Genomic DNA, 71,197 nt, shown 5'->3' with positions numbered 1-71,197 from the left:
AGCTTTCTAACTGCTAGAAGTTCATGGCTTACCACTCGCCTGCCTCTTCAATTGGCATTAGCATTCGAATGCAAGGTATTCTTGGACAATTTTGCTGTGCTTGCTGCTAGTTCTGCCCCAGCCCACCATCGATAACCTTTCTCTTCCCGTTAGTTTCTGAGATGCCGAGAAGTCGGGAATTTAGTCCACAAGTCCGGGGACGTATACTGTGCTGGCACAGTTTCTCCTTGCTACACAGAGTGGAAAAGCATTTTGCTGAGATGTAGAAGGCAAGAAATGAAGAATACGGAGATACGGAGCTGTCCGAAATTAAGTGCCGCTGCAAGGTGTCTTTCGGCAGAAAGAGAGCTCCGGAGTGCACAGTGACCGGCACAGTGCTCTCTGCGCGAATAGCCGCTTGATCGCATCCGAGAGACGGAGAGCGCGGTACCTTCTAGGATGCGAAGAGTGAAGCCGCACAACACCCGGACTGTGTCCGCAGCTTTCTAACTGCTAGAAGTTCATGGCTTACCACTCGCCTGCCTCTTCAATTGGCATTAGCATTCAAATGCAAGGTATTCTTGGACAACTTTGCTGTGCTTGCAGCTAGTTCTGCCCCAGCCCACCATAGATAACCTTTCTCTTCCCGTTAGTTTCTGAGATGTCGAGAACTCGGGAATTTAGAACACAAGTCCGGGGACGTATACTGTGCTGGCACAGTTTCTCCTAGCTAGACTGAGTGGAAAAGCATTTTGCTGAGGTGCAGAAGACAAGAAATGCAGAATACGGAGATACGGAGCTGTCCGAAGTTAAGTGCCGCTGCCAGGCGTCTTTCAGCAGAAAGAGAGCTCCGGAGCGCAGAGTGACCGGCACAGTGCTCTCTGCGCGAATAGCCGCTTGATCGCATCCGAGAGACGGAGAGCGCGGTATCTTCTAGGATGCGAAGAGTGAAGCCGCACAACACCCAGACTGTGTCCGCAGCTTTCTAACTGCTAGAAGTTCATGGCTTACCACTCGCCTGCCTCTTCAATTGACATTAGCATTCGAATGCAAGGTATTCTTGGACAACTTTGCTGTGCTTGCTGCTAGTTCTGCCCCAGCCCACCATCGATAACATTTCTCTTCCCGTTAGTTTCTGAGATGCCGAGAAGTCGGGAATTTAGAACACAAGTCCGGGGACGTATACTGTGCTGGCACAGTTTCTCCTAGCTAGACTGAGTGGAAAAACATTTTGCTGAGGTGCAGAAGACAAGAAATGCAGAGTACGGAGATACGGAGCTGTCCGAAGTTAAGTGCCGCTGCCAGGCGTCTTTCAGCAGAAAGAGAGCTCCGGAGCGCACAGTGACCGGCACAGTGCTCTCTGCGCGAATAGCCGCTTGATCGCATCCGAGAGACGGAGAGCGCGGTATCTTCTAGGATGCGAAGAGTGAAGCCGCACAACACCCAGACTGTGTCCGCAGCTTTCTAACTGCTAGAAGTTCATGGCTTACCACTCGCCTGCCTCTTCAATTGACATTAGCATTCGAATGCAAGGTATTCTTGGACAACTTTGCTGTGCTTGCTGCTAGTTCTGCCCCAGCCCACCATCGATAACCTTTCTCTTCCCGTTAGTTTCTGAGATGCCGAGAAGTCGGGAATTTAGAACACAAGTCCGGGGACGTATACTGTGCTGGCACAGTTTCTCCTAGCTAGACTGAGTGGAAAAACATTTTGCTGAGGTGCAGAAGACAAGAAATGCAGAATACGGAGATACGGAGCTGTCCGAAGTTAAGTGCCGCTGCCAGGCGTCTTTCAGCAGAAAGAGAGCTCCGGAGCGCACAGTGACCGGCACAGTGCTCTCTGCGCGAATAGCCGCTTGATCGCATCCGAGAGACGGAGAGCGCGGTATCTTCTAGGATGCGAAGAGTGAAGCCGCACAACACCCAGACTGTGTCCGCAGCTTTCTAACTGCTAGAAGTTCATGGCTTACCACTCGCCTGCCTCTTCAATTGACATTAGCATTCGAATGCAAGGTATTCTTGGACAACTTTGCTGTGCTTGCTGCTAGTTCTGCCCCAGCCCACCATCGATAACATTTCTCTTCCCGTTAGTTTCTGAGATGCCGAGAAGTCGGGAATTTAGAACACAAGTCCGGGGACGTATACTGTGCTGGCACAGTTTCTCCTAGCTAGACTGAGTGGAAAAACATTTTGCTGAGGTGCAGAAGACAAGAAATGCAGAGTACGGAGATACGGAGCTGTCCGAAGTTAAGTGCCGCTGCCAGGCGTCTTTCAGCAGAAAGAGAGCTCCGGAGCGCACAGTGACCGGCACAGTGCTCTCTGCGCGAATAGCCGCTTGATCGCATCCGAGAGACGGAGAGCGCGGTATCTTCTAGGATGCGAAGAGTGAAGCCGCGCAACACCCAGACTGTGTCCGCGGCTTTCTAACTGCTAGAAGTTCATGGCTTACCACTCGCCTGCCTCTTCAATTGGCATTAGCATTCGAATGCAAGGTATTCTTGGACAACTTTGCTGTGCTTGCTGCTAGTTCTGCCCCAGCCCACCATCGATTACCTTTCTCTTCCCTTTAGTTTCTGAGTTGCCGAGAAGTCGGGAATTTAGAACACAATTCCGGGGACGTATACTGTGCTGTCACAGTTTCTCCTTGCTACACAGAGTGGAAAAGCATTTTGCTGAGATGCAGAAGACAAGAAATGCAGAGTACGGAGATACGGAGCTGTCCGAAGTTAAGTGCCGCTGCCAGGTGTCTTTCGGCAGAAAGAGAGCTCCGGAGCGCACAGTGACCGGCACAGTGCTCTCTGCGCGAATAGCCGCTTGATCGCATCCGAGAGACGGAGAGCGCGTTACCTTCTAGGATGCGAAGAGTGAAGCCGCACAACACCCGGACTGTGTCCGCAGCTTTCTAACTGCTAGAAGTTCATGGCTTACCACTCGCCTGCCTCTTCAATTGGCATTAGCATTCGAATGCAAGGTATTCTTGGACAATTTTGCTGTGCTTGCTGCTAGTTCTGCCCCAGCCCACCATCGATAACCTTTCTCTTCCCGTTAGTTTCTGAGATGCCGAGAAGTCGGGAATTTAGTCCACAAGTCCGGGGACGTATACTGTGCTGGCACAGTTTCTCCTTGCTACACAGAGTGGAAAAGCATTTTGCTGAGATGTAGAAGGCAAGAAATGAAGAATACGGAGATACGGAGCTGTCCGAAATTAAGTGCCGCTGCAAGGTGTCTTTCGGCAGAAAGAGAGCTCCGGAGTGCACAGTGACCGGCACAGTGCTCTCTGCGCGAATAGCCGCTTGATCGCATCCGAGAGACGGAGAGCGCGGTACCTTCTAGGATGCGAAGAGTGAAGCCGCACAACACCCGGACTGTGTCCGCAGCTTTCTAACTGCTAGAAGTTCATGGCTTACCACTCGCCTGCCTCTTCAATTGGCATTAGCATTCAAATGCAAGGTATTCTTGGACAACTTTGCTGTGCTTGCAGCTAGTTCTGCCCCAGCCCACCATAGATAACCTTTCTCTTCCCGTTAGTTTCTGAGATGTCGAGAACTCGGGAATTTAGAACACAAGTCCGGGGACGTATACTGTGCTGGCACAGTTTCTCCTAGCTAGACTGAGTGGAAAAGCATTTTGCTGAGGTGCAGAAGACAAGAAATGCAGAATACGGAGATACGGAGCTGTCCGAAGTTAAGTGCCGCTGCCAGGCGTCTTTCAGCAGAAAGAGAGCTCCGGAGCGCAGAGTGACCGGCACAGTGCTCTCTGCGCGAATAGCCGCTTGATCGCATCCGAGAGACGGAGAGCGCGGTATCTTCTAGGATGCGAAGAGTGAAGCCGCACAACACCCAGACTGTGTCCGCAGCTTTCTAACTGCTAGAAGTTCATGGCTTACCACTCGCCTGCCTCTTCAATTGACATTAGCATTCGAATGCAAGGTATTCTTGGACAACTTTGCTGTGCTTGCTGCTAGTTCTGCCCCAGCCCACCATCGATAACATTTCTCTTCCCGTTAGTTTCTGAGATGCCGAGAAGTCGGGAATTTAGAACACAAGTCCGGGGACGTATACTGTGCTGGCACAGTTTCTCCTAGCTAGACTGAGTGGAAAAACATTTTGCTGAGGTGCAGAAGACAAGAAATGCAGAGTACGGAGATACGGAGCTGTCCGAAGTTAAGTGCCGCTGCCAGGCGTCTTTCAGCAGAAAGAGAGCTCCGGAGCGCACAGTGACCGGCACAGTGCTCTCTGCGCGAATAGCCGCTTGATCGCATCCGAGAGACGGAGAGCGCGGTATCTTCTAGGATGCGAAGAGTGAAGCCGCACAACACCCAGACTGTGTCCGCAGCTTTCTAACTGCTAGAAGTTCATGGCTTACCACTCGCCTGCCTCTTCAATTGACATTAGCATTCGAATGCAAGGTATTCTTGGACAACTTTGCTGTGCTTGCTGCTAGTTCTGCCCCAGCCCACCATCGATAACCTTTCTCTTCCCGTTAGTTTCTGAGATGCCGAGAAGTCGGGAATTTAGAACACAAGTCCGGGGACGTATACTGTGCTGGCACAGTTTCTCCTAGCTAGACAGAGTGGAAAAGCATTTTGCTGAGATGTAGAAGGCAAGAAATGAAGAATACGGAGATACGGAGCTGTCCGAAGTTAAGTGCCGCTGCCAGGTGTCTTTCGGCAGAAAGAGAGCTCCGGAGCGCACAGTGACCGGCACAGTGCTCTCTGCGCGAATAGCCGCTTGATCGCATCCGAGAGATGGAGAGCCCGGTATCTTCTAGGATGCGAAGAGTGAAGCCGCGCAACACCCAGACTGTGTCCGCGGCTTTCTAACTGCTAGAAGTTCATGGCTTACCACTCGCCTGCCTCTTCAATTGGCATTAGCATTCGAATGCAAGGTATTCTTGGACAACTTTGCTGTGCTTGCTGCTAGTTCTGCCCCAGCCCACCATCGATTACCTTTCTCTTCCCTTTAGTTTCTGAGTTGCCGAGAAGTCGGGAATTTAGAACACAATTCCGGGGACGTATACTGTGCTGTCACAGTTTCTCCTTGCTACACAGAGTGGAAAAGCATTTTGCTGAGATGCAGAAGACAAGAAATGCAGAGTACGGAGATACGGAGCTGTCTGAAGTTAAGTGCCGCTGCCAGGTGTCTTTCGGCAGAAAGAGAGCTCCGGAGCGCACAGTGACCGGCACAGTGCTCTCTGCGCGAATAGCCGCTTGATCGCATCCGAGAGACGGAGAGCGCGGTATCTTCTAGGATGCGAAGAGTGAAGCCGCGCAACACCCAGACTGTGTCCGCGGCTTTCTAACTGCTAGAAGTTCATGGCTTACCACTCGCCTGCCTCTTCAATTGGCATTAGCATTCGAATGCAAGGTATTCTTGGACAACTTTGCTGTGCTTGCTGCTAGTTCTGCCCCAGCCCACCATCGATTACCTTTCTCTTCCCTTTAGTTTCTGAGTTGCCGAGAAGTCGGGAATTTAGAACACAATTCCGGGGACGTATACTGTGCTGTCACAGTTTCTCCTTGCTACACAGAGTGGAAAAGCATTTTGCTGAGATGCAGAAGACAAGAAATGCAGAGTACGGAGATACGGAGCTGTCCGAAGTTAAGTGCCGCTGCCAGGTGTCTTTCGGCAGAAAGAGAGCTCCGGAGCGCACAGTGACCGGCACAGTGCTCTCTGCGCGAATAGCCGCTTGATCGCATCCGAGAGACGGAGAGCGCGTTACCTTCTAGGATGCGAAGAGTGAAGCCGCACAACACCCGGACTGTGTCCGCAGCTTTCTAACTGCTAGAAGTTCATGGCTTACCACTCGCCTGCCTCTTCAATTGGCATTAGCATTCGAATGCAAGGTATTCTTGGACAATTTTGCTGTGCTTGCTGCTAGTTCTGCCCCAGCCCACCATCGATAACCTTTCTCTTCCCGTTAGTTTCTGAGATGCCGAGAAGTCGGGAATTTAGTCCACAAGTCCGGGGACGTATACTGTGCTGGCACAGTTTCTCCTTGCTACACAGAGTGGAAAAGCATTTTGCTGAGATGTAGAAGGCAAGAAATGAAGAATACGGAGATACGGAGCTGTCCGAAATTAAGTGCCGCTGCAAGGTGTCTTTCGGCAGAAAGAGAGCTCCGGAGTGCACAGTGACCGGCACAGTGCTCTCTGCGCGAATAGCCGCTTGATCGCATCCGAGAGACGGAGAGCGCGGTACCTTCTAGGATGCGAAGAGTGAAGCCGCACAACACCCGGACTGTGTCCGCAGCTTTCTAACTGCTAGAAGTTCATGGCTTACCACTCGCCTGCCTCTTCAATTGGCATTAGCATTCAAATGCAAGGTATTCTTGGACAACTTTGCTGTGCTTGCAGCTAGTTCTGCCCCAGCCCACCATAGATAACCTTTCTCTTCCCGTTAGTTTCTGAGATGTCGAGAACTCGGGAATTTAGAACACAAGTCCGGGGACGTATACTGTGCTGGCACAGTTTCTCCTAGCTAGACTGAGTGGAAAAGCATTTTGCTGAGGTGCAGAAGACAAGAAATGCAGAATACGGAGATACGGAGCTGTCCGAAGTTAAGTGCCGCTGCCAGGCGTCTTTCAGCAGAAAGAGAGCTCCGGAGCGCAGAGTGACCGGCACAGTGCTCTCTGCGCGAATAGCCGCTTGATCGCATCCGAGAGACGGAGAGCGCGGTATCTTCTAGGATGCGAAGAGTGAAGCCGCACAACACCCAGACTGTGTCCGCAGCTTTCTAACTGCTAGAAGTTCATGGCTTACCACTCGCCTGCCTCTTCAATTGACATTAGCATTCGAATGCAAGGTATTCTTGGACAACTTTGCTGTGCTTGCTGCTAGTTCTGCCCCAGCCCACCATCGATAACATTTCTCTTCCCGTTAGTTTCTGAGATGCCGAGAAGTCGGGAATTTAGAACACAAGTCCGGGGACGTATACTGTGCTGGCACAGTTTCTCCTAGCTAGACTGAGTGGAAAAACATTTTGCTGAGGTGCAGAAGACAAGAAATGCAGAGTACGGAGATACGGAGCTGTCCGAAGTTAAGTGCCGCTGCCAGGCGTCTTTCAGCAGAAAGAGAGCTCCGGAGCGCACAGTGACCGGCACAGTGCTCTCTGCGCGAATAGCCGCTTGATCGCATCCGAGAGACGGAGAGCGCGGTATCTTCTAGGATGCGAAGAGTGAAGCCGCACAACACCCAGACTGTGTCCGCAGCTTTCTAACTGCTAGAAGTTCATGGCTTACCACTCGCCTGCCTCTTCAATTGACATTAGCATTCGAATGCAAGGTATTCTTGGACAACTTTGCTGTGCTTGCTGCTAGTTCTGCCCCAGCCCACCATCGATAACCTTTCTCTTCCCGTTAGTTTCTGAGATGCCGAGAAGTCGGGAATTTAGAACACAAGTCCGGGGACGTATACTGTGCTGGCACAGTTTCTCCTAGCTAGACTGAGTGGAAAAACATTTTGCTGAGGTGCAGAAGACAAGAAATGCAGAGTACGGAGATACGGAGCTGTCCGAAGTTAAGTGCCGCTGCCAGGCGTCTTTCAGCAGAAAGAGAGCTCCGGAGCGCACAGTGACCGGCACAGTGCTCTCTGCGCGAATAGCCGCTTGATCGCATCCGAGAGACGGAGAGCGCGGTATCTTCTAGGATGCGAAGAGTGAAGCCGCACAACACCCAGACTGTGTCCGCAGCTTTCTAACTGCTAGAAGTTCATGGCTTACCACTCGCCTGCCTCTTCAATTGACATTAGCATTCGAATGCAAGGTATTCTTGGACAACTTTGCTGTGCTTGCTGCTAGTTCTGCCCCAGCCCACCATCGATAACCTTTCTCTTCCCGTTAGTTTCTGAGATGCCGAGAAGTCGGGAATTTAGAACACAAGTCCGGGGACGTATACTGTGCTGGCACAGTTTCTCCTAGCTAGACTGAGTGGAAAAACATTTTGCTGAGGTGCAGAAGACAAGAAATGCAGAGTACGGAGATACGGAGCTGTCCGAAGTTAAGTGCCGCTGCCAGGCGTCTTTCAGCAGAAAGAGAGCTCCGGAGCGCACAGTGACCGGCACAGTGCTCTCTGCGCGAATAGCCGCTTGATCGCATCCGAGAGACGGAGAGCGCGGTATCTTCTAGGATGCGAAGAGTGAAGCCGCACAACACCCAGACTGTGTCCGCAGCTTTCTAACTGCTAGAAGTTCATGGCTTACCACTCGCCTGCCTCTTCAATTGACATTAGCATTCGAATGCAAGGTATTCTTGGACAACTTTGCTGTGCTTGCTGCTAGTTCTGCCCCAGCCCACCATCGATAACCTTTCTCTTCCCGTTAGTTTCTGAGATGCCGAGAAGTCGGGAATTTAGAACACAAGTCCGGGGACGTATACTGTGCTGGCACAGTTTCTCCTAGCTAGACTGAGTGGAAAAACATTTTGCTGAGGTGCAGAAGACAAGAAATGCAGAATACGGAGATACGGAGCTGTCCGAAGTTAAGTGCCGCTGCCAGGCGTCTTTCAGCAGAAAGAGAGCTCCGGAGCGCACAGTGACCGGCACAGTGCTCTCTGCGCGAATAGCCGCTTGATCGCATCCGAGAGACGGAGAGCGCGGTATCTTCTAGGATGCGAAGAGTGAAGCCGCACAACACCCAGACTGTGTCCGCAGCTTTCTAACTGCTAGAAGTTCATGGCTTACCACTCGCCTGCCTCTTCAATTGACATTAGCATTCGAATGCAAGGTATTCTTGGACAACTTTGCTGTGCTTGCTGCTAGTTCTGCCCCAGCCCACCATCGATAACATTTCTCTTCCCGTTAGTTTCTGAGATGCCGAGAAGTCGGGAATTTAGAACACAAGTCCGGGGACGTATACTGTGCTGGCACAGTTTCTCCTAGCTAGACTGAGTGGAAAAACATTTTGCTGAGGTGCAGAAGACAAGAAATGCAGAGTACGGAGATACGGAGCTGTCCGAAGTTAAGTGCCGCTGCCAGGCGTCTTTCAGCAGAAAGAGAGCTCCGGAGCGCACAGTGACCGGCACAGTGCTCTCTGCGCGAATAGCCGCTTGATCGCATCCGAGAGACGGAGAGCGCGGTATCTTCTAGGATGCGAAGAGTGAAGCCGCGCAACACCCAGACTGTGTCCGCGGCTTTCTAACTGCTAGAAGTTCATGGCTTACCACTCGCCTGCCTCTTCAATTGGCATTAGCATTCGAATGCAAGGTATTCTTGGACAACTTTGCTGTGCTTGCTGCTAGTTCTGCCCCAGCCCACCATCGATTACCTTTCTCTTCCCTTTAGTTTCTGAGTTGCCGAGAAGTCGGGAATTTAGAACACAATTCCGGGGACGTATACTGTGCTGTCACAGTTTCTCCTTGCTACACAGAGTGGAAAAGCATTTTGCTGAGATGCAGAAGACAAGAAATGCAGAGTACGGAGATACGGAGCTGTCCGAAGTTAAGTGCCGCTGCCAGGTGTCTTTCGGCAGAAAGAGAGCTCCGGAGCGCACAGTGACCGGCACAGTGCTCTCTGCGCGAATAGCCGCTTGATCGCATCCGAGAGACGGAGAGCGCGTTACCTTCTAGGATGCGAAGAGTGAAGCCGCACAACACCCGGACTGTGTCCGCAGCTTTCTAACTGCTAGAAGTTCATGGCTTACCACTCGCCTGCCTCTTCAATTGGCATTAGCATTCGAATGCAAGGTATTCTTGGACAATTTTGCTGTGCTTGCTGCTAGTTCTGCCCCAGCCCACCATCGATAACCTTTCTCTTCCCGTTAGTTTCTGAGATGCCGAGAAGTCGGGAATTTAGTCCACAAGTCCGGGGACGTATACTGTGCTGGCACAGTTTCTCCTTGCTACACAGAGTGGAAAAGCATTTTGCTGAGATGTAGAAGGCAAGAAATGAAGAATACGGAGATACGGAGCTGTCCGAAATTAAGTGCCGCTGCAAGGTGTCTTTCGGCAGAAAGAGAGCTCCGGAGTGCACAGTGACCGGCACAGTGCTCTCTGCGCGAATAGCCGCTTGATCGCATCCGAGAGACGGAGAGCGCGGTACCTTCTAGGATGCGAAGAGTGAAGCCGCACAACACCCGGACTGTGTCCGCAGCTTTCTAACTGCTAGAAGTTCATGGCTTACCACTCGCCTGCCTCTTCAATTGGCATTAGCATTCAAATGCAAGGTATTCTTGGACAACTTTGCTGTGCTTGCAGCTAGTTCTGCCCCAGCCCACCATAGATAACCTTTCTCTTCCCGTTAGTTTCTGAGATGTCGAGAACTCGGGAATTTAGAACACAAGTCCGGGGACGTATACTGTGCTGGCACAGTTTCTCCTAGCTAGACTGAGTGGAAAAGCATTTTGCTGAGGTGCAGAAGACAAGAAATGCAGAATACGGAGATACGGAGCTGTCCGAAGTTAAGTGCCGCTGCCAGGCGTCTTTCAGCAGAAAGAGAGCTCCGGAGCGCAGAGTGACCGGCACAGTGCTCTCTGCGCGAATAGCCGCTTGATCGCATCCGAGAGACGGAGAGCGCGGTATCTTCTAGGATGCGAAGAGTGAAGCCGCACAACACCCAGACTGTGTCCGCAGCTTTCTAACTGCTAGAAGTTCATGGCTTACCACTCGCCTGCCTCTTCAATTGACATTAGCATTCGAATGCAAGGTATTCTTGGACAACTTTGCTGTGCTTGCTGCTAGTTCTGCCCCAGCCCACCATCGATAACATTTCTCTTCCCGTTAGTTTCTGAGATGCCGAGAAGTCGGGAATTTAGAACACAAGTCCGGGGACGTATACTGTGCTGGCACAGTTTCTCCTAGCTAGACTGAGTGGAAAAACATTTTGCTGAGGTGCAGAAGACAAGAAATGCAGAGTACGGAGATACGGAGCTGTCCGAAGTTAAGTGCCGCTGCCAGGCGTCTTTCAGCAGAAAGAGAGCTCCGGAGCGCACAGTGACCGGCACAGTGCTCTCTGCGCGAATAGCCGCTTGATCGCATCCGAGAGACGGAGAGCGCGGTATCTTCTAGGATGCGAAGAGTGAAGCCGCACAACACCCAGACTGTGTCCGCAGCTTTCTAACTGCTAGAAGTTCATGGCTTACCACTCGCCTGCCTCTTCAATTGACATTAGCATTCGAATGCAAGGTATTCTTGGACAACTTTGCTGTGCTTGCTGCTAGTTCTGCCCCAGCCCACCATCGATAACCTTTCTCTTCCCGTTAGTTTCTGAGATGCCGAGAAGTCGGGAATTTAGAACACAAGTCCGGGGACGTATACTGTGCTGGCACAGTTTCTCCTAGCTAGACAGAGTGGAAAAGCATTTTGCTGAGATGTAGAAGGCAAGAAATGAAGAATACGGAGATACGGAGCTGTCCGAAGTTAAGTGCCGCTGCCAGGTGTCTTTCGGCAGAAAGAGAGCTCCGGAGCGCACAGTGACCGGCACAGTGCTCTCTGCGCGAATAGCCGCTTGATCGCATCCGAGAGATGGAGAGCCCGGTATCTTCTAGGATGCGAAGAGTGAAGCCGCGCAACACCCAGACTGTGTCCGCGGCTTTCTAACTGCTAGAAGTTCATGGCTTACCACTCGCCTGCCTCTTCAATTGGCATTAGCATTCGAATGCAAGGTATTCTTGGACAACTTTGCTGTGCTTGCTGCTAGTTCTGCCCCAGCCCACCATCGATTACCTTTCTCTTCCCTTTAGTTTCTGAGTTGCCGAGAAGTCGGGAATTTAGAACACAATTCCGGGGACGTATACTGTGCTGTCACAGTTTCTCCTTGCTACACAGAGTGGAAAAGCATTTTGCTGAGATGCAGAAGACAAGAAATGCAGAGTACGGAGATACGGAGCTGTCTGAAGTTAAGTGCCGCTGCCAGGTGTCTTTCGGCAGAAAGAGAGCTCCGGAGCGCACAGTGACCGGCACAGTGCTCTCTGCGCGAATAGCCGCTTGATCGCATCCGAGAGACGGAGAGCGCGGTATCTTCTAGGATGCGAAGAGTGAAGCCGCGCAACACCCAGACTGTGTCCGCGGCTTTCTAACTGCTAGAAGTTCATGGCTTACCACTCGCCTGCCTCTTCAATTGGCATTAGCATTCGAATGCAAGGTATTCTTGGACAACTTTGCTGTGCTTGCTGCTAGTTCTGCCCCAGCCCACCATCGATTACCTTTCTCTTCCCTTTAGTTTCTGAGTTGCCGAGAAGTCGGGAATTTAGAACACAATTCCGGGGACGTATACTGTGCTGTCACAGTTTCTCCTTGCTACACAGAGTGGAAAAGCATTTTGCTGAGATGCAGAAGACAAGAAATGCAGAGTACGGAGATACGGAGCTGTCCGAAGTTAAGTGCCGCTGCCAGGTGTCTTTCGGCAGAAAGAGAGCTCCGGAGCGCACAGTGACCGGCACAGTGCTCTCTGCGCGAATAGCCGCTTGATCGCATCCGAGAGACGGAGAGCGCGTTACCTTCTAGGATGCGAAGAGTGAAGCCGCACAACACCCGGACTGTGTCCGCAGCTTTCTAACTGCTAGAAGTTCATGGCTTACCACTCGCCTGCCTCTTCAATTGGCATTAGCATTCGAATGCAAGGTATTCTTGGACAATTTTGCTGTGCTTGCTGCTAGTTCTGCCCCAGCCCACCATCGATAACCTTTCTCTTCCCGTTAGTTTCTGAGATGCCGAGAAGTCGGGAATTTAGTCCACAAGTCCGGGGACGTATACTGTGCTGGCACAGTTTCTCCTTGCTACACAGAGTGGAAAAGCATTTTGCTGAGATGTAGAAGGCAAGAAATGAAGAATACGGAGATACGGAGCTGTCCGAAATTAAGTGCCGCTGCAAGGTGTCTTTCGGCAGAAAGAGAGCTCCGGAGTGCACAGTGACCGGCACAGTGCTCTCTGCGCGAATAGCCGCTTGATCGCATCCGAGAGACGGAGAGCGCGGTACCTTCTAGGATGCGAAGAGTGAAGCCGCACAACACCCGGACTGTGTCCGCAGCTTTCTAACTGCTAGAAGTTCATGGCTTACCACTCGCCTGCCTCTTCAATTGGCATTAGCATTCAAATGCAAGGTATTCTTGGACAACTTTGCTGTGCTTGCAGCTAGTTCTGCCCCAGCCCACCATAGATAACCTTTCTCTTCCCGTTAGTTTCTGAGATGTCGAGAACTCGGGAATTTAGAACACAAGTCCGGGGACGTATACTGTGCTGGCACAGTTTCTCCTAGCTAGACTGAGTGGAAAAGCATTTTGCTGAGGTGCAGAAGACAAGAAATGCAGAATACGGAGATACGGAGCTGTCCGAAGTTAAGTGCCGCTGCCAGGCGTCTTTCAGCAGAAAGAGAGCTCCGGAGCGCAGAGTGACCGGCACAGTGCTCTCTGCGCGAATAGCCGCTTGATCGCATCCGAGAGACGGAGAGCGCGGTATCTTCTAGGATGCGAAGAGTGAAGCCGCACAACACCCAGACTGTGTCCGCAGCTTTCTAACTGCTAGAAGTTCATGGCTTACCACTCGCCTGCCTCTTCAATTGACATTAGCATTCGAATGCAAGGTATTCTTGGACAACTTTGCTGTGCTTGCTGCTAGTTCTGCCCCAGCCCACCATCGATAACATTTCTCTTCCCGTTAGTTTCTGAGATGCCGAGAAGTCGGGAATTTAGAACACAAGTCCGGGGACGTATACTGTGCTGGCACAGTTTCTCCTAGCTAGACTGAGTGGAAAAACATTTTGCTGAGGTGCAGAAGACAAGAAATGCAGAGTACGGAGATACGGAGCTGTCCGAAGTTAAGTGCCGCTGCCAGGCGTCTTTCAGCAGAAAGAGAGCTCCGGAGCGCACAGTGACCGGCACAGTGCTCTCTGCGCGAATAGCCGCTTGATCGCATCCGAGAGACGGAGAGCGCGGTATCTTCTAGGATGCGAAGAGTGAAGCCGCACAACACCCAGACTGTGTCCGCAGCTTTCTAACTGCTAGAAGTTCATGGCTTACCACTCGCCTGCCTCTTCAATTGACATTAGCATTCGAATGCAAGGTATTCTTGGACAACTTTGCTGTGCTTGCTGCTAGTTCTGCCCCAGCCCACCATCGATAACCTTTCTCTTCCCGTTAGTTTCTGAGATGCCGAGAAGTCGGGAATTTAGAACACAAGTCCGGGGACGTATACTGTGCTGGCACAGTTTCTCCTAGCTAGACTGAGTGGAAAAACATTTTGCTGAGGTGCAGAAGACAAGAAATGCAGAGTACGGAGATACGGAGCTGTCCGAAGTTAAGTGCCGCTGCCAGGCGTCTTTCAGCAGAAAGAGAGCTCCGGAGCGCACAGTGACCGGCACAGTGCTCTCTGCGCGAATAGCCGCTTGATCGCATCCGAGAGACGGAGAGCGCGGTATCTTCTAGGATGCGAAGAGTGAAGCCGCACAACACCCAGACTGTGTCCGCAGCTTTCTAACTGCTAGAAGTTCATGGCTTACCACTCGCCTGCCTCTTCAATTGACATTAGCATTCGAATGCAAGGTATTCTTGGACAACTTTGCTGTGCTTGCTGCTAGTTCTGCCCCAGCCCACCATCGATAACCTTTCTCTTCCCGTTAGTTTCTGAGATGCCGAGAAGTCGGGAATTTAGAACACAAGTCCGGGGACGTATACTGTGCTGGCACAGTTTCTCCTAGCTAGACTGAGTGGAAAAACATTTTGCTGAGGTGCAGAAGACAAGAAATGCAGAGTACGGAGATACGGAGCTGTCCGAAGTTAAGTGCCGCTGCCAGGCGTCTTTCAGCAGAAAGAGAGCTCCGGAGCGCACAGTGACCGGCACAGTGCTCTCTGCGCGAATAGCCGCTTGATCGCATCCGAGAGACGGAGAGCGCGGTATCTTCTAGGATGCGAAGAGTGAAGCCGCACAACACCCAGACTGTGTCCGCAGCTTTCTAACTGCTAGAAGTTCATGGCTTACCACTCGCCTGCCTCTTCAATTGACATTAGCATTCGAATGCAAGGTATTCTTGGACAACTTTGCTGTGCTTGCTGCTAGTTCTGCCCCAGCCCACCATCGATAACCTTTCTCTTCCCGTTAGTTTCTGAGATGCCGAGAAGTCGGGAATTTAGAACACAAGTCCGGGGACGTATACTGTGCTGGCACAGTTTCTCCTAGCTAGACTGAGTGGAAAAACATTTTGCTGAGGTGCAGAAGACAAGAAATGCAGAGTACGGAGATACGGAGCTGTCCGAAGTTAAGTGCCGCTGCCAGGCGTCTTTCAGCAGAAAGAGAGCTCCGGAGCGCACAGTGACCGGCACAGTGCTCTCTGCGCGAATAGCCGCTTGATCGCATCCGAGAGACGGAGAGCGCGGTATCTTCTAGGATGCGAAGAGTGAAGCCGCACAACACCCAGACTGTGTCCGCAGCTTTCTAACTGCTAGAAGTTCATGGCTTACCACTCGCCTGCCTCTTCAATTGACATTAGCATTCGAATGCAAGGTATTCTTGGACAACTTTGCTGTGCTTGCTGCTAGTTCTGCCCCAGCCCACCATCGATAACCTTTCTCTTCCCGTTAGTTTCTGAGATGCCGAGAAGTCGGGAATTTAGAACACAAGTCCGGGGACGTATACTGTGCTGGCACAGTTTCTCCTAGCTAGACTGAGTGGAAAAACATTTTGCTGAGGTGCAGAAGACAAGAAATGCAGAGTACGGAGATACGGAGCTGTCCGAAGTTAAGTGCCGCTGCCAGGCGTCTTTCAGCAGAAAGAGAGCTCCGGAGCGCACAGTGACCGGCACAGTGCTCTCTGCGCGAATAGCCGCTTGATCGCATCCGAGAGACGGAGAGCGCGGTATCTTCTAGGATGCGAAGAGTGAAGCCGCACAACACCCAGACTGTGTCCGCAGCTTTCTAACTGCTAGAAGTTCATGGCTTACCACTCGCCTGCCTCTTCAATTGACATTAGCATTCGAATGCAAGGTATTCTTGGACAACTTTGCTGTGCTTGCTGCTAGTTCTGCCCCAGCCCACCATCGATAACCTTTCTCTTCCCGTTAGTTTCTGAGATGCCGAGAAGTCGGGAATTTAGAACACAAGTCCGGGGACGTATACTGTGCTGGCACAGTTTCTCCTAGCTAGACTGAGTGGAAAAACATTTTGCTGAGGTGCAGAAGACAAGAAATGCAGAATACGGAGATACGGAGCTGTCCGAAGTTAAGTGCCGCTGCCAGGCGTCTTTCAGCAGAAAGAGAGCTCCGGAGCGCACAGTGACCGGCACAGTGCTCTCTGCGCGAATAGCCGCTTGATCGCATCCGAGAGACGGAGAGCGCGGTATCTTCTAGGATGCGAAGAGTGAAGCCGCACAACACCCAGACTGTGTCCGCAGCTTTCTAACTGCTAGAAGTTCATGGCTTACCACTCGCCTGCCTCTTCAATTGACATTAGCATTCGAATGCAAGGTATTCTTGGACAACTTTGCTGTGCTTGCTGCTAGTTCTGCCCCAGCCCACCATCGATAACATTTCTCTTCCCGTTAGTTTCTGAGATGCCGAGAAGTCGGGAATTTAGAACACAAGTCCGGGGACGTATACTGTGCTGGCACAGTTTCTCCTAGCTAGACTGAGTGGAAAAACATTTTGCTGAGGTGCAGAAGACAAGAAATGCAGAGTACGGAGATACGGAGCTGTCCGAAGTTAAGTGCCGCTGCCAGGCGTCTTTCAGCAGAAAGAGAGCTCCGGAGCGCACAGTGACCGGCACAGTGCTCTCTGCGCGAATAGCCGCTTGATCGCATCCGAGAGACGGAGAGCGCGGTATCTTCTAGGATGCGAAGAGTGAAGCCGCGCAACACCCAGACTGTGTCCGCGGCTTTCTAACTGCTAGAAGTTCATGGCTTACCACTCGCCTGCCTCTTCAATTGGCATTAGCATTCGAATGCAAGGTATTCTTGGACAACTTTGCTGTGCTTGCTGCTAGTTCTGCCCCAGCCCACCATCGATTACCTTTCTCTTCCCTTTAGTTTCTGAGTTGCCGAGAAGTCGGGAATTTAGAACACAATTCCGGGGACGTATACTGTGCTGTCACAGTTTCTCCTTGCTACACAGAGTGGAAAAGCATTTTGCTGAGATGCAGAAGACAAGAAATGCAGAGTACGGAGATACGGAGCTGTCCGAAGTTAAGTGCCGCTGCCAGGTGTCTTTCGGCAGAAAGAGAGCTCCGGAGCGCACAGTGACCGGCACAGTGCTCTCTGCGCGAATAGCCGCTTGATCGCATCCGAGAGACGGAGAGCGCGTTACCTTCTAGGATGCGAAGAGTGAAGCCGCACAACACCCGGACTGTGTCCGCAGCTTTCTAACTGCTAGAAGTTCATGGCTTACCACTCGCCTGCCTCTTCAATTGGCATTAGCATTCGAATGCAAGGTATTCTTGGACAATTTTGCTGTGCTTGCTGCTAGTTCTGCCCCAGCCCACCATCGATAACCTTTCTCTTCCCGTTAGTTTCTGAGATGCCGAGAAGTCGGGAATTTAGTCCACAAGTCCGGGGACGTATACTGTGCTGGCACAGTTTCTCCTTGCTACACAGAGTGGAAAAGCATTTTGCTGAGATGTAGAAGGCAAGAAATGAAGAATACGGAGATACGGAGCTGTCCGAAATTAAGTGCCGCTGCAAGGTGTCTTTCGGCAGAAAGAGAGCTCCGGAGTGCACAGTGACCGGCACAGTGCTCTCTGCGCGAATAGCCGCTTGATCGCATCCGAGAGACGGAGAGCGCGGTACCTTCTAGGATGCGAAGAGTGAAGCCGCACAACACCCGGACTGTGTCCGCAGCTTTCTAACTGCTAGAAGTTCATGGCTTACCACTCGCCTGCCTCTTCAATTGGCATTAGCATTCAAATGCAAGGTATTCTTGGACAACTTTGCTGTGCTTGCAGCTAGTTCTGCCCCAGCCCACCATAGATAACATTTCTCTTCCCGTTAGTTTCTGAGATGCCGAGAAGTCGGGAATTTAGAACACAAGTCCGGGGACGTATACTGTGCTGGCACAGTTTCTCCTAGCTAGACTGAGTGGAAAAACATTTTGCTGAGGTGCAGAAGACAAGAAATGCAGAGTACGGAGATACGGAGCTGTCCGAAGTTAAGTGCCGCTGCCAGGCGTCTTTCAGCAGAAAGAGAGCTCCGGAGCGCACAGTGACCGGCACAGTGCTCTCTGCGCGAATAGCCGCTTGATCGCATCCGAGAGACGGAGAGCGCGGTATCTTCTAGGATGCGAAGAGTGAAGCCGCACAACACCCAGACTGTGTCCGCAGCTTTCTAACTGCTAGAAGTTCATGGCTTACCACTCGCCTGCCTCTTCAATTGACATTAGCATTCGAATGCAAGGTATTCTTGGACAACTTTGCTGTGCTTGCTGCTAGTTCTGCCCCAGCCCACCATCGATAACCTTTCTCTTCCCGTTAGTTTCTGAGATGCCGAGAAGTCGGGAATTTAGAACACAAGTCCGGGGACGTATACTGTGCTGGCACAGTTTCTCCTAGCTAGACAGAGTGGAAAAGCATTTTGCTGAGATGTAGAAGGCAAGAAATGAAGAATACGGAGATACGGAGCTGTCCGAAGTTAAGTGCCGCTGCCAGGTGTCTTTCGGCAGAAAGAGAGCTCCGGAGCGCACAGTGACCGGCACAGTGCTCTCTGCGCGAATAGCCGCTTGATCGCATCCGAGAGATGGAGAGCCCGGTATCTTCTAGGATGCGAAGAGTGAAGCCGCGCAACACCCAGACTGTGTCCGCGGCTTTCTAACTGCTAGAAGTTCATGGCTTACCACTCGCCTGCCTCTTCAATTGGCATTAGCATTCGAATGCAAGGTATTCTTGGACAACTTTGCTGTGCTTGCTGCTAGTTCTGCCCCAGCCCACCATCGATTACCTTTCTCTTCCCTTTAGTTTCTGAGTTGCCGAGAAGTCGGGAATTTAGAACACAATTCCGGGGACGTATACTGTGCTGTCACAGTTTCTCCTTGCTACACAGAGTGGAAAAGCATTTTGCTGAGATGCAGAAGACAAGAAATGCAGAGTACGGAGATACGGAGCTGTCCGAAGTTAAGTGCCGCTGCCAGGTGTCTTTCGGCAGAAAGAGAGCTCCGGAGCGCACAGTGACCGGCACAGTGCTCTCTGCGCGAATAGCCGCTTGATCGCATCCGAGAGACGGAGAGCGCGGTATCTTCTAGGATGCGAAGAGTGAAGCCGCGCAACACCCAGACTGTGTCCGCGGCTTTCTAACTGCTAGAAGTTCATGGCTTACCACTCGCCTGCCTCTTCAATTGGCATTAGCATTCGAATGCAAGGTATTCTTGGACAACTTTGCTGTGCTTGCTGCTAGTTCTGCCCCAGCCCACCATCGATTACCTTTCTCTTCCCTTTAGTTTCTGAGTTGCCGAGAAGTCGGGAATTTAGAACACAATTCCGGGGACGTATACTGTGCTGTCACAGTTTCTCCTTGCTACACAGAGTGGAAAAGCATTTTGCTGAGATGCAGAAGACAAGAAATGCAGAGTACGGAGATACGGAGCTGTCCGAAGTTAAGTGCCGCTGCCAGGTGTCTTTCGGCAGAAAGAGAGCTCCGGAGCGCACAGTGACCGGCACAGTGCTCTCTGCGCGAATAGCCGCTTGATCGCATCCGAGAGACGGAGAGCGCGTTACCTTCTAGGATGCGAAGAGTGAAGCCGCACAACACCCGGACTGTGTCCGCAGCTTTCTAACTGCTAGAAGTTCATGGCTTACCACTCGCCTGCCTCTTCAATTGGCATTAGCATTCGAATGCAAGGTATTCTTGGACAATTTTGCTGTGCTTGCTGCTAGTTCTGCCCCAGCCCACCATCGATAACCTTTCTCTTCCCGTTAGTTTCTGAGATGCCGAGAAGTCGGGAATTTAGTCCACAAGTCCGGGGACGTATACTGTGCTGGCACAGTTTCTCCTTGCTACACAGAGTGGAAAAGCATTTTGCTGAGATGTAGAAGGCAAGAAATGAAGAATACGGAGATACGGAGCTGTCCGAAATTAAGTGCCGCTGCAAGGTGTCTTTCGGCAGAAAGAGAGCTCCGGAGTGCACAGTGACCGGCACAGTGCTCTCTGCGCGAATAGCCGCTTGATCGCATCCGAGAGACGGAGAGCGCGGTACCTTCTAGGATGCGAAGAGTGAAGCCGCACAACACCCGGACTGTGTCCGCAGCTTTCTAACTGCTAGAAGTTCATGGCTTACCACTCGCCTGCCTCTTCAATTGGCATTAGCATTCAAATGCAAGGTATTCTTGGACAACTTTGCTGTGCTTGCAGCTAGTTCTGCCCCAGCCCACCATAGATAACCTTTCTCTTCCCGTTAGTTTCTGAGATGTCGAGAACTCGGGAATTTAGAACACAAGTCCGGGGACGTATACTGTGCTGGCACAGTTTCTCCTAGCTAGACTGAGTGGAAAAGCATTTTGCTGAGGTGCAGAAGACAAGAAATGCAGAATACGGAGATACGGAGCTGTCCGAAGTTAAGTGCCGCTGCCAGGCGTCTTTCAGCAGAAAGAGAGCTCCGGAGCGCAGAGTGACCGGCACAGTGCTCTCTGCGCGAATAGCCGCTTGATCGCATCCGAGAGACGGAGAGCGCGGTATCTTCTAGGATGCGAAGAGTGAAGCCGCACAACACCCAGACTGTGTCCGCAGCTTTCTAACTGCTAGAAGTTCATGGCTTACCACTCGCCTGCCTCTTCAATTGACATTAGCATTCGAATGCAAGGTATTCTTGGACAACTTTGCTGTGCTTGCTGCTAGTTCTGCCCCAGCCCACCATCGATAACATTTCTCTTCCCGTTAGTTTCTGAGATGCCGAGAAGTCGGGAATTTAGAACACAAGTCCGGGGACGTATACTGTGCTGGCACAGTTTCTCCTAGCTAGACTGAGTGGAAAAACATTTTGCTGAGGTGCAGAAGACAAGAAATGCAGAGTACGGAGATACGGAGCTGTCCGAAGTTAAGTGCCGCTGCCAGGCGTCTTTCAGCAGAAAGAGAGCTCCGGAGCGCACAGTGACCGGCACAGTGCTCTCTGCGCGAATAGCCGCTTGATCGCATCCGAGAGACGGAGAGCGCGGTATCTTCTAGGATGCGAAGAGTGAAGCCGCACAACACCCAGACTGTGTCCGCAGCTTTCTAACTGCTAGAAGTTCATGGCTTACCACTCGCCTGCCTCTTCAATTGACATTAGCATTCGAATGCAAGGTATTCTTGGACAACTTTGCTGTGCTTGCTGCTAGTTCTGCCCCAGCCCACCATCGATAACCTTTCTCTTCCCGTTAGTTTCTGAGATGCCGAGAAGTCGGGAATTTAGAACACAAGTCCGGGGACGTATACTGTGCTGGCACAGTTTCTCCTAGCTAGACTGAGTGGAAAAACATTTTGCTGAGGTGCAGAAGACAAGAAATGCAGAATACGGAGATACGGAGCTGTCCGAAGTTAAGTGCCGCTGCCAGGCGTCTTTCAGCAGAAAGAGAGCTCCGGAGCGCAGAGTGACCGGCACAGTGCTCTCTGCGCGAATAGCCGCTTGATCGCATCCGAGAGACGGAGAGCGCGGTACCTTCTAGGATGCGAAGAGTGAAGCCGCACAACACCCAGACTGTGTCCGCAGCTTTCTAACTGCTAGAAGTTCATGGCTTACCACTCGCCTGCCTCTTCAATTGACATTAGCATTCGAATGCAAGGTATTCTTGGACAACTTTGCTGTGCTTGCTGCTAGTTCTGCCCCAGCCCACCATCGATAACCTTTCTCTTCCCGTTAGTTTCTGAGATGCCGAGAAGTCGGGAATTTAGAACACAAGTCCGGGGACGTATACTGTGCTGGCACAGTTTCTCCTAGCTAGACTGAGTGGAAAAGCATTTTGCTGAGGTGCAGAAGACAAGAAATGCAGAATACGGAGATACGGAGCTGTCCGAAGTTAAGTGCCGCTGCCAGGCGTCTTTCGGCAGAAAGAGAGCTCCGGAGCGCAGAGTGACCGGCACAGTGCTCTCTGCGCGAATAGCCGCTTGATCGCATCCGAGAGACGGAGAGCGCGGTACCTTCTAGGATGCGAAGAGTGAAGCCGCACAACACCCAGACTGTGTCCGCGGCTTTCTAACTGCTAGAAGTTCATGGCTTACCACTCGCCTGCCTCTTCAATTGGCATTAGCATTCGAATGCAAGGTATTCTTGGACAACTTTGCTGTGCTTGCTGCTAGTTCTGCCCCAGCCCACCATCGATTACCTTTCTCTTCCCTTTAGTTTCTGAGTTGCCGAGAAGTCGGGAATTTAGAACACAAGTCCGGGGACGTATACTGTGCTGGCACAGTTTCTCCTTGCTACACAGAGTGGAAAAGCATTTTGCTGAGATGTAGAAGGCAAGAAATGAAGAATACGGAGATACGGAGCTGTCCGAAGTTAAGTGCCACTGCCAGGTGTCTTTCGGCAGAAAGAGAGGTCCGGAGCGCACAGTGACCGGCACAGTGCTCTCTGCGCGAATAGCCGCTTGATCGCATCCGAGAGACGGAGAGCGCGGTACCTTCTAGGATGCGAAGAGTGAAGCCGCACAACACCCAGACTGTGTCCGCAGCTTTCTAACTGCTAGAAGTTCATGGCTTACCACTCGCCTGCCTCTTCAATTGGCATTAGCATTCGAATGCAAGGTATTCTTGGACAACTTTGCTGTACTTGCTGCTAGTTCTGCCCCAGCCCACCATCGATTACCTTTCTCTTCCCTTTAGTTTCTGAGATGCCGAGAACTCGGGAATTTAGAACACAAGTCCGGGGACGTATACTGTGCTGGCACAGTTTCTCCTTGCTACACAGAGTGGAAAAGCATTTTGCTGAGATGCAGAAGACAAGAAATGCAGAGTACGGAGATACGGAGCTGTCCGAAGTTAAGTGCCGCTGCCAGGTGTCTTTCGGCAGAAAGAGAGCTCCGGAGCGCAGAGTGACCGGCACAGTGCTCTCTGCGCGAATAGCCGCTTGATCGCATCCGAGAGACGGAGAGCGCGGTACCTTCTAGGATGCGAAGAGTGAAGCCGCACAACACCCGGACTGTGTCCGCAGCTTTCTAACTGCTAGAAGTTCATGGCTTACCACTCGCCTGCCTCTTCAATTGGCATTAGCATTCAAATGCAAGGTATTCTTGGACAACTTTGCTGTGCTTGCAGCTAGTTCTGCCCCAGCCCACCATAGATAACCTTTCTCTTCCCGTTAGTTTCTGAGATGTCGAGAACTCGGGAATTTAGAACACAAGTCCGGGGACGTATACTGTGCTGGCACAGTTTCTCCTAGCTAGACTGAGTGGAAAAACATTTTGCTGAGGTGCAGAAGACAAGAAATGCAGAATACGGAGATACGGAGCTGTCTGAAGTTAAGTGCCGCTGCCAGGCGTCTTTCAGCAGAAAGAGAGCTCCGGAGCGCACAGTGACCGGCACAGTGCTCTCTGCGCGAATAGCCGCTTGATCGCATCCGAGAGACGGAGAGCGCGGTATCTTCTAGGATGCGAAGAGTGAAGCCGCACAACACCCAGACTGTGTCCGCAGCTTTCTAACTGCTAGAAGTTCATGGCTTACCACTCGCCTGCCTCTTCAATTGACATTAGCATTCGAATGCAAGGTATTCTTGGACAACTTTGCTGTGCTTGCTGCTAGTTCTGCCCCAGCCCACCATCGATAACCTTTCTCTTCCCGTTAGTTTCTGAGATGCCGAGAAGTCGGGAATTTAGAACACAAGTCCGGGGACGTATACTGTGCTGGCACAGTTTCTCCTAGCTAGACTGAGTGGAAAAACATTTTGCTGAGGTGCAGAAGACAAGAAATGCAGAATACGGAGATACGGAGCTGTCCGAAGTTAAGTGCCGCTGCCAGGCGTCTTTCGGCAGAAAGAGAGCTCCGGAGCGCACAGTGACCGGCACAGTGCTCTCTGCGCGAATAGCCGCTTGATCGCATCCGAGAGACGGAGAGCGCGGTATCTTCTAGGATGCGAAGAGTGAAGCCGCACAACACCCAGACTGTGTCCGCAGCTTTCTAACTGCTAGAAGTTCATGGCTTACCACTCGCCTGCCTCTTCAATTGACATTAGCATTCGAATGCAAGGTATTCTTGGACAACTTTGCTGTGCTTGCTGCTAGTTCTGCCCCAGCCCACCATCGATAACCTTTCTCTTCCCGTTAGTTTCTGAGATGCCGAGAAGTCGGGAATTTAGAACACAAGTCCGGGGACGTATACTGTGCTGGCACAGTTTCTCCTAGCTAGACAGAGTGGAAAAGCATTTTGCTGAGATGCAGAAGACAAGAAATGCAGAGTACGGAGATACGGAGCTGTCCGAAGTTAAGTGCCGCTGCCAGGTGTCTTTCGGCAGAAAGAGAGCTCCGGAGCGCAGAGTGACCGGCACAGTGCTCTCTGCGCGAATAGCCGCTTGATCGCATCCGAGAGACGGAGAGCGCGGTACCTTCTAGGATGCGAAGAGTGAAGCCGCACAACACCCGGACTGTGTCCGCAGCTTTCTAACTGCTAGAAGTTCATGGCTTACCACTCGCCTGCCTCTTCAATTGGCATTAGCATTCAAATGCAAGGTATTCTTGGACAACTTTGCTGTGCTTGCAGCTAGTTCTGCCCCAGCCCACCATAGATAACCTTTCTCTTCCCGTTAGTTTCTGAGATGTCGAGAACTCGGGAATTTAGAACACAAGTCCGGGGACGTATACTGTGCTGGCACAGTTTCTCCTAGCTAGACTGAGTGGAAAAGCATTTTGCTGAGGTGCAGAAGACAAGAAATGCAGAATACGGAGATACGGAGCTGTCCGAAGTTAAGTGCCGCTGCCAGGCGTCTTTCAGCAGAAAGAGAGCTCCGGAGCGCACAGTGACCGGCACAGTGCTCTCTGCGCGAATAGCCGCTTGATCGCATCCGAGAGACGGAGAGCGCGGTATCTTCTAGGATGCGAAGAGTGAAGCCGCACAACACCCAGACTGTGTCCGCAGCTTTCTAACTGCTAGAAGTTCATGGCTTACCACTCGCCTGCCTCTTCAATTGACATTAGCATTCGAATGCAAGGTATTCTTGGACAACTTTGCTGTGCTTGCTGCTAGTTCTGCCCCAGCCCACCATCGATAACATTTCTCTTCCCGTTAGTTTCTGAGATGCCGAGAAGTCGGGAATTTAGAACACAAGTCCGGGGACGTATACTGTGCTGGCACAGTTTCTCCTAGCTAGACTGAGTGGAAAAACATTTTGCTGAGGTGCAGAAGACAAGAAATGCAGAGTACGGAGATACGGAGCTGTCCGAAGTTAAGTGCCGCTGCCAGGCGTCTTTCAGCAGAAAGAGAGCTCCGGAGCGCACAGTGACCGGCACAGTGCTCTCTGCGCGAATAGCCGCTTGATCGCATCCGAGAGACGGAGAGCGCGGTATCTTCTAGGATGCGAAGAGTGAAGCCGCACAACACCCAGACTGTGTCCGCAGCTTTCTAACTGCTAGAAGTTCATGGCTTACCACTCGCCTGCCTCTTCAATTGACATTAGCATTCGAATGCAAGGTATTCTTGGACAACTTTGCTGTGCTTGCTGCTAGTTCTGCCCCAGCCCACCATCGATAACCTTTCTCTTCCCGTTAGTTTCTGAGATGCCGAGAAGTCGGGAATTTAGAACACAAGTCCGGGGACGTATACTGTGCTGGCACAGTTTCTCCTAGCTAGACTGAGTGGAAAAACATTTTGCTGAGGTGCAGAAGACAAGAAATGCAGAATACGGAGATACGGAGCTGTCCGAAGTTAAGTGCCGCTGCCAGGCGTCTTTCAGCAGAAAGAGAGCTCCGGAGCGCACAGTGACCGGCACAGTGCTCTCTGCGCGAATAGCCGCTTGATCGCATCCGAGAGACGGAGAGCGCGGTATCTTCTAGGATGCGAAGAGTGAAGCCGCACAACACCCAGACTGTGTCCGCAGCTTTCTAACTGCTAGAAGTTCATGGCTTACCACTCGCCTGCCTCTTCAATTGACATTAGCATTCGAATGCAAGGTATTCTTGGACAACTTTGCTGTGCTTGCTGCTAGTTCTGCCCCAGCCCACCATCGATAACCTTTCTCTTCCCGTTAGTTTCTGAGATGCCGAGAAGTCGGGAATTTAGAACACAAGTCCGGGGACGTATACTGTGCTGGCACAGTTTCTCCTAGCTAGACAGAGTGGAAAAGCATTTTGCTGAGATGTAGAAGGCAAGAAATGAAGAATACGGAGATACGGAGCTGTCCGAAGTTAAGTGCCGCTGCCAGGTGTCTTTCGGCAGAAAGAGAGCTCCGGAGCGCACAGTGACCGGCACAGTGCTCTCTGCGCGAATAGCCGCTTGATCGCATCCGAGAGACGGAGAGCGCGGTACCTTCTAGGATGCGAAGAGTGAAGCCGCACAACACCCAGACTGTGTCCGCGGCTTTCTAACTGCTAGAAGTTCATGGCTTACCACTCGCCCGCCTCTTCAATTGGCATTAGCATTCGAATGCAAGGTATTCTTGGACAACTTTGCTGTGCTTGCTGCTAGTTCTGCCCCAGCCCACCATCGATTACCTTTCTCTTCCCTTTAGTTTCTGAGTTGCCGAGAAGTCGGGAATTTAGAACACAAGTCCGGGGACGTATACTGTGCTGGCACAGTTTCTCCTTGCTACACAGAGTGGAAAAGCATTTTGCTGAGATGTAGAAGGCAAGAAATGAAGAATACGGAGATACGGAGCTGTCCGAAGTTAAGTGCCACTGCCAGGTGTCTTTCGGCAGAAAGAGAGGTCCGGAGCGCACAGTGACCGGCACAGTGCTCTCTGCGCGAATAGCCGCTTGATCGCATCCGAGAGACGGAGAGCGCGGTACCTTCTAGGATGCGAAGAGTGAAGCCGCACAACACCCAGACTGTGTCCGCAGCTTTCTAACTGCTAGAAGTTCATGGCTTACCACTCGCCTGCCTCTTCAATTGGCATTAGCATTCAAATGCAAGGTATTCTTGGACAACTTTGCTGTGCTTGCAGCTAGTTCTGCCCCAGCCCACCATAGATAACCTTTCTCTTCCCGTTAGTTTCTGAGATGTCGAGAACTCGGGAATTTAGAACACAAGTCCGGGGACGTATACTGTGCTGGCACAGTTTCTCCTAGCTAGACTGAGTGGAAAAACATTTTGCTGAGGTGCAGAAGACAAGAAATGCAGAATACGGAGATACGGAGCTGTCTGAAGTTAAGTGCCGCTGCCAGGCGTCTTTCAGCAGAAAGAGAGCTCCGGAGCGCACAGTGACCGGCACAGTGCTCTCTGCGCGAATAGCCGCTTGATCGCATCCGAGAGACGGAGAGCGCGGTATCTTCTAGGATGCGAAGAGTGAAGCCGCACAACACCCAGACTGTGTCCGCAGCTTTCTAACTGCTAGAAGTTCATGGCTTACCACTCGCCTGCCTCTTCAATTGACATTAGCATTCGAATGCAAGGTATTCTTGGACAACTTTGCTGTGCTTGCTGCTAGTTCTGCCCCAGCCCACCATCGATAACCTTTCTCTTCCCGTTAGTTTCTGAGATGCCGAGAAGTCGGGAATTTAGAACACAAGTCCGGGGACGTATACTGTGCTGGCACAGTTTCTCCTAGCTAGACTGAGTGGAAAAACATTTTGCTGAGGTGCAGAAGACAAGAAATGCAGAATACGGAGATACGGAGCTGTCCGAAGTTAAGTGCCGCTGCCAGGCGTCTTTCGGCAGAAAGAGAGCTCCGGAGCGCACAGTGACCGGCACAGTGCTCTCTGCGCGAATAGCCGCTTGATCGCATCCGAGAGACGGAGAGCGCGGTATCTTCTAGGATGCGAAGAGTGAAGCCGCACAACACCCAGACTGTGTCCGCGGCTTTCTAACTGCTAGAAGTTCATGGCTTACCACTCGCCTGCCTCTTCAATTGACATTAGCATTCGAATGCAAGGTATTCTTGGACAACTTTGCTGTGCTTGCTGCTAGTTCTGCCCCAGCCCACCATCGATAACCTTTCTCTTCCCGTTAGTTTCTGAGATGCCGAGAAGTCGGGAATTTAGAACACAAGTCCGGGGACGTATACTGTGCTGGCACAGTTTCTCCTAGCTAGACAGAGTGGAAAAGCATTTTGCTGAGATGTAGAAGGCAAGAAATGAATAATACGGAGATACGGAGCTGTCCGAAGTTAAGTGCCGCTGCCAGGTGTCTTTCGGCAGAAAGAGAGCTCCGGAGCGCACAGTGACCGGCACAGTGCTCTCTGCGCGAATAGCCGCTTGATCGCATCCGAGAGACGGAGAGCGCGGTATCTTCTAGGATGCGAAGAGTGAAGCCGCGCAACACCCAGACTGTGTCCGCGGCTTTCTAACTGCTAGAAGTTCATGGCTTACCACTCGCCTGCCTCTTCAATTGGCATTAGCATTCGAATGCAAGGTATTCTTGGACAACTTTGCTGTGCTTGCTGCTAGTTCTGCCCCAGCCCACCATCGATTACCTTTCTCTTCCCTTTAGTTTCTGAGATGCCGAGAACTCGGGAATTTAGAACACAAGTCCGGGGACGTATACTGTGCTGGCACAGTTTCTCCTTGCTACACAGAGTGGAAAAGCATTTTGCTGAGATGCAGAAGACAAGAAATGCAGAGTACGGAGATACGGAGCTGTCCGAAGTTAAGTGCCGCTGCCAGGTGTCTTTCGGCAGAAAGAGAGCTCCGGAGCGCAGAGTGACCGGCACAGTGCTCTCTGCGCGAATAGCCGCTTGATCGCATCCGAGAGACGGAGAGCGCGGTACCTTCTAGGATGCGAAGAGTGAAGCCGCACAACACCCGGACTGTGTCCGCAGCTTTCTAACTGCTAGAAGTTCATGGCTTACCACTCGCCTGCCTCTTCAATTGGCATTAGCATTCAAATGCAAGGTATTCTTGGACAACTTTGCTGTGCTTGCAGCTAGTTCTGCCCCAGCCCACCATAGATAACCTTTCTCTTCCCGTTAGTTTCTGAGATGTCGAGAACTCGGGAATTTAGAACACAAGTCCGGGGACGTATACTGTGCTGGCACAGTTTCTCCTAGCTAGACTGAGTGGAAAAACATTTTGCTGAGGTGCAGAAGACAAGAAATGCAGAATACGGAGATACGGAGCTGTCTGAAGTTAAGTGCCGCTGCCAGGCGTCTTTCAGCAGAAAGAGAGCTCCGGAGCGCACAGTGACCGGCACAGTGCTCTCTGCGCGAATAGCCGCTTGATCGCATCCGAGAGACGGAGAGCGCGGTATCTTCTAGGATGCGAAGAGTGAAGCCGCACAACACCCAGACTGTGTCCGCAGCTTTCTAACTGCTAGAAGTTCATGGCTTACCACTCGCCTGCCTCTTCAATTGACATTAGCATTCGAATGCAAGGTATTCTTGGACAACTTTGCTGTGCTTGCTGCTAGTTCTGCCCCAGCCCACCATCGATAACCTTTCTCTTCCCGTTAGTTTCTGAGATGCCGAGAAGTCGGGAATTTAGAACACAAGTCCGGGGACGTATACTGTGCTGGCACAGTTTCTCCTAGCTAGACTGAGTGGAAAAACATTTTGCTGAGGTGCAGAAGACAAGAAATGCAGAATACGGAGATACGGAGCTGTCCGAAGTTAAGTGCCGCTGCCAGGCGTCTTTCGGCAGAAAGAGAGCTCCGGAGCGCACAGTGACCGGCACAGTGCTCTCTGCGCGAATAGCCGCTTGATCGCATCCGAGAGACGGAGAGCGCGGTATCTTCTAGGATGCGAAGAGTGAAGCCGCACAACACCCAGACTGTGTCCGCGGCTTTCTAACTGCTAGAAGTTCATGGCTTACCACTCGCCTGCCTCTTCAATTGACATTAGCATTCGAATGCAAGGTATTCTTGGACAACTTTGCTGTGCTTGCTGCTAGTTCTGCCCCAGCCCACCATCGATAACCTTTCTCTTCCCGTTAGTTTCTGAGATGCCGAGAAGTCGGGAATTTAGAACACAAGTCCGGGGACGTATACTGTGCTGGCACAGTTTCTCCTAGCTAGACAGAGTGGAAAAGCATTTTGCTGAGATGTAGAAGGCAAGAAATGAATAATACGGAGATACGGAGCTGTCCGAAGTTAAGTGCCGCTGCCAGGTGTCTTTCGGCAGAAAGAGAGCTCCGGAGCGCAGAGTGACCGGCACAGTGCTCTCTGCGCGAATAGCCGCTTGATCGCATCCGAGAGACGGAGAGCGCGGTACCTTCTAGGATGCGAAGAGTGAAGCCGCACAACACCCGGACTGTGTCCGCAGCTTTCTAACTGCTAGAAGTTCATGGCTTACCACTCGCCTGCCTCTTCAATTGGCATTAGCATTCAAATGCAAGGTATTCTTGGACAACTTTGCTGTGCTTGCAGCTAGTTCTGCCCCAGCCCACCATAGATAACCTTTCTCTTCCCGTTAGTTTCTGAGATGTCGAGAACTCGGGAATTTAGAACACAAGTCCGGGGACGTATACTGTGCTGGCACAGTTTCTCCTAGCTAGACTGAGTGGAAAAACATTTTGCTGAGGTGCAGAAGACAAGAAATGCAGAATACGGAGATACGGAGCTGTCTGAAGTTAAGTGCCGCTGCCAGGCGTCTTTCAGCAGAAAGAGAGCTCCGGAGCGCACAGTGACCGGCACAGTGCTCTCTGCGCGAATAGCCGCTTGATCGCATCCGAGAGACGGAGAGCGCGGTATCTTCTAGGATGCGAAGAGTGAAGCCGCACAACACCCAGACTGTGTCCGCAGCTTTCTAACTGCTAGAAGTTCATGGCTTACCACTCGCCTGCCTCTTCAATTGACATTAGCATTCGAATGCAAGGTATTCTTGGACAACTTTGCTGTGCTTGCTGCTAGTTCTGCCCCAGCCCACCATCGATAACCTTTCTCTTCCCGTTAGTTTCTGAGATGCCGAGAAGTCGGGAATTTAGAACAAAAGTCCGGGGACGTATACTGTGCTGGCACAGTTTCTCCTAGCTAGACTGAGTGGAAAAACATTTTGCTGAGGTGCAGAAGACAAGAAATGCAGAATACGGAGATACGGAGCTGTCCGAAGTTAAGTGCCGCTGCCAGGCGTCTTTCGGCAGAAAGAGAGCTCCGGAGCGCACAGTGACCGGCACAGTGCTCTCTGCGCGAATAGCCGCTTGATCGCATCCGAGAGACGGAGAGCGCGGTATCTTCTAGGATGCGAAGAGTGAAGCCGCACAACACCCAGACTGTATCCGCGGCTTTCTAACTGCTAGAAGTTCATGGCTTACCACTCGCCTGCCTCTTCAATTGACATTAGCATTCGAATGCAAGGTATTCTTGGACAACTTTGCTGTGCTTGCTGCTAGTTCTGCCCCAGCCCACCATCGATAACCTTTCTCTTCCCGTTAGTTTCTGAGATGCCGAGAAGTCGGGAATTTAGAACACAAGTCCGGGGACGTATACTGTGCTGGCACAGTTTCTCCTAGCTAGACAGAGTGGAAAAGCATTTTGCTGAGATGTAGAAGGCAAGAAATGAATAATACGGAGATACGGAGCTGTCCGAAGTTAAGTGCCGCTGCCAGGTGTCTTTCGGCAGAAAGAGAGCTCCGGAGCGCACAGTGACCGGCACAGTGCTCTCTGCGCGAATAGCCGCTTGATCGCATCCGAGAGACGGAGAGCGCGGTATCTTCTAGGATGCGAAGAGTGAAGCCGCGCAACACCCAGACTGTGTCCGCGGCTTTCTAACTGCTAGAAGTTCATGGCTTACCACTCGCCTGCCTCTTCAATTGGCATTAGCATTCGAATGCAAGGTATTCTTGGACAACTTTGCTGTGCTTGCTGCTAGTTCTGCCCCAGCCCACCATCGATTACCTTTCTCTTCCCTTTAGTTTCTGAGATGCCGAGAACTCGGGAATTTAGAACACAAGTCCGGGGACGTATACTGTGCTGGCACAGTTTCTCCTTGCTACACAGAGTGGAAAAGCATTTTGCTGAGATGCAGAAGACAAGAAATGCAGAGTACGGAGATACGGAGCTGTCCGAAGTTAAGTGCCGCTGCCAGGTGTCTTTCGGCAGAAAGAGAGCTCCGGAGCGCAGAGTGACCGGCACAGTGCTCTCTGCGCGAATAGCCGCTTGATCGCATCCGAGAGACGGAGAGCGCGGTACCTTCTAGGATGCGAAGAGTGAAGCCGCACAACACCCGGACTGTGTCCGCAGCTTTCTAACTGCTAGAAGTTCATGGCTTACCACTCGCCTGCCTCTTCAATTGGCATTAGCATTCAAATGCAAGGTATTCTTGGACAACTTTGCTGTGCTTGCAGCTAGTTCTGCCCCAGCCCACCATAGATAACCTTTCTCTTCCCGTTAGTTTCTGAGATGTCGAGAACTCGGGAATTTAGAACACAAGTCCGGGGACGTATACTGTGCTGGCACAGTTTCTCCTAGCTAGACTGAGTGGAAAAACATTTTGCTGAGGTGCAGAAGACAAGAAATGCAGAATACGGAGATACGGAGCTGTCTGAAGTTAAGTGCCGCTGCCAGGCGTCTTTCAGCAGAAAGAGAGCTCCGGAGCGCACAGTGACCGGCACAGTGCTCTCTGCGCGAATAGCCGCTTGATCGCATCCGAGAGACGGAGAGCGCGGTATCTTCTAGGATGCGAAGAGTGAAGCCGCACAACACCCAGACTGTGTCCGCAGCTTTCTAACTGCTAGAAGTTCATGGCTTACCACTCGCCTGCCTCTTCAATTGACATTAGCATTCGAATGCAAGGTATTCTTGGACAACTTTGCTGTGCTTGCTGCTAGTTCTGCCCCAGCCCACCATCGATAACCTTTCTCTTCCCGTAAGTTTCTGAGATGCCGAGAAGTCGGGAATTTAGAACACAAGTCCGGGGACGTATACTGTGCTGGCACAGTTTCTCCTAGCTAGACAGAGTGGAAAAGCATTTTGCTGAGATGTAGAAGGCAAGAAATGAATAATACGGAGATACGGAGCTGTCCGAAGTTAAGTGCCGCTGCCAGGTGTCTTTCGGCAGAAAGAGAGCTCCGGAGCGCACAGTGACCGGCACAGTGCTCTCTGCGCGAATAGCCGCTTGATCGCATCCGAGAGACGGAGAGCGCGGTATCTTCTAGGATGCGAAGAGTGAAGCCGCGCAACACCCAGACTGTGTCCGCGGCTTTCTAACTGCTAGAAGTTCATGGCTTACCACTCGCCTGCCTCTTCAATTGGCATTAGCATTCGAATGCAAGGTATTCTTGGACAACTTTGCTGTGCTTGCTGCTAGTTCTGCCCCAGCCCACCATCGATTACCTTTCTCTTCCCTTTAGTTTCTGAGTTGCCGAGAAGTCGGGAATTTAGAACACAATTCCGGGGACGTATACTGTGCTGTCACAGTTTCTCCTTGCTACACAGAGTGGAAAAGCATTTTGCTGAGATGCAGAAGACAAGAAATGCAGAGTACGGAGATACGGAGCTGTCCGAAGTTAAGTGCCGCTGCCAGGTGTCTTTCGGCAGAAAGAGAGCTCCGGAGCGCACAGTGACCGGCACAGTGCTCTCTGCGCGAATAGCCGCTTGATCGCATCCGAGAGACGGAGAGCGCGGTACCTTCTAGGATGCGAAGAGTGAAGCCGCACAACACCCGGACTGTGTCCGCAGCTTTCTAACTGCTAGAAGTTCATGGCTTACCACTCGCCTGCCTCTTCAATTGGCATGAGCATTCGAATGCAAGGTATTCTTGGACAATTTTGCTGTGCTTGCTGCTAGTTCTGCCCCAGCCCACCATCGATAACCTTTCTCTTCCCGTTAGTTTCTGAGATGCCGAGAACTCGGGAATTTAGAACAAAAGTCCGGGGACGTATACTGTGCTGGCACAGTTTCTCCTTGCTACACAGAGTGGAAAAGCATTTTGCTGAGATGTAGAAGGCAAGAAATGAAGAATACGGAGATACGGAGCTGTCCGAAATTAAGTGCCGCTGCAAGGTGTCTTTCGGCAGAAAGAGAGCTCCGCAGTGCACAGTGACCGGCACAGTGCTCTCTGCGCGAATAGCCGCTTGATCGCATCCGAGAGACGGAGAGCGCGGTACCTTCTAGGATGCGAAGAGTGAAGCCGCACAACACCCGGACTGTGTCCGCAGCTTTCTAACTGCTAGAAGTTCATGGCTTACCACTCGCCTGCCTCTTCAATTGGCATTAGCATTCAAATGCAAGGTATTCTTGGACAATTTTGCTGTGCTTGCAGCTAGTTCTGCCCCAGCCCACCATAGATAACCTTTCTCTTCCCGTTAGTTTCTGAGATGTCGAGAACTCGGGAATTTAGAACACAAGTCCGGGGACGTATACTGTGCTGGCACAGTTTCTCCTAGCTAGACTGAGTGGAAAAACATTTTGCTGAGGTGCAGAAGACAAGAAATGCAGAATACGGAGATACGGAGCTGTCCGAAGTTAAGTGCCGCTGCCAGGCGTCTTTCAGCAGAAAGAGAGCTCCGGAGCGCACAGTGACCGGCACAGTGCTCTCTGCGCGAATAGCCGCTTGATCGCATCCGAGAGACGGAGAGCGCGGTATCTTCTAGGATGCGAAGAGTGAAGCCGCACAACACCCAGACTGTGTCCGCAGCTTTCTAACTGCTAGAAGTTCATGGCTTACCACTCGCCTGCCTCTTCAATTGACATTAGCATTCGAATGCAAGGTATTCTTGGACAACTTTGCTGTGCTTGCTGCTAGTTCTGCCCCAGCCCACCATCAATAACCTTTCTCTTCCCGTTAGTTTCTGAGATGCCGAGAAGTCGGGAATTTAGAACACAAGTCCGGGGACGTATACTGTGCTGGCACAGTTTCTCCTAGCTAGACTGAGTGGAAAAACATTTTGCTGAGGTGCAGAAGACAAGAAATGCAGAGTACGGAGATACGGAGCTGTCCGAAGTTAAGTGCCGCTGCCAGGCGTCTTTCAGCAGAAAGAGAGCTCCGGAGCGCACAGTGACCGGCACAGTGCTCTCTGCGTGAATAGCCGCTTGATCGCATCCGAGAGACGGAGAGCGCGGTATCTTCTAGGATGCGAAGAGTGACGCCGCACAACACCCAGACTGTGTCCGCAGCTTTCTAACTGCTAGAAGTTCATGGCTTACCACTCGCCTGCCTCTTCAATTGACATTAGCATTCGAATGCAAGGTATTCTTGGACAACTTTGCTGTGCTTGCTGCTAGTTCTGCCCCAGCCCACCATCGATAACCTTTCTCTTCCCGTTAGTTTCTGAGATGCCGAGAAGTCGGGAATTTAGAACACAAGTCCGGGGACGTATACTGTGCTGGCACAGTTTCTCCTAGCTAGACTGAGTGGAAAAACATTTTGCTGAGGTGCAGAAGACAAGAAATGCAGAATACGGAGATACGGAGCTGTCCGAAGTTAAGTGCCGCTGCCAGGCGTCTTTCAGCAGAAAGAGAGCTCCGGAGCGCACAGTGACCGGCACAGTGCTCTCTGCGCGAATAGCCGCTTGATCGCATCCGAGAGACGGAGAGCGCGGTATCTTCTAGGATGCGAAGAGTGAAGCCGCACAACACCCAGACTGTGTCCGCAGCTTTCTAACTGCTAGAAGTTCATGGCTTACCACTCGCCTGCCTCTTCAATTGACATTAGCATTCGAATGCAAGGTATTCTTGGACAACTTTGCTGTGCTTGCTGCTAGTTCTGCCCCAGCCCACCATCGATAACCTTTCTCTTCCCGTTAGTTTCTGAGATGCCGAGAAGTCGGGAATTTAGAACACAAGTCCGGGGACGTATACTGTGCTGGCACAGTTTCTCCTAGCTAGACAGAGTGGAAAAGCATTTTGCTGAGATGTAGAAGGCAAGAAATGAAGAATACGGAGATACGGAGCTGTCCGAAGTTAAGTGCCGCTGCCAGGTGTCTTTCGGCAGAAAGAGAGCTCCGGAGCGCACAGTGACCGGCACAGTGCTCTCTGCGCGAATAGCCGCTTGATCGCATCCGAGAGACGGAGAGCGCGGAATCTTCTAGGATGCGAAGAGTGAAGCCGCACAACACCCAGACTGTGTCCGCGGCTTTCTAACTGCTAGAAGTTCATGGCTTACCACTCGCCTGCCTCTTCAATTGGCATTAGCATTCGAATGCAAGGTATTCTTGGACAACTTTGCTGTGCTTGCTGCTAGTTCTGCCCCAGCCCACCATCGATTACCTTTCTCTTCCCTTTAGTTTCTGAGTTGCCGAGAAGTCGGGAATTTAGAACACAAGTCCGGGGACGTATACTGTGCTGGCACAGTTTCTCCTTGCTACACAGAGTGGAAAAGCATTTTGCTGAGATGTAGAAGGCAAGAAATGAAGAATACGGAGATACGGAGCTGTCCGAAGTTAAGTGCCACTGCCAGGTGTCTTTCGGCAGAAAGAGAGGTCCGGAGCGCACAGTGACCGGCACAGTGCTCTCTGCGCGAATAGCCGCTTGATCGCATCCGAGAGACGGAGAGCGCGGTACCTTCTAGGATGCGAAGAGTGAAGCCGCCCAACACCCAGACTGTGTCCGCAGCTTTCTAACTGCTAGAAGTTCATGGCTTACCACTCGCCTGCCTCTTCAATTGGCATTAGCATTCGAATGCAAGGTATTCTTGGACAACTTTGCTGTGCTTGCTGCTAGTTCTGCCCCAGCCCACCATCGATTACCTTTCTCTTCCCTTTAGTTTCTGAGATGCCGAGAACTCGGGAATTTAGAACACAAGTCCGGGGACGTATACTGTGCTGGCACAGTTTCTCCTTGCTACACAGAGTGGAAAAGCATTTTGCTGAGATGCAGAAGACAAGAAATGCAGAGTACGGAGATACGGAGCTGTCCGAAGTTAAGTGCCGCTGCCAGGTGTCTTTCGGCAGAAAGAGAGCTCCGGAGCTCAGAGTGACCGGCACAGTGCTCTCTGCGCGAATAGCCGCTTGATCGCATCCGAGAGACGGAGAGCGCGGTACCTTCTAGGATGCGAAGAGTGAAGCCGCACAACACCCAGACTGTGTCCGCGGCTTTCTAACTGCTAGAAGTTCATGGCTTACCACTCGCCTGCCTCTTCAATTGGCATTAGCATTCGAATGCAAGGTATTCTTGGACAACTTTGCTGTGCTTGCTGCTAGTTCTGCCCCAGCCCACCATCGATTACCTTTCTCTTCCCTTTAGTTTCTGAGTTGCCGAGAAGTCGGGAATTTAGAACACAAGTCCGGGGACGTATACTGTGCTGGCACAGTTTCTCCTTGCTACACAGAGTGGAAAAGCATTTTGCTGAGATGTAGAAGGCAAGAAATGAAGAATATGGAGATACGGAGCTGTCCGAAGTTAAGTGCCACTGCCAGGTGTCTTTCGGCAGAAAGAGAGGTCCGGAGCGCACAGTGACCGGCACAGTGCTCTCTGCGCGAATAGCCGCTTGATCGCATCCGAGAGACGGAGAGCGCGGTACCTTCTAGGATGCGAAGAGTGAAGCCGCACAACACCCAGACTGTGTCCGCAGCTTTCTAACTGCTAGAAGTTCATGGCTTACCACTCGCCTGCCTCTTCAATTGGCATTAGCATTCGAATGCAAGGTATTCTTGGACAACTTTGCTGTGCTTGCTGCTAGTTCTGCCCCAGCCCACCATCGATTACCTTTCTCTTCCCTTTAGTTTCTGAGATGCCGAGAACTCGGGAATTTAGAACACAAGTCCGGGGACGTATACTGTGCTGGCACAGTTTCTCCTTGCTACACAGAGTGGAAAAGCATTTTGCTGAGATGCAGAAGACAAGAAATGCAGAGTACGGAGATACGGAGCTGTCCGAAGTTAAGTGCCGCTGCCAGGTGTCTTTCGGCAGAAAGAGGGCTCCGGAGCGCACAGTGACCGGCACAGTGCTCTCTGCGCGAATAGCCGCTTGATCGCATCCGAGAGACGGAGAGCGCGGTACCTTCTAGGATGCGAAGAGTGAAGCCGCCCAACACCCAGACTGTGTCCGCAGCTTTCTAACTGCTAGAAGTTCATGGCTTACCACTCGCCTGCCTCTTCAATTGGCATTAGCATTCGAATGCAAGGTATTCTTGGACAACTTTGCTGTGCTTGCTGCTAGTTCTGCCCCAGCCCACCATCGATTACCTTTCTCTTCCCTTTAGTTTCTGAGATGCCGAGAACTCGGGAATTTAGAACACAAGTCCGGGGACGTATACTGTGCTGGCACAGTTTCTCCTTGCTACACAGAGTGGAAAAGCATTTTGCTGAGATGCAGAAGACAAGAAATGCAGAGTACGGAGATACGGAGCTGTCCGAAGTTAAGTGCCGCTGCCAGGTGTCTTTCGGCAGAAAGAGAGCTCCGGAGCTCAGAGTGACCGGCACAGTGCTCTCTGCGCGAATAGCCGCTTGATCGCATCCGAGAGACGGAGAGCGCGGTACCTTCTAGGATGCGAAGAGTGAAGCCGCACAACACCCAGACTGTGTCCGCGGCTTTCTAACTGCTAGAAGTTCATGGCTTACCACTCGCCTGCCTCTTCAATTGGCATTAGCATTCGAATGCAAGGTATTCTTGGACAACTTTGCTGTGCTTGCTGCTAGTTCTGCCCCAGCCCACCATCGATTACCTTTCTCTTCCCTTTAGTTTCTGAGTTGCCGAGAAGTCGGGAATTTAGAACACAAGTCCGGGGACGTATACTGTGCTGGCACAGTTTCTCCTTGCTACACAGAGTGGAAAAGCATTTTGCTGAGATGTAGAAGGCAAGAAATGAAGAATATGGAGATACGGAGCTGTCCGAAGTTAAGTGCCACTGCCAGGTGTCTTTCGGCAGAAAGAGAGGTCCGGAGCGCACAGTGACCGGCACAGTGCTCTCTGCGCGAATAGCCGCTTGATCGCATCCGAGAGACGGAGAGCGCGGTACCTTCTAGGATGCGAAGAGTGAAGCCGCACAACACCCAGACTGTGTCCGCAGCTTTCTAACTGCTAGAAGTTCATGGCTTACCACTCGCCTGCCTCTTCAATTGGCATTAGCATTCGAATGCAAGGTATTCTTGGACAACTTTGCTGTGCTTGCTGCTAGTTCTGCCCCAGCCCACCATCGATTACCTTTCTCTTCCCTTTAGTTTCTGAGATGCCGAGAACTCGGGAATTTAGAACACAAGTCCGGGGACGTATACTGTGCTGGCACAGTTTCTCCTTGCTACACAGAGTGGAAAAGCATTTTGCTGAGATGCAGAAGACAAGAAATGCAGAGTACGGAGATACGGAGCTGTCCGAAGTTAAGTGCCGCTGCCAGGTGTCTTTCGGCAGAAAGAGGGCTCCGGAGCGCAGAGTGACCGGCACAGTGCTCTCTGCGCGAATAGCCGCTTGATCGCATCCGAGAGACGGAGAGCGCCGTACCTTCTAGGATGCGAAGAGTTTAGCCGCACAACACCCGGACTGTGTCCGCAGCTTTCTAACTGCTAGAAGTTCATGGCTTACCACTCGCCTGCCTCTTCAATTGGCATTAGCATTCAAATGCAAGGTATTCTTGGACAACTTTGCTGTGCTTGCAGCTAGTTCTGCCCCAGCCCACCATAGATAACCTTTCTCTTCCCGTTAGTTTCTGAGATGTCGAGAACTCGGGAATTTAGAACACAAGTCCGGGGACGTATACTGTGCTGGCACAGTTTCTCCTAGCTAGACTGAGTGGAAAAACATTTTGCTGAGGTGCAGAAGACAAGAAATGCAGAATACGGAGATACGGAGCTGTCCGAAGTTAAGTGCCGCTGCCAGGTGTCTTTCGGCAGAAAGAGAGCTCCGGAGCGCAGAGTGACCGGCACAGTGCTCTCTGCGCGAATAGCCGCTTGATCGCATCCGAGAGACGGAGAGCGCGGTACCTTCTAGGATGCGAAGAGTGAAGCCGCACAACACCCAGACTGTGTCCGCAGCTTTCTAACTGCTAGAAGTTCATGGCTTACCACTCGCCTGCCTCTTCAATTGGCATTAGCATTCAAATGCAAGGTATTCTTGGACAACTTTGCTGTGCTTGCTGCTAGTTCTGCCCCAGCCCACCATAGATAACCTTTCTCTTCCCGTTAGTTTCTGAGATGTCGAGAACTCGGGAATTTAGAACACAAGTCCGGGGACGTATACTGTGCTGGCACAGTTTCTCCTAGCTAGACTGAGTGGAAAAACATTTTGCTGAGGTGCAGAAGACAAGAAATGCAGAGTACGGAGATACGGAGCTGTCCGAAGTTAAGTGCCGCTGCCAGGTGTCTTTCGGCAGAAAGAGAGCTCCGGAGCGCAGAGTGACCGGCACAGTGCTCTCTGCGCGAATAGCCGCTTGATCGCATCCGAGAGACGGAGAGCGCTGTATCTTCTAGGATGCGAAGAGTGAAGCCGCACAACACCCAGACTGTGTCCGCGGCTTTCTAACTGCTAGAAGTTCATGGCTTACCACTCGCCTGCCTCTTCAATTGGCATTAGCATTCGAATGCAAGGTATTCTTGGACAACTTTGCTGTGCTTGCTGCTAGTTCTGCCCCAGCCCACCATCGATTACCTTTCTCTTCCCTTTAGTTTCTGAGATGCCGAGAACTCGGGAATTTAGAACACAAGTCCGGGGACGTATACTGTGCTGGCACAGTTTCTCCTTGCTACACAGAGTGGAAAAGCATTTTGCTGAGATGCAGAAGACAAGAAATGCAGAGTACGGAGATACGGAGCTGTCCGAAGTTAAGTGCCGCTGCCAGGTGTCTTTCGGCAGAAAGAGAGCTCCGGAGCGCAGAGTGACCGGCACAGTGCTCTCTGCGCGAATAGCCACTTGATCGCATCCGAGAGACGGAGAGCGCGGTACCTTCTAGGATGCGAAGAGTGAAGCCGCACAACACCCGGACTGTGTCCGCAGCTTTCTAACTGCTAGAAGTTCATGGCTTACCACTCGCCTGCCTCTTCAATTGGCATTAGCATTCAAATGCAAGGTATTCTTGGATAACTTTGCTGTGCTTGCAGCTAGTTCTGCCCTAGCCCACCATAGATAACCTTTCTCTTCCCGTTAGTTTCTGAGATGTCGAGAACTCGGGAATTTAGAACACAAGTCCGGGGACGTATACTGTGCTGGCACAGTTTCTCCTAGCTAGACAGAGTGGAAAAGCATTTTGCTGAGATGTAGAAGGCAAGAAATGAAGAATACGGAGATACGGAGCTGTCCGAAGTTAAGTGCCACTGCCAGGTGTCTTTCGGCAGAAAGAGAGCTCCGGAGCGCACAGTGACCGGCACAGTGCTCTCTGCGCGAATAGCCGCTTGATCGCATCCGAGAGACGGAGAGCGCGGTATCTTCTAGGATGCGAAGAGTGAAGCCGCACAACACCCAGACTGTGTCCGCGGCTTTCTAACTGCTAGAAGTTCATGGCTTACCACTCGCCTGCCTCTTCAATTGGCATTAGCATTCGAATGCAAGGTATTCTTGGACAACTTTGCTGTGCTTGCTGCTAGTTCTGCCCCAGCCCACCATCGATTACCTTTCTCTTCCCTTTAGTTTCTGAGTTGCCGAGAAGTCGGGAATTTAGAACACAAGTCCGGGGACGTATACTGTGCTGGCACAGTTTCTCCTTGCTACACAGAGTGGAAAAGCATTTTGCTGAGATGTAGAAGGCAAGAAATGAAGAATACGGAGATACGGAGCTGTCCGAAATTAAGTGCAGCTGCCAGGCGTCTTTCGGCAGAAAGAGAGCTCCGGAGCGCACAGTGACCGGCACAGTGCTCTCTGCGCGAATAGCCGCTTGATCGCATCCGAGAGACGGAGAGCGCGGTATCTTCTAGGATGCGAAGAGTGAAGCCGCACAACACCCAGACTGTGTCCGCAGCTTTCTAACTTCTAGAAGTTCATGGCTTAGCACTCGCCTGCCTCTTCAATTGACATTAGCATTCGAATGCAAGGTATTCTTGGACAACTTTGCTGTGCTTGCTGCTAGTTCTGCCCCAGCCCACCATCGATAACCTTTCTCTTCCCGTTAGTTTCTGAGATGCCGAGAACTCGGGAATTTAGAACACAAGTCCGGGGACGTATACTGTGCTGGCACAGTTTCTCCTTGCTACACAGAGTGGAAAAGCATTTTGCTGAGATGTAGAAGGCAAGAAATGAAGAATACGGAGATACGGAGCTGTCCGAAATTAAGTGCAGCTGCCAGGCGTCTTTCGGCAGAAAGAGAGCTCCGGAGCGCACAGTGACCGGCACAGTGCTCTCTGCGCGAATAGCCGCTTGATCGCATCCGAGAGACGGAGAGCGCGGTATCTTCTAGGATGCGAAGAGTGAAGCCGCACAACACCCAGACTGTGTCCGCGGCTTTCAAACTGCTAGAAGTTCATGGCTTACCACTCGCCTGCCTCTTCAATTGGCATTAGCATTCGATTGCAAGGTATTCTTGGACAACTTTGCTGTGCTTGCTGCTAGTTCTGCCCCAGCCCACCATCGATTACCTTTCTCTTCCCTTTAGTTTCTGAGATGCCGAGAACTCGGGAATTTAGAACACAAGTCCGGGGACGTATACTGTGCTGGCACAGTTTCTCCTTGCTACACAGAGTGGAAAAGCATTTTGCTGAGATGCAGAAGACAAGAAATGCAGAGTACGGAGATACGGAGCTGTCCGAAGTTAAGTGCCGCTGCCAGGTGTCTTTCGGCAGAAAGAGAGCTCCGGAGCGCAGAGTGACCGGCACAGTGCTCTCTGCGCGAATAGCCGCTTGATCGCATCCGAGAGACGGAGAGCGCGGTACCTTCTAGGATGCGAAGAGTGAAGCCGCACAACACCCGGACTGTGTCCGCAGCTTTCTAACTGCTAGAAGTTCATGGCTTACCACTCGCCTGCCTCTTCAATTGGCATTAGCATTCAAATGCAAGGTATTCTTGGACAACTTTGCTGTGCTTGCAGCTAGTTCTGCCCCAGCCCACCATAGATAACCTTTCTCTTCCCGTTAGTTTCTGAGATGTCGAGAACTCGGGAATTTAGAACACAAGTCCGGGGACGTATACTGTGCTGGCACAGTTTCTCCTAGCTAGACTGAGTGGAAAAACATTTTGCTGAGGTGCAGAAGACAAGAAATGCAGAATACGGAGATACGGAGCTGTCCGAAGTTAAGTGCCGCTGCCAGGCGTCTTTCAGCAGAAAGAGAGCTCCGGAGCGCACAGTGACCGGCACAGTGCTCTCTGCGCGAATAGCCGCTTGATCGCATCCGAGAGACGGAGAGCGCGGTATCTTCTAGGATGCGAAGAGTGAAGCCGCACAACACCCAGACTGTGTCCGCAGCTTTCTAACTGCTAGAAGTTCATGGCTTACCACTCGCCTGCCTCTTCAATTGACATTAGCATTCGAATGCAAGGTATTCTTGGACAACTTTGCTGTACTTGCTGCTAGTTCTGCCCCAGCCCACCATCGATTACCTTTCTCTTCCCTTTAGTTTCTGAGATGCCGAGAACTCGGGAATTTAGAACACAAGTCCGGGGACGTATACTGTGCTGGCACAGTTTCTCCTTGCTACACAGAGTGGAAAAGCATTTTGCTGAGATGCAGAAGACAAGAAATGCAGAGTACGGAGATACGGAGCTGTCCGAAGTTAAGTGCCGCTGCCAGGTGTCTTTCGGCAGAAAGAGAGCTCCGGAGCGCAGAGTGACCGGCACAGTGCTCTCTGCGCGAATAGCCGCTTGATCGCATCCGAGAGACGGAGAGCGCGGTACCTTCTAGGATGCGAAGAGTGAAGCCGCACAACACCCAGACTGTGTCCGCGGCTTTCTAACTGCTAGAAGTTCATGGCTTACCACTCGCCTGCCTCTTCAATTGGCATTAGCATTCGAATGCAAGGTATTCTTGGACAACTTTGCTGTGCTTGCTGCTAGTTCTGCCCCAGCCCACCATCGATTACCTTTCTCTTCCCTTTAGTTTCTGAGTTGCCGAGAAGTCGGGAATTTAGAACACAAGTCCGGGGACGTATACTGTGCTGGCACAGTTTCTCCTTGCTACACAGAGTGGAAAAGCATTTTGCTGAGATGTAGAAGGCAAGAAATGAAGAATATGGAGATACGGAGCTGTCCGAAGTTAAGTGCCACTGCCAGGTGTCTTTCGGCAGAAAGAGAGGTCCGGAGCGCACAGTGACCGGCACAGTGCTCTCTGCGCGAATAGCCGCTTGATCGCATCCGAGAGACGGAGAGCGCGGTACCTTCTAGGATGCGAAGAGTGAAGCCGCACAACACCCGGACTGTGTCCGCAGCTTTCTAACTGCTAGAAGTTCATGGCTTACCACTCGCCTGCCTCTTCAATTGGCATTAGCATTCGAATGCAAGGTATTCTTGGACAACTTTGCTGTGCTTGCTGCTAGTTCTGCCCCAGCCCACCATAGATAACCTTTCTCTTCCCGTTAGTTTCTGAGATGTCGAGAACTCGGGAATTTAGAACACAAGTCCGGGGACGTATACTGTGCTGGCACAGTTTCTCCTAGCTAGACTGAGTGGAAAAACATTTTGCTGAGGTGCAGAAGACAAGAAATGCAGAGTACGGAGATACGGAGCTGTCCGAAGTTAAGTGCCGCTGCCAGGTGTCTTTCGGCAGAAAGAGAGCTCCGGAGCGCAGAGTGACCGGCACAGTGCTCTCTGCGCGAATAGCCGCTTGATCGCATCCGAGAGACGGAGAGCGCTGTATCTTCTAGGATGCGAAGAGTGAAGCCGCACAACACCCAGACTGTGTCCGCGGCTTTCTAACTGCTAGAAGTTCATGGCTTACCACTCGCCTGCCTCTTCAATTGGCATTAGCATTCGAATGCAAGGTATTCTTGGACAACTTTGCTGTGCTTGCTGCTAGTTCTGCCCCAGCCCACCATCGATTACCTTTCTCTTCCCTTTAGTTTCTGAGATGCCGAGAACTCGGGAATTTAGAACACAAGTCCTGGGACGTATACTGTGCTGGCACAGTTTCTCCTTGCTACACAGAGTGGAAAAGCATTTTGCTGAGATGCAGAAGACAAGAAATGCAGAGTACGGAGATACGGAGCTGTCCGAAGTTAAGTGCCGCTGCCAGGTGTCTTTCGGCAGAAAGAGAGCTCCGGAGCGCACAGTGACCGGCACAGTGCTCTCTGCGCGAATAGCCACTTGATCGCATCCGAGAGACGGAGAGCGCGGTACCTTCTAGGATGCGAAGAGTGAAGCCGCACAACACCCGGACTGTGTCCGCAGCTTTCTAACTGCTAGAAGTTCATGGCTTACCACTCGCCTGCCTCTTCAATTGGCATTAGCATTCAAATGCAAGGTATTCTTGGATAACTTTGCTGCGCTTGCAGCTAGTTCTGCCCCAGCCCACCATAGATAACCTTTCTCTTCCCGTTAGTTTCTGAGATGTCGAGAACTCGGGAATTTAGAACACAAGTCCGGGGACGTATACTGTGCTGGCACAGTTTCTCCTAGCTAGACAGAGTGGAAAAGCATTTTGCTGAGATGTAGAAGGCAAGAAATGAAGAATACGGAGATACGGAGCTGTCCGAAGTTAAGTGCCGCTGCCAGGTGTCTTTCGGCAGAAAGAGAGCTCCAGAGCGCACAGTGACCGGCACAGTGCTCTCTGCGCGAATAGCCGCTTGATCGCATCCGAGAGACGGAGAGCGCGGTATCTTCTAGGATGCGAAGAGTGAAGCCGCACAACACCCAGACTGTGTCCGCGGCTTTCTAACTGCTAGAAGTTCATGGCTTACCACTCGCCTGCCTCTTCAATTGGCATTAGCATTCGAATGCAAGGTATTCTTGGACAACTTTGCTGTGCTTGCTGCTAGTTCTGCCCCAGCCCACCATCGATTACCTTTCTCTTCCCTTTAGTTTCTGAGTTGCCGAGAAGTCGGGAATTTAGAACACAAGTCCGGGGACGTATACTGTGCTGGCACAGTTTCTCCTTGCTACACAGAGTGGAAAAGCATTTTGCTGAGATGTAGAAGGCAAGAAATGAAGAATATGGAGATACGGAGCTGTCCGAAGTTAAGTGCCACTGCCAGGTGTCTTTCGGCAGAAAGAGAGGTCCGGAGCGCACAGTGACCGGCACAGTGCTCTCTGCGCGAATAGCCGCTTGATCGCATCCGAGAGACGGAGAGCGCGGTACCTTCTAGGATGCGAAGAGTGAAGCCGCACAACACCCAGACTGTGTCCGCAGCTTTCTAACTGCTAGAAGTTCATGGCTTACCACTCGCCTGCCTCTTCAATTGGCATTAGCATTCGAATGCAAGGTATTCTTGGACAACTTTGCTGTGCTTGCTGCTAGTTCTGCCCCAGCCCACCATCGATTACCTTTCTCTTCCCTTTAGTTTCTGAGATGCCGAGAACTCGGGAATTTAGAACACAAGTCCGGGGACGTATACTGTGCTGGCACAGTTTCTCCTTGCTACACAGAGTGGAAAAGCATTTTGCTGAGATGCAGAAGACAAGAAATGCAGAGTACGGAGATACGGAGCTGTCCGAAGTTAAGTGCCGCTGCCAGGTGTCTTTCGGCAGAAAGAGGGCTCCGGAGCGCAGAGTGACCGGCACAGTGCTCTCTGCGCGAATAGCCGCTTGATCGCATCCGAGAGACGGAGAGCGCCGTACCTTCTAGGATGCGAAGAGTTTAGCCGCACAACACCCGGACTGTGTCCGCAGCTTTCTAACTGCTAGAAGTTCATGGCTTACCACTCGCCTGCCTCTTCAATTGGCATTAGCATTCAAATGCAAGGTATTCTTGGACAACTTTGCTGTGCTTGCAGCTAGTTCTGCCCCAGCCCACCATAGATAACCTTTCTCTTCCCGTTAGTTTCTGAGATGTCGAGAACTCGGGAATTTAGAACACAAGTCCGGGGACGTATACTGTGCTGGCACAGTTTCTCCTAGCTAGACTGAGTGGAAAAACATTTTGCTGAGGTGCAGAAGACAAGAAATGCAGAATACGGAGATACGGAGCTGTCCGAAGTTAAGTGCCGCTGCCAGGTGTCTTTCGGCAGAAAGAGAGCTCCGGAGCGCAGAGTGACCGGCACAGTGCTCTCTGCGCGAATAGCCGCTTGATCGCATCCGAGAGACGGAGAGCGCGGTACCTTCTAGGATGCGAAGAGTGAAGCCGCACAACACCCAGACTGTGTCCGCAGCTTTCTAACTGCTAGAAGTTCATGGCTTACCACTCGCCTGCCTCTTCAATTGGCATTAGCATTCAAATGCAAGGTATTCTTGGACAACTTTGCTGTGCTTGCAGCTAGTTCTGCCCCAGCCCACCATAGATAACCTTTCTCTTCCCGTTAGTTTCTGAGATGTCGAGAACTCGGGAATTTAGAACACAAGTCCGGGGACGTATACTGTGCTGGCACAGTTTCTCCTAGCTAGACTGAGTGGAAAAACATTTTGCTGAGGTGCAGAAGACAAGAAATGCAGAGTACGGAGATACGGAGCTGTCCGAAGTTAAGTGCCGCTGCCAGGTGTCTTTCGGCAGAAAGAGAGCTCCGGAGCGCAGAGTGACCGGCACAGTGCTCTCTGCGCGAATAGCCGCTTGATCGCATCCGAGAGACGGAGAGCGCGGTACCTTCTAGGATGCGAAGAGTGAAGCCGCACAACACCCGGACTGTGTCCGCAGCTTTCTAACTGCTAGAAGTTCATGGCTTACCACTCGCCTGCCTCTTCAATTGGCATTAGCATTCAAATGCAAGGTATTCTTGGATAACTTTGCTGTGCTTGCAGCTAGTTCTGCCCCAGCCCACCATAGATAACCTTTCTCTTCCCGTTAGTTTCTGAGATGTCGAGAACTCGGGAATTTAGAACACAAGTCCGGGGACGTATACTGTGCTGGCACAGTTTCTCCTAGCTAGACAGAGTGGAAAAGCATTTTGCTGAGATGTAGAAGGCAAGAAATGAAGAATACGGAGATACGGAGCTGTCCGAAGTTAAGTGCCGCTGCCAGGTGTCTTTCGGCAGAAAGAGAGCTCCGGAGCGCACAGTGACCGGCACAGTGCTCTCTGCGCGAATAGCCGCTTGATCGCATCCGAGAGACGGAGAGCGCGGTATCTTCTAGGATGCGAAGAGTGAAGCCGCACAACACCCAGACTGTGTCCGCGGCTTTCTAACTGCTAGAAGTTCATGGCTTACCACTCGCCTGCCTCTTCAATTGGCATTAGCATTCGAATGCAAGGTATTCTTGGACAACTTTGCTGTGCTTGCTGCTAGTTCTGCCCCAGCCCACCATCGATTACCTTTCTCTTCCCTTTAGTTTCTGAGTTGCCGAGAAGTCGGGAATTTAGAACACAAGTCCGGGGACGTATACTGTGCTGGCACAGTTTCTCCTTGCTAGACAGAGTGGAAAAGCATTTTGCTGAGATGTAGAAGGCAAGAAATGAAGAATACGGAGATACGGAGCTGTCCGAAATTAAGTGCAGCTGCCAGGCGTCTTTCGGCAGAAAGAGAGCTCCGGAGCGCACAGTGACCGGCACAGTGCTCTCTGCGCGAATAGCCGCTTGATCGCATCCGAGAGACGGAGAGCGCGGTATCTTCTAGGATGCGAAGAGTGAAGCCGCACAACACCCAGACTGTGTCCGCAGCTTTCTAACTTCTAGAAGTTCATGGCTTAGCACTCGCCTGCCTCTTCAATTGACATTAGCATTCGAATGCAAGGTATTCTTGGACAACTTTGCTGTGCTTGCTGCTAGTTCTGCCCCAGCCCACCATCGATAACCTTTCTCTTCCCGTTAGTTTCTGAGATGCCGAGAACTCGGGAATTTAGAACACAAGTCCGGGGACGTATACTGTGCTGGCACAGTTTCTCCTTGCTACACAGAGTGGAAAAGCATTTTGCTGAGATGTAGAAGGCAAGAAATGAAGAATACGGAGATACGGAGCTGTCCGAAATTAAGTGCAGCTGCCAGGCGTCTTTCGGCAGAAAGAGAGCTCCGGAGCGCACAGTGACCGGCACAGTGCTCTCTGCGCGAATAGCCGCTTGATCGCATCCGAGAGACGGAGAGCGCGGTATCTTCTAGGATGCGAAGAGTGAAGCCGCACAACACCCAGACTGTGTCCGCGGCTTTCAAACTGCTAGAAGTTCATGGCTTACCACTCGCCTGCCTCTTCAATTGGCATTAGCATTCGATTGCAAGGTATTCTTGGACAACTTTGCTGTGCTTGCTGCTAGTTCTGCCCCAGCCCACCATCGATAACCTTTGTCTTCCCGTTAGTTTCTGAGATGCCGAGAAGTCGGGAATTTAGAACACAAGTCCGGGGACGTATACTGTGCTGGCACAGTTTCTCCTTGCTACACAGAGTGGAAAAGCATTTTGCTGAGATGTAGAAGGCAAGAAATGAAGAATACGGAGATACGGAGCTGTCCGAAGTTAAGTGCAGCTGCCAGGCGTCTTTCGGCAGAAAGAGAGCTCCGGAGCGCACAGTGACCGGCACAGTGCTCTCTGCGCGAATAGCCGCTTGATCGCATCCGAGAGACGGAGAGCGCGGTACCTTCTAGGATGCGAAGAGTGAAGCCGCACAACACCCGGACTGTGTCCGCAGCTTTCTAACTGCTAGAAGTTCATGGCTTACCACTCGCCTGCCTCTTCAATTGGCATTAGCATTCAAATGCAAGGTATTCTTGGACAACTTTGCTGTGCTTGCAGCTAGTTCTGCCCCAGCCCACCATCGATAACCTTTCTCTTCCCGTTAGTTTCTGAGATGCCGAGAAGTCGGGAATTTAGAACACAAGTCCGGGGACGTATACTGTGCTGGCACAGTTTCTCCTAGCTAGACAGAGTGGAAAAGCATTTTGCTGAGATGTAGAAGGCAAGAAATGAAGAATACGGAGATACAGAGCTGTCCGAAGTTAAGTGCCGCTGCCAGGTGTCTTTCGGCAGAAAGAGAGCTCCGGAGCGCACAGTGACCGGCACAGTGCTCTCTGCGCGAATAGCCGCTTGATCGCATCCGAGAGACGGAGAGCGCAGTATCTTCTAGGATGCGAAGAGTGAAGCCGCACAACACCCAGACTGTGTCCGCGGCTTTCAAACTGCTAGAAGTTCATGGCTTACCACTCGCCTGCCTCTTCAATTGGCATTAGCATTCGAATGCAAGGTATTCTTGGACAACTTTGCTGTGCTTGCTGCTAGTTCTGCCCCAGCCCACCATCGATTACCTTTCTCTTCCCTTTAGTTTCTGAGATGCCGAGAACTCGGGAATTTAGAACACAAGTCCGGGGACGTATACTGTGCTGGCACAGTTTCTCCTAGCTAGACTGAGTGGAAAAACATTTTGCTGAGGTGCAGAAGACAAGAAATGCAGAATACGGAGATACGGAGCTGTCCGAAGTTAAGTGCCGCTGCCAGGTGTCTTTCGGCAGAAAGAGAGCTCCGGAGCGCACAGTGACCGGCACAGTGCTCTCTGCGCGAATAGCCGCTTGATTGCATCCGAGAGACGGAGAGCGCGGTATCTTCTAGGATGCGAAGAGTGAAGCCGCACAACACCCAGACTGTGTCCGCAGCTTTCTAACTGCTAGAAGTTCATGGCTTACCACTCGCCTGCCTCTTCAATTGGCATTAGCATTCGAATGCAAGGTATTCTTGGACAACTTTGCTGTGCTTGCTGCTAGTTCTGCCCCAGCCCACCATCGATTACCTTTCTCTTCCCTTTAGTTTCTGAGATGCCGAGAACTCGGGAATTTAGAACACAAGTCCGGGGACGTATACTGTGCTGGCACAGTTTCTCCTTGCTACACAGAGTGGAAAAGCATTTTGCTGAGATGCAGAAGACAAGAAATGCAGAGTACGGAGATACGGAGCTGTCCGAAGTTAAGTGCCGCTGCCAGGTGTCTTTCGGCAGAAAGAGAGCTCCGGAGCGCAGAGTGACCGGCACAGTGCTCTCTGCGCGAATAGCCGCTTGATCGCATCCGAGAGACGGAGAGCGCGGTACCTTCTAGGATGCGAAGAGTAAAGCCGCACAACACCCGGACTGTGTCCGCAGCTTTCTAACTGCTAGAAGTTCATGGCTTACCACTCGCCTGCCTCTTCAATTGGCATTAGCATTCGAATGCAAGGTATTCTTGGACAACTTTGCTGTGCTTGCAGCTAGTTCTGCCCCAGCCCACCATAGATAACCTTTCTCTTCCCGTTAGTTTCTGAGATGTCGAGAACTCGGGAATTTAGAACACAAGTCCGGGGACGTATACTGTGCTGGCACAGTTTCTCCTAGCTAGACTGAGTGGAAAAACATTTTGCTGAGGTGCAGAAGACAAGAAATGCAGAATACGGAGATACGGAGCTGTCCGAAGTTAAGTGCCGCTGCCAGGTGTCTTTCAGCAGAAAGAGAGCTCCGGAGCGCACAGTGACCAGCACAGTGCTCTCTGCGCGAATAGCCGCTTGATCGCATCCGAGAGACGGAGAGCGCGGTATCTTCTAGGATGCGAAGAGTGAAGCCGCACAACACCCAGACTGTGTCCGCAGCTTTCTAACTGCTAGAAGTTCATGGCTTACCACTCGCCTGCCTCTTCAATTGACATTAGCATTCGAATGCAAGGTATTCTTGGACAACTTTGCTGTGCTTGCTGCTAGTTCTGCCCCAGCCCACCATCGATAACCTTTCTCTTCCCGTTAGTTTCTGAGATGCCGAGAAGTCGGGAATTTAGAACACAAGTCCGGGGACGTATACTGTGCTGGCACAGTTTCTCCTAGCTAGACAGAGTGGAAAAGCATTTTGCTGAGATGTAGAAGGCAAGAAATGAAGAATACGGAGATACGGAGCTGTCCGAAGTTAAGTGCCGCTGCCAGGTGTCTTTCGGCAGAAAGAGAGCTCCGGAGCGCACAGTGACCGGCACAGTGCTCTCTGCGCGAATAGCCGCTTGATCGCATCCGAGAGATGGAGAGCCCGGTATCTTCTAGGATGCGAAGAGTGAAGCCGCGCAACACCCAGACTGTGTCCGCGGCTTTCTAACTGCTAGAAGTTCATGGCTTACCACTCGCCTGCCTCTTCAATTGGCATTAGCATTCGAATGCAAGGTATTCTTGGACAACTTTGCTGTGCTTGCTGCTAGTTCTGCCCCAGCCCACCATCGATAACCTTTCTCTTCCCGTTAGTTTCTGAGATGCCGAGAAGTCGGGAATTTAGAACACAAGTCCGGGGACGTATACTGTGCTGGCACAGTTTCTCCTAGCTAGACAGAGTGGAAAAGCATTTTGCTGAGATGTAGAAGGCAAGAAATGAAGAATACGGAGATACGGAGCTGTCCGAAGTTAAGTGCCGCTGCCAGGTGTCTTTCGGCAGAAAGAGAGCTCCGGAGCGCACAGTGACCGGCACAGTGCTCTCTGCGCGAATAGCCGCTTGATCGCATCCGAGAGACGGAGAGCGCGGTATCTTCTAGGATGCGAAGAGTGAAGCCGCGCAACACCCAGACTGTGTCCGCGGCTTTCTAACTGCTAGAAGTTCATGGCTTACCACTCGCCTGCCTCTTCAATTGGCATTAGCATTCGAATGCAAGGTATTCTTGGACAACTTTGCTGTGCTTGCTGCTAGTTCTGCCCCAGCCCACCATCGATTACCTTTCTCTTCCCTTTAGTTTCTGAGTTGCCGAGAAGTCGGGAATTTAGAACACAATTCCGGGGACGTATACTGTGCTGTCACAGTTTCTCCTTGCTACACAGAGTGGAAAAGCATTTTGCTGAGATGCAGAAGACAAGAAATGCAGAGTACGGAGATACGGAGCTGTCCGAAGTTAAGTGCCGCTGCCAGGTGTCTTTCGGCAGAAAGAGAGATCCGGAGCGCACAGTGACCGGCACAGTGCTCTCTGCGCGAATAGCCGCTTGATCGCATCCGAGAGACGGAGAGCGCGGTATCTTCTAGGATGCGAAGAGTGAAGCCGCACAACACCCAGACTGTGTCCGCGGCTTTCTAACTGCTAGAAGTTCATGGCTTACCACTCGCCTGCCTCTTCAATTGGCATTAGCATTCGAATGCAAGGTATTCTTGGACAACTTTGCTGTGCTTGCTGCTAGTTCTGCCCCAGCCCACCATCGATTACCTTTCTCTTCCCTTTAGTTTCTGAGTTGCCGAGAAGTCGGGAATTTAGAACACAAGTCCGGGGACGTATACTGTGCTGGCACAGTTTCTCCTTGCTACACAGAGTGGAAAAGCATTTTGCTGAGATGCAGAAGACAAGAAATGCAGAGTACGGAGATACGGAGCTGTCCGAAGTTAAGTGCCGCTGCCAGGTGTCTTTCGGCAGAAAGAGAGCTCCGGAGCGCACAGTGACCGGCACAGTGCTCTCTGCGCGAATAGCCGCTTGATCGCATCCGAGAGACGGAGAGCGCGGTACCTTCTAGGATGCGAAGAGTGAAGCCGCACAACACCCGGTATGTGTCCGCAGCTTTCTAACTGCTAGAAGTTCATGGCTTACCACTCGCCTGCCTCTTCAATTGACATTAGCATTCGAATGCAAGGTATTCTTGGACAACTTTGCTGTGCTTGCTGCTAGTTCTGCCCCAGCCCACCATCGATAACCTTTCTCTTCCCGTTAGTTTCTGAGATGCCGAGAAGTCGGGAATTTAGAACACAAGTCCGGGGACGTATACTGTGCTGGCACAGTTTCTCCTAGCTAGACAGAGTGGAAAAGCATTTTGCTGAGATGTAGAAGACAAGAAATGCAGAGTACGGAGATACGGAGCTGTCCGAAGTTAAGTGCCGCTGCCAGGTGTCTTTCGGCAGAAAGAGAGCTCCGGAGCGCACAGTGACCGGCACAGTGCTCTCTGCGCGAATAGCCGCTTGATCGCATCCGAGAGACGGAGAGCGCGGTACCTTCTAGGATGCGAAGAGTGAAGCCGCACAACACCCGGTATGTGTCCGCAGCTTTCTAACTGCTAGAAGTTCATGGCTTACCACTCGCCTGCCTCTTCAATTGACATTAGCATTCGAATGCAAGGTATTCTTGGACAACTTTGCTGTGCTTGCTGCTAGTTCTGCCCCAGCCCACCATCGATAACCTTTCTCTTCCCGTTAGTTTCTGAGATGCCGAGAAGTCGGGAATTTAGAACACAAGTCCGGGGACGTATACTGTGCTGGCACAGTTTCTCCTAGCTAGACAGAGTGGAAAAGCATTTTGCTGAGATGTAGAGGGCAAGAAATGAAGAATACGGAGATACGGAGCTGTCCGAAGTTAAGTGCCGCTGCCAGGTGTCTTTCGGCAGAAAGAGAGCTCCGGAGCGCACAGTGACCGGCACAGTGCTCTCTGCGCGAATAGCCGCTTGATCGCATCCGAGAGATGGAGAGCCCGGTATCTTCTAGGATGCGAAGAGTGAAGCCGCGCAACACCCAGACTGTGTCCGCGGCTTTCTAACTGCTAGAAGTTCATGGCTTACCACTCGCCTGCCTCTTCAATTGGCATTAGCATTCGAATGCAAGGTATTCTTGGACAACTTTGCTGTGCTTGCTGCTAGTTCTGCCCCAGCCCACCATCGATAACCTTTCTCTTCCCGTTAGTTTCTGAGATGCCGAGAAGTCGGGAATTTAGAACACAAGTCCGGGGACGTATACTGTGCTGGCACAGTTTCTCCTAGCTAGACAGAGTGGAAAAGCATTTTGCTGAGATGTAGAAGGCAAGAAATGAAGAATACGGAGATACGGAGCTGTCCGAAGTTAAGTGCCGCTGCCAGGTGTCTTTCGGCAGAAAGAGAGCTCCGGAGCGCACAGTGACCGGCACAGTGCTCTCTGCGCGAATAGCCGCTTGATCGCATCCGAGAGACGGAGAGCGCGGTATCTTCTAGGATGCGAAGAGTGAAGCCGCGCAACACCCAGACTGTGTCCGCGGCTTTCTAACTGCTAGAAGTTCATGGCTTACCACTCGCCTGCCTCTTCAATTGGCATTAGCATTCGAATGCAAGGTATTCTTGGACAACTTTGCTGTGCTTGCTGCTAGTTCTGCCCCAGCCCACCATCGATTACCTTTCTCTTCCCTTTAGTTTCTGAGTTGCCGAGAAGTCGGGAATTTAGAACACAATTCCGGGGACGTATACTGTGCTGTCACAGTTTCTCCTTGCTACACAGAGTGGAAAAGCATTTTGCTGAGATGCAGAAGACAAGAAATGCAGAGTACGGAGATACGGAGCTGTCCGAAGTTAAGTGCCGCTGCCAGGTGTCTTTCGGCAGAAAGAGAGCTCCGGAGCGCACAGTGACCGGCACAGTGCTCTCTGCGCGAATAGCCGCTTGATCGCATCCGAGAGACGGAGAGCGCGGTATCTTCTAGGATGCGAAGAGTGAAGCCGCACAACACCCAGACTGTGTCCGCGGCTTTCTAACTGCTAGAAGTTCATGGCTTACCACTCGCCTGCCTCTTCAATTGGCATTAGCATTCGAATGCAAGGTATTCTTGGACAACTTTGCTGTGCTTGCTGCTAGTTCTGCCCCAGCCCACCATCGATTACCTTTCTCTTCCCTTTAGTTTCTGAGTTGCCGAGAAGTCGGGAATTTAGAACACAAGTCCGGGGACGTATACTGTGCTGGCACAGTTTCTCCTTGCTACACAGAGTGGAAAAGCATTTTGCTGAGATGCAGAAGACAAGAAATGCAGAGTACGGAGATACGGAGCTGTCCGAAGTTAAGTGCCGCTGCCAGGTGTCTTTCGGCAGAAAGAGAGCTCCGGAGCGCACAGTGACCGGCACAGTGCTCTCTGCGCGAATAGCCGCTTGATCGCATCCGAGAGACGGAGAGCGCGGTACCTTCTAGGATGCGAAGAGTGAAGCCGCACAACACCCGGTATGTGTCCGCAGCTTTCTAACTGCTAGAAGTTCATGGCTTACCACTCGCCTGCCTCTTCAATTGGCATTAGCATTCGAATGCAAGGTATTCTTGGACAACTTTGCTGTGCTTGCTGCTAGTTCTGCCCCAGCCCACCATCGATAACCTTTCTCTTCCCGTTAGTTTCTGAGATGCCGAGAACTCGGGAATTTAGAACACAAGTCCGGGGACGTATACTGTGCTGGCACAGTTTCTCCTTGCTACACAGAGTGGAAAAGCATTTTGCTGAGATGTAGAAGGCAAGAAATGAAGAATACGGAGATACGGAGCTGTCCGAAATTAAGTGCAGCTGCCAGGCGTCTTTCGGCAGAAAGAGAGCTCCGGAGCGCACAGTGACCGGCACAGTGCTCTCTGCGCGAATAGCCGCTTGATCGCATCCGAGAGACGGAGAGCGCGGTACCTTCTAGGATGCGAAGAGTGAAGCCGCACAACACCCGGACTGTGTCCGCAGCTTTCTAACTGCTAGAAGTTCATGGCTTACCACTCGCCTGCCTCTTCAATTGGCATTAGCATTCAAATGCAAGGTATTCTTGGACAACTTTGCTGTGCTTGCAGCTAGTTCTGCCCCAGCCCACCATCGATAACCTTTCTCTTCCCGTTAGTTTCTGAGATGTCGAGAACTCGGGAATTTAGAACACAAGTCCGGGGACGTATACTGTGCTGGCACAGTTTCTCCTAGCTAGACTGAGTGGAAAAACATTTTGCTGAGGTGCAGAAGACAAGAAATGCAGAATACGGAGATACGGAGCTGTCCGAAGTTAAGTGCCGCTGCCAAGCGTCTTTCAGCAGAAAGAGAGCTCCGGAGCGCACAGTGACCGGCAGAGTGCTCTCTGCGCGAATAGCCGCTTGATCGCATCCGAGAGACGGAGAGCGCGGTATCTTCTAGGATGCGAAGTGTGAAGCCGCACAACACCCAGACTGTGTCCGCAGCTTTCTAACTGCTAGAAGTTCATGGCTTACCACTCGCCTGCCTCTTCAATTGACATTAGCATTCGAATGCAAGGTATACTTGGACAACTTTGCTGTGCTTGCTGCTAGTTCTGCCCCAGCCCACCATCGATAACCTTTCTCTTCCCGTTAGTTTCTGAGATGCCGAGAAGTCGGGAATTTAGAACACAAGTCCGGGGACGTATACTGTGCTGGCACAGTTTCTCCTAGCTAGACAGAGTGGAAAAGCATTTTGCTGAGATGTAGAAGGCAAGAAATGAAGAATACGGAGATACGGAGCTGTCCGAAGTTAAGTGCCGCTGCCAGGTGTCTTTCGGCAGAAAGAGAGCTCCGGAGCGCACAGTGACCGGCACAGTGCTCTCTGCGCGAATAGCCGCTTGATTGCATCCGAGAGACGGAGAGCGCAGTATCTTCTAGGATGCGAAGAGTTTAGCCGCACAACACCCAGACTGTGTCCGCAGCTTTCTAACTGCTAGAAGTTCATGGCTTACCACTCGCCTGCCTCTTCAATTGGCATTAGCATTCGAATGCAAGGTGTTCTTGGACAACTTTGCTGTGCTTGCTGCTAGTTCTGCCCCAGCCCACCATCGATAACCTTTGTCTTCCCGTTAGTTTCTGAGATGCCGAGAAGTCGGGAATTTAGAACACAAGTCCGGGGACGTATACTGTGCTGGCACAGTTTCTCCTTGCTACACAGAGTGGAAAAGCATTTTGCTGAGATGTAGAAGGCAAGAAATGAAGAATACGGAGATACGGAGCTGTCCGAAGTTAAGTGCAGCTGCCAGGCGTCTTTCGGCAGAAAGAGAGCTCCGGAGCGCACAGTGACCGGCACAGTGCTCTCTGCGCGAATAGCCGCTTGATCGCATCCGAGAGACGGAGAGCGCGGTACCTTCTAGGATGCGAAGAGTGAAGCCGCACAACACCCGGACTGTGTCCGCAGCTTTCTAACTGCTAGAAGTTCATGGCTTACCACTCGCCTGCCTCTTCAATTGGCATTAGCATTCAAATGCAAGGTATTCTTGGACAACTTTGCTGTGCTTGCAGCTAGTTCTGCCCCAGCCCACCATCGATAACCTTTCTCTTCCCGTTAGTTTCTGAGATGCCGAGAAGTCGGGAATTTAGAACACAAGTCCGGGGACGTATACTGTGCTGGCACAGTTTCTCCTAGCTAGACAGAGTGGAAAAGCATTTTGCTGAGATGTAGAAGGCAAGAAATGAAGAATACGGAGATACAGAGCTGTCCGAAGTTAAGTGCCGCTGCCAGGTGTCTTTCGGCAGAAAGAGAGCTCCGGAGCGCACAGTGACCGGCACAGTGCTCTCTGCGCGAATAGCCGCTTGATCGCATCCGAGAGACGGAGAGCGCAGTATCTTCTAGGATGCGAAGAGTGAAGCCGCACAACACCCAGACTGTGTCCGCGGCTTTCAAACTGCTAGAAGTTCATGGCTTACCACTCGCCTGCCTCTTCAATTGGCATTAGCATTCGAATGCAAGGTATTCTTGGACAACTTTGCTGTGCTTGCTGCTAGTTCTGCCCCAGCCCACCATCGATTACCTTTCTCTTCCCTTTAGTTTCTGAGATGCCGAGAACTCGGGAATTTAGAACACAAGTCCGGGGACGTATACTGTGCTGGCACAGTTTCTCCTAGCTAGACTGAGTGGAAAAACATTTTGCTGAGGTGCAGAAGACAAGAAATGCAGAATACGGAGATACGGAGCTGTCCGAAGTTAAGTGCCGCTGCCAGGTGTCTTTCGGCAGAAAGAGAGCTCCGGAGCGCACAGTGACCGGCACAGTGCTCTCTGCGCGAATAGCCGCTTGATTGCATCCGAGAGACGGAGAGCGCGGTATCTTCTAGGATGCGAAGAGTGAAGCCGCACAACACCCAGACTGTGTCCGCAGCTTTCTAACTGCTAGAAGTTCATGGCTTACCACTCGCCTGCCTCTTCAATTGGCATTAGCATTCGAATGCAAGGTATTCTTGGACAACTTTGCTGTGCTTGCTGCTAGTTCTGCCCCAGCCCACCATCGATTACCTTTCTCTTCCCTTTAGTTTCTGAGATGCCGAGAACTCGGGAATTTAGAACACAATTCCGGGGACGTATACTGTGCTGGCACAGTTTCTCCTTGCTACACAGAGTGGAAAAGCATTTTGCTGAGATGCAGAAGACAAGAAATGCAGAGTACGGAGATACGGAGCTGTCCGAAGTTAAGTGCCGCTGCCAGGTGTCTTTCGGCAGAAAGAGAGCTCCGGAGCGCAGAGTGACCGGCACAGTGCTCTCTGCGCGAATAGCCGCTTGATCGCATCCGAGAGACGGAGAGCGCGGTACCTTCTAGGATGCGAAGAGTAAAGCCGCACAACACCCGGACTGTGTCCGCAGCTTTCTAACTGCTAGAAGTTCATGGCTTACCACTCGCCTGCCTCTTCAATTGGCATTAGCATTCGAATGCAAGGTATTCTTGGACAACTTTGCTGTGCTTGCAGCTAGTTCTGCCCCAGCCCACCATAGATAACCTTTCTCTTCCCGTTAGTTTCTGAGATGTCGAGAACTCGGGAATTTAGAACACAAGTCCGGGGACGTATACTGTGCTGGCACAGTTTCTCCTAGCTAGACTGAGTGGAAAAACATTTTGCTGAGGTGCAGAAGACAAGAAATGCAGAATACGGAGATACGGAGCTGTCCGAAGTTAAGTGCCGCTGCCAGGTGTCTTTCAGCAGAAAGAGAGCTCCGGAGCGCACAGTGACCAGCACAGTGCTCTCTGCGCGAATAGCCGCTTGATCGCATCCGAGAGACGGAGAGCGCGGTATCTTCTAGGATGCGAAGAGTGAAGCCGCACAACACCCAGACTGTGTCCGCAGCTTTCTAACTGCTAGAAGTTCATGGCTTACCACTCGCCTGCCTCTTCAATTGACATTAGCATTCGAATGCAAGGTATTCTTGGACAACTTTGCTGTGCTTGCTGCTAGTTCTGCCCCAGCCCACCATCGATAACCTTTCTCTTCCCGTTAGTTTCTGAGATGCCGAGAAGTCGGGAATTTAGAACACAAGTCCGGGGACGTATACTGTGCTGGCACAGTTTCTCCTAGCTAGACAGAGTGGAAAAGCATTTTGCTGAGATGTAGAAGGCAAGAAATGAAGAATACGGAGATACGGAGCTGTCCGAAGTTAAGTGCCGCTGCCAGGTGTCTTTCGGCAGAAAGAGAGCTCCGGAGCGCACAGTGACCGGCACAGTGCTCTCTGCGCGAATAGCCGCTTGATCGCATCCGAGAGACGGAGAGCGCAGTATCTTCTAGGATGCGAAGAGTGAAGCCGCACAACACCCAGACTGTGTCCGCGGCTTTCAAACTGCTAGAAGTTCATGGCTTACCACTCGCCTGCCTCTTCAATTGGCATTAGCATTCGAATGCAAGGTATTCTTGGACAACTTTGCTGTGCTTGCTGCTAGTTCTGCCCCAGCCCACCATCGATAACCTTTCTCTTCCCGTTAGTTTCTGAGATGCCGAGAAGTCGGGAATTTAGAACACAAGTCCGGGGACGTATACTGTGCTGGCACAGTTTCTCCTAGCTAGACAGAGTGGAAAAGCATTTTGCTGAGATGTAGAAGGCAAGAAATGAAGAATACGGAGATACGGAGCTGTCCGAAGTTAAGTGCCGCTGCCAGGTGTCTTTCGGCAGAAAGAGAGCTCCGGAGCGCACAGTGACCGGCACAGTGCTCTCTGCGCGAATAGCCGCTTGATCGCATCCGAGAGACGGAGAGCGCGGTATCTTCTAGGATGCGAAGAGTGAAGCCGCGCAACACCCAGACTGTGTCCGCGGCTTTCTAACTGCTAGAAGTTCATGGCTTACCACTCGCCTGCCTCTTCAATTGGCATTAGCATTCGAATGCAAGGTATTCTTGGACAACTTTGCTGTGCTTGCTGCTAGTTCTGCCCCAGCCCACCATCGATTACCTTTCTCTTCCCTTTAGTTTCTGAGTTGCCGAGAAGTCGGGAATTTAGAACACAATTCCGGGGACGTATACTGTGCTGTCACAGTTTCTCCTTGCTACACAGAGTGGAAAAGCATTTTGCTGAGATGCAGAAGACAAGAAATGCAGAGTACGGAGATACGGAGCTGTCCGAAGTTAAGTGCCGCTGCCAGGTGTCTTTCGGCAGAAAGAGAGCTCCGGAGCGCACAGTGACCGGCACAGTGCTCTCTGCGCGAATAGCCGCTTGATCGCATCCGAGAGACGGAGAGCGCGTTACCTTCTAGGATGCGAAGAGTGAAGCCGCACAACACCCGGACTGTGTCCGCAGCTTTCTAACTGCTAGAAGTTCATGGCTTACCACTCGCCTGCCTCTTCAATTGGCATTAGCATTCGAATGCAAGGTATTCTTGGACAATTTTGCTGTGCTTGCTGCTAGTTCTGCCCCAGCCCACCATCGATAACCTTTCTCTTCCCGTTAGTTTCTGAGATGCCGAGAACTCGGGAATTTAGTCCACAAGTCCGGGGACGTATACTGTGCTGGCACAGTTTCTCCTTGCTACACAGAGTGGAAAAGCATTTTGCTGAGATGTAGAAGGCAAGAAATGAAGAATACGGAGATACGGAGCTGTCCGAAATTAAGTGCAGCTGCCAGGCGTCTTTCGGCAGAAAGAGAGCTCCGGAGCGCACAGTGACCGGCACAGTGCTCTCTGCGCGAATAGCCGCTTGATCGCATCCGAGAGACGCAGAGCGCGGTACCTTCTAGGATGCGAAGAGTGAAGCCGCACAACACCCGGACTGTGTCCGCAGCTTTCTAACTGCTAGAAGTTCATGGCTTACCACTCGCCTGCCTCTTCAATTGGCATTAGCATTCAAATGCAAGGTATTCTTGGACAACTTTGCTGTGCTTGCAGCTAGTTCTGCCCCAGCCCACCATAGATAACCTTTCTCTTCCCGTTAGTTTCTGAGATGCCGAGAACTCGGGAATTTAGAACACAAGTCCGGGGACGTATACTGTGCTGGCACAGTTTCTCCTAGCTAGACTGAGTGGAAAAACATTTTGCTGAGGTGCAGAAGACAAGAAATGCAGAATACGGAGATACGGAGCTGTCCGAAGTTAAGTGCCGCTGCCAAGCGTCTTTCAGCAGAAAGAGAGCTCCGGAGCGCACAGTGACCGGCACAGTGCTCTCTGCGCGAATAGCCGCTTGATCGCATCCGAGAGACGGAGAGCGCGGTATCTTCTAGGATGCGAAGTGTGAAGCCGCACAACACCCAGACTGTGTCCGCAACTTTCTAACTGCTAGAAGTTCATGGCTTACCACTCGCCTGCCTCTTCAATTGACATTAGCATTCGAATGCAAGGTATACTTGGACAACTTTGCTGTGCTTGCTGCTAGTTCTGCCCCAGCCCACCATCGATAACCTTTCTCTTCCCGTTAGTTTCTGAGATGCCGAGAAGTCGGGAATTTAGAACACAAGTCCGGGGACGTATACTGTGCTGGCACAGTTTCTCCTAGCTAGACAGAGTGGAAAAGCATTTTGCTGAGATGTAGAAGGCAAGAAATGAAGAATACGGAGATACGGAGCTGTCCGAAGTTAAGTGCCGCTGCCAGGTGTCTTTCGGCAGAAAGAGAGCTCCGGAGCGCACAGTGACCGGCACAGTGCTCTCTGCGCGAATAGCCGCTTGATTGCATCCGAGAGACGGAGAGCGCAGTATCTTCTAGGATGCGAAGAGTTTAGCCGCACAACACCCAGACTGTGTCCGCAGCTTTCTAACTGCTAGAAGTTCATGGCTTACCACTCGCCTGCCTCTTCAATTGGCATTAGCATTCGAATGCAAGGTATTCTTGGACAACTTTGCTGTGCTTGCTGCTAGTTCTGCCCCAGCCCACCATCGATAACCTTTGTCTTCCCGTTAGTTTCTGAGATGCCGAGAAGTCGGGAATTTAGAACACAAGTCCGGGGACGTATACTGTGCTGGCACAGTTTCTCCTTGCTACACAGAGTGGAAAAGCATTTTGCTGAGATGTAGAAGGCAAGAAATGAAGAATACGGAGATACGGAGCTGTCCGAAATTAAGTGCAGCTGCCAGGCGTCTTTCGGCAGAAAGAGAGCTCCGGAGCGCACAGTGACCGGCACAGTGCTCTCTGCGCGAATAGCCGCTTGATCGCATCCGAGAGACGGAGAGCGCGGTACCTTCTAGGATGCGAAGAGTGAAGCCGCACAACACCCGGACTGTGTCCGCAGCTTTCTAACTGCTAGAAGTTCATGGCTTACCACTCGCCTGCCTCTTCAATTGGCATTAGCATTCAAATGCAAGGTATTCTTGGACAACTTTGCTGTGATTGCAGCTAGTTCTGCCCCAGCCCACCATAGATAACCTTTCTCTTCCCGTTAGTTTCTGAGATGTCGAGAACTCGGGAATTTAGAACACAAGTCCGGGGACGTATACTGTGCTGGCACAGTTTCTCCTAGCTAGACTGAGTGGAAAAACATTTTGCTGAGGTGCAGAAGACAAGAAATGCAGAATACGGAGATACGGAGCTGTCCGAAGTTAAGTGCCGCTGCCAGGCGTCTTTCAGCAGAAAGAGAGCTCCGGAGCGCACAGTGACCGGCACAGTGCTCTCTGCGCGAATAGCCGCTTGATCGCATCCGAGAGACGGAGAGCGCGGTATCTTCTAGGATGCGAAGAGTGAAGCCGCACAACACCCAGACTGTGTCCGCAGCTTTCTAACTGCTAGAAGTTCATGGCTTACCACTCGCCTGCCTCTTCAATTGGCATTAGCATTCGAATGCAAGGTATTCTTGGACAACTTTGCTGTGCTTGCTGCTAGTTCTGCCCCAGCCCACCATCGATAACCTTTGTCTTCCCGTTAGTTTCTGAGATGCCGAGAAGTCGGGAATTTAGAACACAAGTCCGGGGACGTATACTGTGCTGGCACAGTTTCTCCTTGCTACACAGAGTGGAAAAGCATTTTGCTGAGATGTAGAAGGCAAGAAATGAAGAATACGGAGATACGGAGCTGTCCGAAATTAAGTGCAGCTGCCAGGCGTCTTTCGGCAGAAAGAGAGCTCCGGAGCGCACAGTGACCGGCACAGTGCTCTCTGCGCGAATAGCCGCTTGATCGCATCCGAGAGACGGAGAGCGCGGTACCTTCTAGGATGCGAAGAGTGAAGCCGCACAACACCCGGACTGTGTCCGCAGCTTTCTAACTGCTAGAAGTTCATGGCTTACCACTCGCCTGCCTCTTCAATTGGCATTAGCATTCAAATGCAAGGTATTCTTGGACAACTTTGCTGTGCTTGCAGCTAGTTCTGCCCCAGCCCACCATAGATAACCTTTCTCTTCCCGTTAGTTTCTGAGATGTCGAGAACTCGGGAATTTAGAACACAAGTCCGGGGACGTATACTGTGCTGGCACAGTTTCTCCTAGCTAGACTGAGTGGAAAAACATTTTGCTGAGGTGCAGAAGACAAGAAATGCAGAATACGGAGATACGGAGCTGTCCGAAGTTAAGTGCCGCTGCCAGGCGTCTTTCAGCAGAAAGAGAGCTCCGGAGCGCACAGTGACCGGCACAGTGCTCTCTGCGCGAATAGCCGCTTGATCGCATCCGAGAGACGGAGAGCGCGGTATCTTCTAGGATGCGAAGAGTGAAGCCGCACAACACCCAGACTGTGTCCGCAGCTTTCTAACTGCTAGAAGTTCATGGCTTACCACTCGCCTGCCTCTTCAATTGACATTAGCATTCGAATGCAAGGTATTCTTGGACAACTTTGCTGTGCTTGCTGCTAGTTCTGCCCCAGCCCACCATCGATAACCTTTCTCTTCCCGTTAGTTTCTGAGATGCCGAGAAGTCGGGAATTTAGAACACAAGTCCGGGGACGTATACTGTGCTGGCACAGTTTCTCCTAGCTAGACAGAGTGGAAAAGCATTTTGCTGAGATGTAGAAGGCAAGAAATGAAGAATACGGAGATACGGAGCTGTCCGAAGTTAAGTGCCGCTGCCAGGTGTCTTTCGGCAGAAAGAGAGCTCCGGAGCGCACAGTGACCGGCACAGTGCTCTCTGCGCGAATAGCCGCTTGATTGCATCCGAGAGACGGAGAGCGCGGTATCTTCTAGGATGCGAAGAGTGAAGCCGCACAACACCCAGACTGTGTCCGCAGCTTTCTAACTGCTAGAAGTTCATGGCTTACCACTCGCCTGCCTCTTCAATTGGCATTAGCATTCGAATGCAAGGTATTCTTGGACAACTTTGCTGTGCTTGCTGCTAGTTCTGCCCCAGCCCACCATCGATTACCTTTCTCTTCCCTTTAGTTTCTGAGATGCCGAGAACTCGGGAATTTAGAACACAAGTCCGGGGACGTATACTGTGCTGGCACAGTTTCTCCTTGCTACACAGAGTGGAAAAGCATTTTGCTGAGATGCAGAAGACAAGAAATGCAGAGTACGGAGATACGGAGCTGTCCGAAGTTAAGTGCCGCTGCCAGGTGTCTTTCGGCAGAAAGAGAGCTCCGGAGCGCAGAGTGACCGGCACAGTGCTCTCTGCGCGAATAGCCGCTTGATCGCATCCGAGAGACGGAGAGCGCGGTACCTTCTAGGATGCGAAGAGTAAAGCCGCACAACACCCGGACTGTGTCCGCAGCTTTCTAACTGCTAGAAGTTCATGGCTTACCACTCGCCTGCCTCTTCAATTGGCATTAGCATTCGAATGCAAGGTATTCTTGGACAACTTTGCTGTGCTTGCAGCTAGTTCTGCCCCAGCCCACCATAGATAACCTTTCTCTTCCCGTTAGTTTCTGAGATGTCGAGAACTCGGGAATTTAGAACACAAGTCCGGGGACGTATACTGTGCTGGCACAGTTTCTCCTAGCTAGACTGAGTGGAAAAACATTTTGCTGAGGTGCAGAAGACAAGAAATGCAGAATACGGAGATACGGAGCTGTCCGAAGTTAAGTGCCGCTGCCAGGTGTCTTTCAGCAGAAAGAGAGCTCCGGAGCGCACAGTGACCGGCACAGTGCTCTCTGCGCGAATAGCCGCTTGATCGCATCCGAGAGACGGAGAGCGCGGTATCTTCTAGGATGCGAAGAGTGAAGCCGCACAACACCCAGACTGTGTCCGCAGCTTTCTAACTGCTAGAAGTTCATGGCTTACCACTCGCCTGCCTCTTCAATTGACATTAGCATTCGAATGCAAGGTATTCTTGGACAACTTTGCTGTGCTTGCTGCTAGTTCTGCCCCAGCCCACCATCGATAACCTTTCTCTTCCCGTTAGTTTCTGAGATGCCGAGAAGTCGGGAATTTAGAACACAAGTCCGGGGACGTATACTGTGCTGGCACAGTTTCTCCTAGCTAGACAGAGTGGAAAAGCATTTTGCTGAGATGTAGAAGGCAAGAAATGAAGAATACGGAGATACGGAGCTGTCCGAAGTTAAGTGCCGCTGCCAGGTGTCTTTCGGCAGAAAGAGAGCTCCGGAGCGCACAGTGACCGGCACAGTGCTCTCTGCGCGAATAGCCGCTTGATCGCATCCGAGAGATGGAGAGCCCGGTATCTTCTAGGATGCGAAGAGTGAAGCCGCGCAACACCCAGACTGTGTCCGCGGCTTTCTAACTGCTAGAAGTTCATGGCTTACCACTCGCCTGCCTCTTCAATTGGCATTAGCATTCGAATGCAAGGTATTCTTGGACAACTTTGCTGTGCTTGCTGCTAGTTCTGCCCCAGCCCACCATCGATTACCTTTCTCTTCCCTTTAGTTTCTGAGTTGCCGAGAAGTCGGGAATTTAGAACACAATTCCGGGGACGTATACTGTGCTGTCACAGTTTCTCCTTGCTACACAGAGTGGAAAAGCATTTTGCTGAGATGCAGAAGACAAGAAATGCAGAGTACGGAGATACGGAGCTGTCCGAAGTTAAGTGCCGCTGCCAGGTGTCTTTCGGCAGAAAGAGAGCTCCGGAGCGCACAGTGACCGGCACAGTGCTCTCTGCGCGAATAGCCGCTTGATCGCATCCGAGAGACGGAGAGCGCGGTATCTTCTAGGATGCGAAGAGTGAAGCCGCACAACACCCAGACTGTGTCCGCAGCTTTCTAACTGCTAGAAGTTCATGGCTTACCACTCGCCTGCCTCTTCAATTGACATTAGCATTCGAATGCAAGGTATTCTTGGACAACTTTGCTGTGCTTGCTGCTAGTTCTGCCCCAGCCCACCATCGATAACCTTTCTCTTCCCGTTAGTTTCTGAGATGCCGAGAAGTCGGGAATTTAGAACACAAGTCCGGGGACGTATACTGTGCTGGCACAGTTTCTCCTAGCTAGACTGAGTGGAAAAGCATTTTGCTGAGATGTAGAAGGCAAGAAATGAAGAATACGGAGATACGGAGCTGTCCGAAGTTAAGTGCCGCTGCCAGGTGTCTTTCGGCAGAAAGAGAGCTCCGGAGCGCACAGTGACCGGCACAGTGCTCTCTGCGCGAATAGCCGCTTGATCGCATCCGAGAGACGGAGAGCGCGGTATCTTCTAGGATGCGAAGAGTGAAGCCGCGCAACACCCAGACTGTGTCCGCGGCTTTCTAACTGCTAGAAGTTCATGGCTTACCACTCGCCTGCCTCTTCAATTGGCATTAGCATTCGAATGCAAGGTATTCTTGGACAACTTTGCTGTGCTTGCTGCTAGTTCTGCCCCAGCCCACCATCGATTACCTTTCTCTTCCCTTTAGTTTCTGAGTTGCCGAGAAGTCGGGAATTTAGAACACAATTCCGGGGACGTATACTGTGCTGTCACAGTTTCTCCTTGCTACACAGAGTGGAAAAGCATTTTGCTGAGATGCAGAAGACAAGAAATGCAGAGTACGGAGATACGGAGCTGTCCGAAGTTAAGTGCCGCTGCCAGGTGTCTTTCGGCAGAAAGAGAGCTCCGGAGCGCACAGTGACCGGCACAGTGCTCTCTGCGCGAATAGCCGCTTGATCGCATCCGAGAGACGGAGAGCGCGTTACCTTCTAGGATGCGAAGAGTGAAGCCGCACAACACCCGGACTGTGTCCGCAGCTTTCTAACTGCTAGAAGTTCATGGCTTACCACTCGCCTGCCTCTTCAATTGGCATTAGCATTCGAATGCAAGGTATTCTTGGACAATTTTGCTGTGCTTGCTGCTAGTTCTGCCCCAGCCCACCATCGATAACCTTTCTCTTCCCGTTAGTTTCTGAGATGCCGAGAAGTCGGGAATTTAGTCCACAAGTCCGGGGACGTATACTGTGCTGGCACAGTTTCTCCTTGCTACACAGAGTGGAAAAGCATTTTGCTGAGATGTAGAAGGCAAGAAATGAAGAATACGGAGATACGGAGCTGTCCGAAATTAAGTGCCGCTGCAAGGTGTCTTTCGGCAGAAAGAGAGCTCCGGAGTGCACAGTGACCGGCACAGTGCTCTCTGCGCGAATAGCCGCTTGATCGCATCCGAGAGACGGAGAGCGCGGTACCTTCTAGGATGCGAAGAGTGAAGCCGCACAACACCCGGACTGTGTCCGCAGCTTTCTAACTGCTAGAAGTTCATGGCTTACCACTCGCCTGCCTCTTCAATTGGCATTAGCATTCAAATGCAAGGTATTCTTGGACAACTTTGCTGTGCTTGCAGCTAATTCTGCCCCAGCCCACCATAGATAACCTTTCTCTTCCCGTTAGTTTCTGAGATGTCGAGAACTCGGGAATTTAGAACACAAGTCCGGGGACGTATACTGTGCTGGCACAGTTTCTCCTAGCTAGACTGAGTGGAAAAGCATTTTGCTGAGGTGCAGAAGACAAGAAATGCAGAATACGGAGATACGGAGCTGTCCGAAGTTAAGTGCCGCTGCCAGGCGTCTTTCAGCAGAAAGAGAGCTCCGGAGCGCACAGTGACCGGCACAGTGCTCTCTGCGCGAATAGCCGCTTGATCGCATCCGAGAGACGGAGAGCGCGGTATCTTCTAGGATGCGAAGAGTGAAGCCGCACAACACCCAGACTGTGTCCGCAGCTTTCTAACTGCTAGAAGTTCATGGCTTACCACTCGCCTGCCTCTTCAATTGACATTAGCATTCGAATGCAAGGTATTCTTGGACAACTTTGCTGTGCTTGCTGCTAGTTCTGCCCCAGCCCACCATCGATAACATTTCTCTTCCCGTTAGTTTCTGAGATGCCGAGAAGTCGGGAATTTAGAACACAAGTCCGGGGACGTATACTGTGCTGGCACAGTTTCTCCTAGCTAGACTGAGTGGAAAAACATTTTGCTGAGGTGCAGAAGACAAGAAATGCAGAGTACGGAGATACGGAGCTGTCCGAAGTTAAGTGCCGCTGCCAGGCGTCTTTCAGCAGAAAGAGAGCTCCGGAGCGCACAGTGACCGGCACAGTGCTCTCTGCGCGAATAGCCGCTTGATCGCATCCGAGAGACGGAGAGCGCGGTATCTTCTAGGATGCGAAGAGTGAAGCCGCACAACACCCAGACTGTGTCCGCAGCTTTCTAACTGCTAGAAGTTCATGGCTTACCACTCGCCTGCCTCTTCAATTGACATTAGCATTCGAATGCAAGGTATTCTTGGACAACTTTGCTGTGCTTGCTGCTAGTTCTGCCCCAGCCCACCATCGATAACCTTTCTCTTCCCGTTAGTTTCTGAGATGCCGAGAAGTCGGGAATTTAGAACACAAGTCCGGGGACGTATACTGTGCTGGCACAGTTTCTCCTAGCTAGACTGAGTGGAAAAACATTTTGCTGAGGTGCAGAAGACAAGAAATGCAGAATACGGAGATACGGAGCTGTCCGAAGTTAAGTGCCGCTGCCAGGCGTCTTTCAGCAGAAAGAGAGCTCCGGAGCGCACAGTGACCGGCACAGTGCTCTCTGCGCGAATAGCCGCTTGATCGCATCCGAGAGACGGAGAGCGCGGTATCTTCTAGGATGCGAAGAGTGAAGCCGCACAACACCCAGACTGTGTCCGCAGCTTTCTAACTGCTAGAAGTTCATGGCTTACCACTCGCCTGCCTCTTCAATTGACATTAGCATTCGAATGCAAGGTATTCTTGGACAACTTTGCTGTGCTTGCTGCTAGTTCTGCCCCAGCCCACCATCGATAACCTTTCTCTTCCCGTTAGTTTCTGAGATGCCGAGAAGTCGGGAATTTAGAACACAAGTCCGGGGACGTATACTGTGCTGGCACAGTTTCTCCTAGCTAGACAGAGTGGAAAAGCATTTTGCTGAGATGTAGAAGGCAAGAAATGAAGAATACGGAGATACGGAGCTGTCCGAAGTTAAGTGCCGCTGCCAGGTGTCTTTCGGCAGAAAGAGAGCTCCGGAGCGCACAGTGACCGGCACAGTGCTCTCTGCGCGAATAGCCGCTTGATCGCATCCGAGAGACGGAGAGCGCGGTACCTTCTAGGATGCGAAGAGTGAAGCCGCACAACACCCAGACTGTGTCCGCGGCTTTCTAACTGCTAGAAGTTCATGGCTTACCACTCGCCTGCCTCTTCAATTGGCATTAGCATTCGAATGCAAGGTATTCTTGGACAACTTTGCTGTGCTTGCTGCTAGTTCTGCCCCAGCCCACCATCGATTACCTTTCTCTTCCCTTTAGTTTCTGAGTTGCCGAGAAGTCGGGAATTTAGAACACAAGTCCGGGGACGTATACTGTGCTGGCACAGTTTCTCCTTGCTACACAGAGTGGAAAAGCATTTTGCTGAGATGTAGAAGGCAAGAAATGAAGAATACGGAGATACGGAGCTGTCCGAAGTTAAGTGCCACTGCCAGGTGTCTTTCGGCAGAAAGAGAGGTCCGGAGCGCACAGTGACCGGCACAGTGCTCTCTGCGCGAATAGCCGCTTGATCGCATCCGAGAGACGGAGAGCGCGGTACCTTCTAGGATGCGAAGAGTGAAGCCGCACAACACCCAGACTGTGTCCGCAGCTTTCTAACTGCTAGAAGTTCATGGCTTACCACTCGCCTGCCTCTTCAATTGGCATTAGCATTCGAATGCAAGGTATTCTTGGACAACTTTGCTGTGCTTGCTGCTAGTTCTGCCCCAGCCCACCATCGATTACCTTTCTCTTCCCTTTAGTTTCTGAGATGTCGAGAACTCGGGAATTTAGAACACAAGTCCGGGGACGTATACTGTGCTGGCACAGTTTCTCCTTGCTACACAGAGTGGAAAAGCATTTTGCTGAGATGCAGAAGACAAGAAATGCAGAGTACGGAGATACGGAGCTGTCCGAAGTTAAGTGCCGCTGCCAGGTGTCTTTCGGCAGAAAGAGAGCTCCGGAGCGCAGAGTGACCGGCACAGTGCTCTCTGCGCGAATAGCCGCTTGATCGCATCCGAGAGACGGAGAGCGCGGTACCTTCTAGGATGCGAAGAGTGAAGCCGCACAACACCCGGACTGTGTCCGCAGCTTTCTAACTGCTAGAAGTTCATGGCTTACCACTCGCCTGCCTCTTCAATTGGCATTAGCATTCAAATGCAAGGTATTCTTGGACAACTTTGCTGTGCTTGCAGCTAGTTCTGCCCCAGCCCACCATAGATAACCTTTCTCTTCCCGTTAGTTTCTGAGATGTCGAGAACTCGGGAATTTAGAACACAAGTCCGGGGACGTATACTGTGCTGGCACAGTTTCTCCTAGCTAGACTGAGTGGAAAAACATTTTGCTGAGGTGCAGAAGACAAGAAATGCAGAATACGGAGATACGGAGCTGTCT

The sequence above is a fragment of the Passer domesticus genome, chromosome W (assembly GCF_036417665.1).
Source record: "Passer domesticus isolate bPasDom1 chromosome W, bPasDom1.hap1, whole genome shotgun sequence".
Taxonomy (NCBI): Eukaryota; Metazoa; Chordata; class Aves; order Passeriformes; family Passeridae; genus Passer; species Passer domesticus.
Note: the sequence above shows the minus strand (reverse complement) of the source record.